This window comes from Chenopodium album, chromosome 22 (genome assembly GCF_948465745.1).
Source record: "Chenopodium album chromosome 22, dcCheAlbu1.1, whole genome shotgun sequence".
NCBI lineage: Eukaryota > Viridiplantae > Streptophyta > Magnoliopsida > Caryophyllales > Amaranthaceae > Chenopodium > Chenopodium album.
This window is the reverse complement of record NC_137855.1, coordinates 7,209,405-7,281,493: the sequence shown is the minus strand read 5'-3', so window position 1 is coordinate 7,281,493 and position 72,089 is coordinate 7,209,405. Positions and strand designations below refer to the sequence as shown.

At 31.9% G+C, this 72,089-nt stretch overlaps 6 protein-coding genes and 2 pseudogenes across 8 annotated transcripts; all 8 read left to right on the top strand.

The window, feature by feature from the left end:
- Window positions 1-3,570: 3,570 nt before the first annotated feature.
- LOC145603561 (respiratory burst oxidase homolog protein B-like) lies at window positions 3,571-11,557 on the top strand. 3 transcript variants are annotated; one of them, XM_081659484.1, is made up of 11 exons: window positions 3,571-3,822; window positions 4,021-4,625; window positions 5,826-5,982; window positions 7,817-7,865; window positions 8,047-8,160; window positions 8,499-9,314; window positions 9,426-9,521; window positions 9,618-9,733; window positions 9,842-10,018; window positions 10,330-10,832; window positions 10,971-11,557. In XM_081659484.1, the coding sequence occupies exons 2-11, from the start codon at window positions 4,100-4,102 to the stop codon at window positions 11,078-11,080; spliced, it is 2,664 nt and encodes an 887-aa protein (XP_081515610.1). In that variant the 5' UTR covers window positions 3,571-3,822; window positions 4,021-4,099; the 3' UTR covers window positions 11,081-11,557. The 3 variants fall into 3 exon arrangements, with proteins under 3 accessions (XP_081515610.1, XP_081515611.1, XP_081515614.1); XM_081659485.1 differs by having other exon boundaries at window positions 3,571-3,915; XM_081659488.1 differs by having other exon boundaries at window positions 3,571-3,934.
- Window positions 11,558-22,571: 11,014 nt separating this feature from the next.
- LOC145605189 (heavy metal-associated isoprenylated plant protein 35-like) lies at window positions 22,572-24,640 on the top strand. The gene is made up of 3 exons (XM_081661227.1): window positions 22,572-22,765; window positions 22,896-22,971; window positions 23,423-24,640. Exons 1-3 carry the CDS (start codon window positions 22,709-22,711, stop codon window positions 24,322-24,324), a joined length of 1,035 nt encoding a protein of 344 aa, XP_081517353.1. The 5' UTR covers window positions 22,572-22,708; the 3' UTR covers window positions 24,325-24,640.
- A 7,682-nt stretch (window positions 24,641-32,322) lies between these two features.
- Window positions 32,323-34,432, top strand: LOC145605787 (ferritin-like catalase Nec2). The gene is made up of 3 exons (XM_081661854.1): window positions 32,323-32,800; window positions 32,913-33,138; window positions 33,901-34,432. The coding sequence occupies exons 1-3, from the start codon at window positions 32,361-32,363 to the stop codon at window positions 34,279-34,281; spliced, it is 1,047 nt and encodes a 348-aa protein (XP_081517980.1). The 5' UTR covers window positions 32,323-32,360; the 3' UTR covers window positions 34,282-34,432.
- Window positions 34,433-35,610: 1,178 nt separating this feature from the next.
- LOC145606127 (ferritin-like catalase Nec2) lies at window positions 35,611-37,322 on the top strand. Its single transcript, XM_081662180.1, has 3 exons — window positions 35,611-36,044; window positions 36,278-36,503; window positions 36,954-37,322. Exons 1-3 carry the CDS (start codon window positions 35,611-35,613, stop codon window positions 37,320-37,322), a joined length of 1,029 nt encoding a protein of 342 aa, XP_081518306.1.
- Window positions 37,323-45,027: 7,705 nt separating this feature from the next.
- On the top strand, window positions 45,028-46,504 carry LOC145603839 (ferritin-like catalase Nec2 pseudogene; annotated as a pseudogene).
- Window positions 46,505-47,665: 1,161 nt separating this feature from the next.
- LOC145603838 (pentatricopeptide repeat-containing protein At4g18840 pseudogene) lies at window positions 47,666-49,468 on the top strand (annotated as a pseudogene).
- A 928-nt stretch (window positions 49,469-50,396) lies between these two features.
- Window positions 50,397-55,661, top strand: LOC145605732 (uncharacterized). Its single transcript, XM_081661801.1, has 11 exons — window positions 50,397-50,508; window positions 50,810-50,932; window positions 51,040-51,148; window positions 51,241-51,492; window positions 51,582-51,694; window positions 51,824-51,888; window positions 52,233-52,486; window positions 52,579-52,741; window positions 53,525-53,565; window positions 53,643-53,808; window positions 55,427-55,661. The coding sequence occupies exons 1-10, from the start codon at window positions 50,404-50,406 to the stop codon at window positions 53,771-53,773; spliced, it is 1,356 nt and encodes a 451-aa protein (XP_081517927.1). The 5' UTR covers window positions 50,397-50,403; the 3' UTR covers window positions 53,774-53,808; window positions 55,427-55,661.
- A 14,168-nt stretch (window positions 55,662-69,829) lies between these two features.
- On the top strand, window positions 69,830-70,198 carry LOC145603837 (rapid alkalinization factor-like). Its single transcript, XM_081659818.1, has one exon. The coding sequence runs from the start codon at window positions 69,830-69,832 to the stop codon at window positions 70,196-70,198; it is 369 nt and encodes a 122-aa protein (XP_081515944.1).
- Window positions 70,199-72,089: the final 1,891 nt, after the last annotated feature.

The following is a 72,089-nucleotide window of genomic DNA, read 5'->3' as shown; positions in this document are numbered from 1 at the left end:
ATAAGCTACCGAGTAAGAAAATATAAATAAAAATGATGTAGATAAAATAATAAATAAGTTCAAATACAATATATATAATTTCATGAAGCTCGGGTGGTTATAGTTTTCCTCCCGAAATCCTAAATCCAAGGTATCTTGGGATTAGTGTTCATCTCCCGCCCCGGCCCTGAGGCTGTTAAAAAAAAATGGGATAACCCTAAATAATAATATTGAAATTACGAAAACCTTTATGAGAAAGATATTTTTTATGACTTGAAAGAGAAATAACTACATTAAATTACTTTTTATTTAATCAGCATGTTCACTTTTTGAATGAAGATTAATATTCCTGTTTAAAAAAGGATGTAAATTAGCTTTAAAAAAAGAAAGAAAATCATTTACAATTATAAAAGGACATCTTTCAACAAAACAAATGAAAAAAATAAATTAAAAGGACATGTATATTCTTTTTCCTTTCTTTTTGAATCATTGGATCTCTCCTCATTGTCCTCACTTTTAACTTGGTACAATATTTGCATAGCAAGCCCTTGAAATAAAGAGAGACGAAGTAGGAGGACTGAGAATCTGTTCTCTTCACCTGAAATAAGGAGATCTGGTTTGTTTTTAATAAGGTCTGATCTGATCTAATCGAAATTTTTATTATCTGGTCAAGTGTGATTTGATTTAATCATCAATAACTATATACTAAAAGACACACCAGCAATGACATGTGTCAATTTCTGGTGTGTCCTTAGTATTTTTGTTTTGTTTTTTTTTTTTTTTTTTTTTTTAAAAACAATCCTTTTATAAAACTTTTATATTTAAGGAAATTATTATATAAAATAATAAATTGTCATAATTAACCATATAAAATAATTAAAGATCTTTTACATTCTATAGATGGGTTCACAACTATTATAGGTATGCGTTTTGGCAACATTACCATATAATTATTTTGAAAATGCAATCTTTGTGAATTTTTTTTAAGAATATATAATCTTAAGAATATACTAGACAAGAATAATTACTAAATTAGGAAGAAAAAAAAACCTATATAGTTTATACATACTTCTTTGATTAATTGTAAAAAATAAAAAGGATACATCAATTATGTCTTTGAAAAATTAAAATGACGGGCATCAAATTAGTCGATAAAATGAATGTTAGCAAATGATTATAAAAACGGTCGCTAATTACCGACCGTTTTTAAAATCAGTCATTCAACATAATTTTAATATACTCATTCGACTAAAGTACTAAACAACTCTTTAACGTGGTATTAATACAAGTATTTAAATATTTTTGTAAACACGTGATATAAGAAGAAAATAACTATTTTTTTGGTAAAAAATTGCTCACAATAGTTTTAGAAATTTTTTAATTAAAAATAATGTTAGTTAATGATGAAAATTACGATATACCGTGCATGGCACGGGACTTAACCTAGTAAATTGACTAAATTTTGGCCGTATTTTAACACTATACAAAGAGAGTTATTATGATAATGGATCTTGTTAGATTCGTTTCATCATGAACTTTTCAAATATATTATTTTCATAAATTTTTTTTTTACTGTAATACGCAATTAACGATATTTAGCAATAATTAAAAAATAATTAAACGTTCTGATCTGATTTGATTTAAATGTTTCTGGTATGGCCTGGATGTATTAATGAATAAGTAGTAAGTATCTAAAACAAGTTGAAGAGAACACGTCCAAATAAATTATAATTCACGAGACGTTTGATACGAATGATAGGATAAAGTGGGATAAAAAGGTATGATAATGAAGGTAGGAATTGATAAGGTTTTTTTTTATTATTATTACTTTTAATGCAAAGGTAGGAATTTACCAATTGCAGCCATAAAAATTTTGTATTTTTAAATTGCAGTCATTAAAAAAAAATTGCAAATTGCAACCCAAAGTTTTTATAAATTGTAAATTACAACCCAATTCAACTTTTACATCGGTTTGCGTGTTGAAAATTATTCAAATAAAGTTTTAATTGTCATTTTAACTCTTAAGGGTTCGCATTGAGCTCGAAATTAGCAAAAAAATAACATAAGTGCCACGTTTTGTGGGCAACTATTTTTTTTGTATAAACGAGGCACTTAAATTAATATTTTGCTAATTCCGAGCTTAATTTGGTTCCTTAAGAACTAAAATGACCGCTAAAACCTTAACCGAACATTTTTCAACACGCAAACCGATGATAACATTGAATTAGGTTGCAATTTAAAATTTATAACAACTTTTGGGCTGCAATTTGCAATTTTTTTTTTTAAAATGGATGCAATTTGCAAAATACTAATTTTAAATGACTGCAATTTGCAAATTTTCCATAGATAATGATAAATAAATGTAAATCCCACGTGTAATATGTATGGGAAATAAGTCAGGGGTGAATGATAAAATTTTAGATTTACCCTCATTAATTCTTTTCTCTCCATACTCTTTCAATTTTCATTAAGGGTAAGTATTCAACTGGAGTTGAGTAAACGGATATTGCTTCATTGAGCTTTCCTTAATTACTCCGACATAAAGCAATTCTATCTCTCTCTTTTTTAGTGTTGTCATATTGTTCATTACCCTTGCACTTTTGAATTATTGATCTATACCATATTCACTTTATGACAAAAACAATGAGAATTTAGTGCTGTTAAAATGTAACCCGATTCAAAAAATTTTGACACATATGAAAATAATATTAACTTGACTCAAATATTAACTTGACTCAAATTTGAAATTAGAACTGATCCAACTCAACACGATAAAACTTCATGAATCAGACCCGAACATCCAAATTGATACATCTAACTATGAGATGAAGTACTTGCGGTAATAATTCAGACCAACCTCTAAAATCATGACAATAATTCACATCACCTAGTAGTGGGCTTATTATTAGTAAAAGCTTGGACCAACAACAATCACTTTCTCTGTTTCTCACCTCTATCCCGCGTTTTTGACATTTAGAACGTTACTATTTCCCTCTTTGACTTTCTAGTTACTTTGTTTGAAAAACGCTGATACAGCAAACTATTGAAGAGGTTAAATTCTTTTTTTAAACCAACACCAAAAACCACTCATTCATTTAGCTACTTTGTAATTTTAACAAACTTTGTTCTTTTATTGTTCCAGAAGATAATTTACCCACTAGAAAAAGTACTTAATAAACACTTAATTACAGTATATTACGAAGTGCAGTACTTTTAAATACGAAGCAAATCGTAACATCTCAACAATTTTAGCAATTTTATACTTTATTGATTGTTCTATCTATTTTTACTTCTTTAGGCCTTAGAGTCAAAACATAGACCATAATAGTACAATATATAACAACTAAAGTAATTAATTACTATTCCATTAAATTAAAGTTAAACCTCCATGTATATTGTATAACATTAAAATAATTTAATTATCATATTAATACAAGAAATGCCAGATGCGCCCCTCATTAATCGCCCCTTGGATTCTTACAATTTCTTCTTCATCCTTTTTTGACTAAACCTTCCTCACCTTAATTATCTTTGTTCAATTCTTCAAATATTTTTTCTTTCTCCTCTCTTTCTTTCTTTCTTTCTTTCTTTCTTTCTCCCACTTGTATATCATTCTCATCTTCAACAACCCACTAATAAAACCCCCTTCTTAGCCCTTCTTTCCCACCCTTCTCAATTCCTCATTCCACATTTTATTTTTTTCTCTCTCTTAACAATTCAATTAATTCTCTCTCCTCTTTTTTCTCCTCAACAAACTATATATTCACCAACTACTACATACTCCTCCTCCTCTCAACATTTTTTTCCACTCCCTAAGCCGCCGCCTTTTCCTCCTTGTTTCTCGTAAGTTCTCCTTTTCAGACCGTCTGACATAAGAACTACTCTTATTTTTATTTTTTTTTTGGATTATCGACCTCCTTTTTTTCTCTTAAACACGTACGTACCTTAATTATAAGTATGTATTTAACTTAAATAAGCGTTCATTTATTATTTATTTCCTAACCCCAAAGCTCATTAATCATTTTTTTTTTCTTTTTGCAGGTAATTTATAAATTATAATCAAATAGAAGAAATATAGTTGTATAGAAAGGAAACCATAAAAAGAAGCAAAGGAGAAGAAATGAGAAAACCAATGGAGATCCAAGATAACGAGACAGGATCCGATGCGGGAGGGAGCAGCGTACACTCGCAATCCCGAGTAACATTCAGCGGTCCATTAAATTCACCAAAAAAACGAAATAATAGCAGTAAAAGATTCAACAAAGATGATGATAACGAGTACGTGGAGATCACGCTTGATGTCCGAGACGACACCGTTTCGGTGCAAGATATTAAGGGAGCTGTTGGTGATCAAGAAGCTGCTTTACTTACTAGCCACTTAGAGAGGCAGCGCCCTCACACGCTTACCTCTCAACTTTCTGCTAAGATTAAGCAAGTCTCTAGAGAGCTTAAGCGTGTTACTTCTTCGAATCGTGCTGGTTTTCGGCAACTCGATCGGACTAAGACCACCGCCGCGCGTGCCCTTAAAGGGTTGCAGTTTTTGAATAAGAACGTTGGTAATGAAGGGTGGGCTAAGGTTGAGGAACGGTTTAAAGATTTGCAAGTTGATGGGTTGCTCCTTCGCTCCCGCTTCGGCCAGTGTATCGGTACGTGTTTTTTTTATTTAAACTGATAGAGTATAAAACATATTATTGAACCTCAATTATCAACTTAACTTTTGTTATTGTTGGTAGTTGATTAAAGTTTTAGAGGTGATATGTGTAAATACAGTGCGCGTATGTCTCACTAACATTGTGTGACAGATTATGCACAATATCTAAATGTAACACGAAACAAATGAAAGTGTGTTAAGACTGTTCATTTTAAGATAGAGCTTAAAAAGCTAAAACTCATCTAGTTCGTATGTATATTGTTAGTCTTTGTTGTCACTATAATAAAATAATAGCACTTCATATTAAAATAATTGAGGATATGACTTTATAAAATAAAATGAACGGTGGCGCACAAGAAAACATGAAAGTGATATTTTTATGCTTTATGTGGTTTTTAGACTTTTATGCTATGTGAGCATGTTGTTCAAAATGTGCTAATATGGGTGGAATTATTATTTTAGGCTTAATATATTGCAATTTGGCTAAATGATGAATAACTTTTTATGAATTTACTAAAGTTTGTAATAAAAGTGATACTAGTATAACATGCTTCAAAAGTGTAGTGCTAACATGTGTTCAATCTATGTTTTATGAGCACTTATGGTAGAATTTCGTGTTTACAAAACAATTTGAGTGGATATGAATTTGCGGTTCTATATGTATCTTACATGGCGTAACCAATTTATCTTTCAGTCAAATCAATTAGTTGGTGCAAATCGAATCAATTCATTAAATACATACCCAAAAGAATGGAATTACTTTCATTGTGAAATTTGTGTCAAAGATAGTGGATTAGCTAAATTATGCAAATAAAAGAAGAATTGGTACAACTTTAGAAATCTAACGACATGAAATTCATCTACCTACTACTACGTACAAATTGAATCATCCATATATTCACAATTCTACTAAGAGTAGTAACAAATCTTGCTTTCTCAACTACTACACTAAAAATGATCATAGTTACTTCATTTTCATGCAATTTTAACTAACACTAATAGTAACATAAATAATATAAACATGTCATTTGCATTTTTGTTTTTTAGAATGAAAAAATCTAGAACAATTTGGCTAGTTGCTTGATTTAATCATGCAAAATTTCCAAATTAAAAGAACAAACAAAAGAAATTGATGGGTAAATTTGGTTTTTTCCTACAAGACGGCGACGTTTTAACAAAAAAACGTGTTTGACAGGAATGAATGAAAAGGAGTTTGCAGGGGAATTATTTGATGCATTAGCGCGTAGGCGTGGGATTGTTACGGGTACAATTACGAAGACTCAATTGCGTGATTTTTGGGAACAGTTAGCTGATCAGAGTTTTGATGCTCGAATTCAAACTTTCTTTGACATGTAAGTTACCGACATTTAATTATCGGTTTTGATATATACAGTCTTAAGTACGTCCTAAACTCCTAGCAGTTTTGATACAATCCGTATCTATCTCTAGGTCTTAATTACTAACATTCACTAATCAAACTAGAGATAATTTAAGTAAGGAAAATTGAAACCGAATTGACAGTTTTGAGTTGGAATTAACTTAATGAGGGTTGTTTTTATTGTATATGAGTTGATGTTAATTCTACACGTATTTGTATTGTTGACCTAAATGATTTTTTTTTGTAAGAAATAACGTATACGTACATAGAATGTTGGTCAATAAAATACTTAAAAATATTCTGACAATAACAATCTTGTTGACTTTTTAATTAAATTGTCTAGGTCTATTATTCCAAATTTGTATGATTAAAATTTGAAACCTTCAAAGTTAGATTTTTTTAGATTAGTCAAATCTTAAAAGTTTGGAAAAGGGTATAATTTGACAAAAACATGTAGGACTAGGACTATAGTAAGCTACTTTCACATTTAATATGATTGTGTCTTTGTATCATGGTGCTAGAATGTCACAACTGCGTAACAAGTTAATCAAAATAAATTGAGTTGAGAGTTTCTCGTCAAATATTTCACTTCACTTGCCACGTTTTTGAACGGTCCAAGATTGCGGTAACCTGACTTGATTTCACCTTTCTATCTTAGTTGATTAAAATATTAGTATTGTGGTATAAAGATATATTGAGCTTCGTACTTTGTCTATATCATCATTTGTGACTCTCGCTACGAGATTCGATCTTACTATGACTAGCAAGTGGGTGTATACTAAAACATCAAATACTCAGTAAGAAAAAAGCCAAAAATTTACAGCTTGTATAAAGTATTTTGGTCTTAGATGCAAGTACAAGCTAAAGTGTAGTGTACTGTAGTTCATAAATTAATTAGGTTTCTTAATGACAATTAACCTTAAAAAGAAGAGCCAATCAACTATAAAGTAGTTGTACCTAACACCATAAACCTAAAGAAGAAGTAATCAGTATATCTGAACGCACATGCAATAAGTTAGATTTAATTTAATTAGAGAAAGAAAGATCCAAAATTTGGCATAAATTTTAGCCTAAAATCATGTAGTATGTAATACCATGATAAATTTGTCACCTTTTTTTAATGATTTGATATTGAAAGTTACTAGCATGTGAAGAGTGAAGACCCACCCTTCATAAATGTCGGTTCATTCATTGGATTTTTTTGGGGGGTTTGTTGAGCTGTTGGTGTGCATGGTATGGGAATTCTGACCTTTTGGAACTCACCTCAGTCGGTCACTAACAATGATAAATGAGAGATTTCCAAGGATTCTAGCTATACTTTAAGATAAGGTCACAAGTGTTGAGAAAATTGACTCGGCCTAAATCGTATAATCTAAATTGTGTATGTTCATATTAAATGGCTGAATATGGATGTCGGTTAGTTTAGTCGGTAAAGTTTTGAGGGTAATAGTGTAATATTTAAATCCCGAAGTTGAATCTTGTTTACATCATTATTTACCCTTTTTAGTGCTCTCTAACAAAATGGTGAATTGCTAAACTCATCACTCGAATATGATTCTACCCGAACTTGATTTGAATGAGCTGTTAGTCACATTTAAATATAAGACTTGACTTGACCAAGAAATTGACCAAATATGTCTACAAGATCATGCATCTGATGCATGTGTGCTTTAACTTTAAATGTCATGCATGTATTGAAATAATGGTGTATTAACTAAGTTTAAAGAATCATTGCTTAAAGAAAAGGTTACTATAATTTTGGATTAGGCAAGTAGACAAGATGCTAATATCTTTGACTGAAATTACAGGGTGGACAAGGATGAAGATGGCAGGATTACCGAAGATGAGGTCAAAGAGGTACTGTACGAAATTTATATATGTAATGTATAATTAATGTCACAATTACCCAAATTAAAATAATATTCCTTACATATATATCGTATATGTTACTACTCCCTCCGTTCATTTTTGCTATTCGTACTATGGACATTTTTTAGTGCAACATTTTTTATTGATTTTTTTTTTTGGACTAATTCAGATTATCTCACTAAGTGCGTCAGCTAATAAGCTGTCGACGATCCAAGATCATGCTGAGGAGTATGCTGCTCTTATCATGGAAGAACTTGATCCTGATGGCCTTGGTTTCATTGAGGTTGGTTTTTTTGTTTCCTTTAACTGCTGTGACAAAAGCCATGGTCAGGCCCAATTCATATTATGGACTAAATGCGCTGGCCCGATTCTAAATTTAATCTTAGCCCAATTTAATTTACTTATGATCCGTATGAACGAGGACTAAAAACTTAACATGTTACGTACCTAACACACAGTAACACATTAACTATATCTAAAGTACCCTTCGAAAAGTTAAATCTATGAATGAAGTTGTGCTTAATAACTTAATAAGAGACACCTTTTGATTATTTTTTAGCTTTGTTCTTTAGGAATCACATAGATAACTAATCAATGTGATCATGTATCTCAATTTTGTAGATCCATAACTTGGAAATGCTCTTGGTTCAAGCACCAACACACTCAAACAGCACGGTCACAGATAGCCGTAATCTGAGCAAATTGCTTAGCCAAAAGCTTGTTCCGACTAAGGAGCCTAACCCCATCAAGCGCGGTGCTAGTAGATTCACTTACTTTGTTGAGGACAACTGGAAGAGAATATGGGTTATTCTTCTATGGCTAGGCATTTGTGCTGGTCTCTTTACTTGGAAGTTCCTACAATACAAGAATCGTTACGTGTTCCATGTCATGGGATATTGTGTTACTTTCGCCAAGGGTGCAGCTGAGACCCTCAAGTTCAACATGGCCCTCATTCTTTTACCTGTTTGTAGGAACACCATTACCTGGCTTAGGAGCAGAACTAAGCTAGGGATGGCAGTGCCCTTCGACGACAACATTAATTTCCATAAAGTAGTAGCCCTTGGTGTCGGGGTTGGTGTTGCTATCCATGTGATATGCCATCTTACATGTGACTTTCCAAGGCTGCTACACGCATCAGATGAGGCCTATGCCCCACTTGGAAAGTACTTTGGGAAAACGAGACCTCCGAACTACTGGTGGTTTGTCAGGGGAAAGGAAGGCTGGACCGGGATCATCATGGTAGTCCTAATGGCCATCGCGTTCACCTTAGCCCAACCTTGGTTCCGTAGGAATAAACTTAAGCTGCCTAAGGCTCTCAAGAAACTTACTGGGTTCAATGCCTTTTGGTATTCTCATCATCTGTTCGTCATAGTCTATGCCCTCTTGTTAGTCCACGGGTGGTACCTCTACCTCAGCAAGGATTGGTACAAGAAAACGGTAAGCTATTTATTTGGCTTAAAACATTATATATATTCCATACAAATTATGATTTAGTATAGAAATTTGTTGGGGAAATATTCTGATGTTGTGATTGTGGTTTTGATGCAGACATGGATGTATCTTGCTGTGCCAGTCCTATTATACGCGTTTGAGAGACTTATCAGGGCACTTCGGTCTGGTTACAAGACAGTACAGATATCAAAGGTTTGTGGCATGCTGATCTTGTTCTACAATTTTGAGTAATAATAAATTCTGAAATCGCGATTAGAGAAATAAATGTCCTGTTTCTGTATGTTACAGGTCGCGGTCTACCCTGGGAATGTACTGTCATTGCAAATGACAAAACCTCAGAATTTCAGATACACCAGTGGACAGTACATATTTGTTAACTGTGCTGATGTTTCTCCTTTCGAATGGTACTAATATATTATGAACTTCTAATGATTCTTCAAATAAAAAGAATTGACTGGCATTATTAGTACGTAATTGGTGTCTAATCTGATATGGATTTTGAAATATTGCAGGCATCCATTCTCTCTGACTTCGGCTCCAGGGGACGATTATATTAGTGTTCATATTCGAACATTAGGTGACTGGACCTCTCAGCTGAGAACACTCTTCTCCAAGTTATGTCAACCCCCTAGAAGCAGTGATCAGAGTGGCCTTCTCAGAGCTGATATTAATTGTGGACCTATTCCGAGGTAATTTTACATTCTACACTTCAAAATATTTCATACATAAGCAATCTTTCCGAGATAATATTAGGATAAAATGATGTTCAGATAATATGATTATATGACAAGGGCTAGTAAGAAACGAAGTAAAGATACAATGAGATAAGGAACTTGTAGGTGAAAAGACTGAAGCCTGATTCTGCTGATACATTTTAGTCATACAGATGTTATTTCTTGCCTACAATCGTAACATGCTATTTGTTAATGCTTTGTATCTTATGCTAAGTGCTAAATTGCTAATGCAATAATGCTAAATGTTGCCTGACATGATTCTGTAGAATGCCAAGACTTAAGATTGATGGTCCATATGGAGCACCAGCTCAAGACTATAAAAATTACGACGTCCTGTTACTAGTAGGTCTTGGAATTGGGGCAACACCGTTGATCAGTATAGTCAAGGATGTGCTCTACCACATCAAGCAACAAAAAGAGCTTGAGAGAGGAATGAGTCCAGAAGATAGAAGGAGGCCATTCAATGTGAAACGGGCGTATTTCTATTGGGTGACTCGAGAGCAAGGGTCATTTGAGTGGTTCAGGAGTGTGATGAATGAGGTGGCTGAGAATGACCAAGAACATGTTATCGAACTCCATAACTATTGCACAAGTGTCTACGAAGAAGGGGATGCAAGGTCAGCCTTGATCGCTATGCTTCAGTCCCTTCACCATGCTAAGAATGGTATGGATATCGTGTCTGGGACTCGAGTGAAGACTCATTTTGCTAGGCCTAATTGGAGGGCTGTTTTCAAGCATGTTGCTGTTAACCACACTGAGAAAAGAGTTGGTAAGCATTTTCCACTTTAGTGCCTTTTCATGTTTCCCTTTCATATATAAAATCTAAATAGATCAATGGATCTGCCTTATAGCTCGAGCTTAGTTTCGTGAGCCATTCGTGGCTAACTTAAATTTTGTGTTATTGCAGGGGTGTTCTATTGTGGTGCACCTGGTTTAACTCAACAACTGAGACATTTATCTCAAGATTTTTCGAGGAAAACATCAACCAAGTTTGATTTCCACAAGGAGAATTTCTAAGAGGTTTTCATTACATTGGACACCAATATATTCGCAACAAATCCTAGTAAATATATACAAAACCACGTATTCTACATATTCTTTGATTTTTAGGTTAGGATTTGTTCACTCTTTTTCTTCCTAAGAATTATATTAGAGTCGAGGACCATTTGCCATCTTACCCGTCGTAGTCCAAAATGTAATATATCCATAATAAATCAGTGGTATTATGAATTTATTAGTTGTTGTGGTCACTTTACTATGTAGAAAAATGGTCTTATGTATGTAATACAATGATTGGAATTAGAGCACATTGTATCAAAAGCCTGACCCTTATGAAATAGTTTCAAATTTTATAGTCCCCTCTTATGAAATTAACTCGAGATATACTGACAACCACAACAACTTGTTGTAACATCATTAGAAAGTGTTTGTAGTTTAATTTGTTGAATACCATACCAATTTTGTAATTATAATTCAAATGTTTGTTTTGGGAAACTTTACAACTCGATTTATACTAAATATATCTTGCAAGATAAACTATGAGACTACATAAGCAACATTTACTTGAATTTAAAGTAAATGCAACCATTTGAAGATATATGCTCCACTACATAGCTTTGTTAATCAATATATGTTATGCGTTTTATCAAAGACTATAAACATCTAACATTTGAGAATACATAGATAAATATATCTAATTAGTTCTTATCAGAAAATTAATTTATTGTTGAAAATGCAGTCTGTATATATAAAGTTAAAGTCAAAGTATCTTGCTTAGTAAACTAAGTAGGGAGAGGCTACATCAACAAAAATTACAATTGTGATATACTGGTGCCATAGCAAGCAACTAAAAATAAAAGTTGTAAACTGGATTAATCTCATTTCTTATACTTCCTCCACATTTTTTTTTTAACCTGTAACACTTTAATTTTTACCCTATTTATAAATTCATTTTGACTAATTTTGATGATTTATAGTTAGAAAAATATAGTTATATGTGATTTTGTTAGAGTTGTCTCAATTTAATATCATATTTTATAACTTTTTCATATTTATAATACAGAAACTAATGATTAAAATAATGCAATGCTTTCATTGCTTCTCAGTAGTCAAGTCCTTAGCGGTCTAGGCCCATATAATGTCCAACGAGAAGAGCCCAAACTGGTCAAAGTCAACTTAAAGGCCTAATTACAGGTATTCGTAGCTCATGTCCAAATATCAAATGACCCATTATAGCAAAGCCTGGTCCAATTTGCTATTCAGCCCCAGCCACCCATATTACAACCTTTGATTGCCTACTGCTTCGAGGAGCTACGTTGAAAAATCTCCCTAGATTGAGCATGAGATAGTTCTGAGCACCAAGTAGGCTTTAAAACCTCATATTGCACATCGATGCTTAATTTTGTCAGGTCAAATGAATGTTTTCTAAAGGCTTAATTTGAAAGGATATATATATAATAGATGAAATTGGACCATTTTTAGATATATCTGGATTTGGTCTCGAAAACTCTTATAACGCTAGGTTTTAGAGAATGCATCCTGGGGTTGTCTAATATTGTTTGGAATCATGGATGACCATTGTTGGTCATATAAAGGTTTGAGGCGGTCTTGAGTTAATGAAAGGATGAGTGTATGTAAATGGCTAAGGGTCTGTTCTCATACGATTATTTTCAGTTTAGCTCTAATAAGTTCAGTTCAGTTCAGTTCAACTCCTAATTTCCTTCTCTTATAAAATTTTCAGTTCAGTTTAGTTCAACTCCTAATTTCCTTCTCTTATAAAATTTTCAGTTCAGTTTAGTTCAGCTGAGTTCAGTCAATGAGAACAGACCCTAAATTAACACTGTAAGGCCCTGTTTGATTCACCTTAATTTTGCTGAAATGAAATTATTTTTACTGAACTGAACTTATTTTTACTGAACTGAACTTAATTTTACTGAACTGAAATTATTTTTACTAAAATTAAATTATTTTTACTGAACTGAAATTATTTTTACTGATTTTCTATTATAATTCTTCTTTAAGAAAACTGAATTTTACTGAACTGAACTTATTTTTACTGAACTGAAATTAATTTTACTGAACTGAAATTATTTTTACTTAATATTATTTTTTAAGGTGAAAAGAACAGGGCCTAATAAAGGTAAAGTAGATAGTTTCAACCACTTGTTTAGCCTCCCGAAATGTTGTGGTTTTCATGTGAAGCAATCCATCTCTCTGGATTCAAAATAGGTGAAAATTGTCCAAAATAGAAGAGTATAAGTTCTAATGCATAACCTAACCAAATTTGGGAAATTTTCTCAAAATTACTCTACCTAAATTTTATTTATTTGTTAACTCTTGAAAGTAACTTACCTAAACTTAATAATATCGACTAACTCCTTACATAATTCAATTTAAGCAAAATAATGTTCTGATGATATAATTCTTGCACGATTGATTATGTGACGATAAGATCGAAAACTCAAACGTGGCAATTATATATGACCCCCATTTGTCTCTAAACTATTGGTTACTTCCTCATGGTCTCTGCTACTAATTAATTATGAGACCTCCAATTTGTCCATTAATAACTTGTCCACAGTCCACTCTACCCATATAGATCAAGAAATATCCTAATATGACACATGCTCTAATCTTTAGCTTTATACAATATTAAGCTTATTAATTAATTGGTCACATCAAAATATTTGTTTCCAAATGTTTAATTAAATTTTTTTTTTTTTTTTTTTTTTTTGGTGAAGAAATGTTTAATTAATTAAGTACAGTGGGATTCATTGTAAAAGCAATACCAACTAAAAGACATGTAAAGTAGTTTAATCAGTTAATGCATCATTTTCTTGATTGAGTGTAATTATGTATGAATTTACAGGTGGCAGAATAAGGTGGCTTTTAATGATCTTGTGTTGGTTGCTTGTATTTGTTAGGGGTAAAAAGGGAATATTGAATCGAAATTTAGGGTCATAATTTAGTCAAGTCAAAGAATAATTAGATTTTGTACACTAAAAAGTTTATTATCAGTCATTATTCTAGCTTTAATGTGTAATTAGCAGCTAATTTGGCATTAAAGAGTTGGGATTCTCTTATTTTGGGTTGGCTGAGAGTGTAAAAGGAAATTTTTCGTACAAAATGTTGAATGTCTAATGTTTAGACATCAAAAAAATCTCGACTTGTTACATTAAAAATAATAATAATATTAAAAAAAATAAATAAAAAAAAACACTATAAATAGACATTTATTAATATAAAATGCCTATAAGTAGTGATGAGTGTCAATTGATTAGGTGTAGGATATTATACTTACCAAGCTATTGTCAATCTCAAAAGTTGTATCTTTAAAAAAAATTTGAAATCTTGATTGGTTGATAGCAATACTCATCGATAATGGTTATACTCATCTGGTTTATACAAGACTGATTAGGCATTAATTGTGTTAAAAACATTTTTATCGAACACTTACAAGATAATTGAGTCACATATACAACAAGTTGCAACATTTTAACTCCTGCACATTATAAATTAAAGATTATTGAACTAAAATATAACTTTTATCTAACAATTTTGTTTATTATTATTTTTACTAGATCATCATAATCACTAAGATCAATTCTAAAATAAATAAAAAAAAATAAAAAAAAAATCGTGGGGTTGAGCTTCATGATAATATTATCGTTGGTTAAATAAAATATCGGAAACGTATGATCTAGAATTCACTATTCCCATTTCTCTTGCTTAGGCCTTGGCAAATGGCAATGAAAGATAAGAATTCTAATTCAATCAATACATATCGAAAATAAAAAGTAGAATAACCTAACCCCATTATAATTATTGGATTGTATTTGCATGTATGATCATTTAACAATTATATCATCAATAATAATAATAATTTGATTAACATATTTTCTTGTTATCATAATTTGCCTAACCTCACGTCAGGAAATTTGTATCGACCTCTAAATTAGTGGAATCTTAGTAAAGACATTACAACGAAAAGGGTATGTAAAGTATGTTAATGCATAATTATTTTCCACCTTATGATAACATTTTTGGCTGTAATCGGCTTATTTATGTCAGAAATTTTTATACTACGTATATTAAGTATTTTGTAATTGTAAAAGGAAGAATGTATTGATTATATTAAATAACAATAGCATAAATGTAGTCAAGTCAAAGGAAAAATGAACATTGGTACAGTAGAAAACTCGTAAAATAAAAGTTATATACAACCGAGTGCATGCATGGTATCTAAGAATTTTTTTCTATTCGTTCAATATTGGTTGCTCATTTTAAGAAAAAAAATATATTTTAAAATCAAGTGAGCAAACAACAACAAAAAAAAAAAAAAAAAAAAAAAAAAAAAAAAAAAAAAAAAAACCTACTTTTTGGTGCACCTGCCTCTATGTATAAATGATTATTTATAAAAGGTGTTGGCAAACATGAACCTATTATACATTGTGCATTGCTTGATTAGGTAACTCTAAGGTAACCAACAGGTTTAAAGTTTCCTCGAGTTGGTTAAAGCTAAGGTTACCTTACATGCTCGGTTACCTAATTAAGTGATGTACAATAAAATTATTGTACATCGGGTGTACCAAAATTTTTATGATAGATAAGATTATCATTGATTAGAAAAGTTGTACACTATTTGTTACAAATTGTGTAATATCTATTCTGTAACTTTTTTAGAATAAATAAAATACATAATAATGTTACAATTCCCACAAATAAAACTTACTTTTATATGCTTACTTTGTACAATGTTGTCATATGGAGACTTAGAGGTGATTAATAGGCGGGTCGGGTCAAGGCAAGAAAAATCAGTCTACTTGCTCAGGTCGGTCCAGACTAAGTTTTGGGCCTTAATTTGCTTGCCCAAACCCGTAAAATAGGTCGGATGTGCCAAAATAATTAACTAAAAATCATAAAAAATACATGATAACCCTGCCCATAAATAAAATTATTATGGCTAGACCCGACACACGTCCCGATCTAATCTATCTACCCAGTAATTCCTCCACTGACTTAAGCCCTTGACTGAAACTTAAAGGGGTTTTCTCTTTATAAATACTTAAGAAGAAAGTGTAGGGCGCTTTCGATGAAGAAAACAAATTTTAGGAAAGTTGTTCAGGTAGCTCAGCTGGTTAGAGCAAAGGACTGAAAATCCCTTGTCCGTGGTTCATATCCACTTTTAAGCGGGTGAAGGGGTCCAAAAAGGATGAGCGAGTTAGGTTTGAGTTTTGATCGCTCATGTAAATCTGCCTAAAGGTGTAGTGTTCGGGCCAAAAAAACAACTGCCTAAAGCCCGCCAAAATTTGTGTCGGACTGAGCTTGATCAGCTCTAGAAACAGTGCATGAAAAAAAAACCCTCAAAAATTCTTTTTCTCTACTCCAATTCTCCAATACGTGGGAAAGTGTACCTTCTTTTTTAAAAATAAATGAAATTTCACAATAACATTACACATACAAGTATTTTGTTTCCAGAATTATCTTTTATTTAATTGTAGGACCAAAACCAGCTAATGCTAAAAACAAAGTACCACTAACGCAATCTAGGACATACTGTCCTAGAGAAGAGAATTAATGCATCAAAGTAGTCACCCTATACCATTCAAATTTCTCCTCATTAATCCAATAATCCATCAATTAAACGACAAAATTATATATTAATGTCAATTTTTTTATTTATTGAAACTAAATCAAGAAACTAGCTTAGATGTTCGTTGTTGGTACTTTAAACCTTAGTTTTGAAGTTTGAGTCTTGACCTCTCTTTCTACTAATTCCTAAACCTAAAGTTTGAGTCTTGACCTCTCTTTCTGCTAATTCCTAAACCTAATTTACTCTTGCATTTTTTTGCATAGGTGCCAATTGCCAATGCCAACTAACAACCTCCTCATTAACTTCAATTTTTCCAAAAAAAAAAAAAAAATATTTAAAATTAAAAAATATTGCTCCGTAAGAAATTTCTCCACCTCAAAAAATAATACTCACTTCGTCCCTAGCCTTAACCTGTTTAAATAAGCAAAGAGTGCCCTTAATTAATTTAGCAGTTTAGCCTACATCAATCATAAGGTACTGTTTTCCCCTCACATGTTTGGGGAGAGAAGACCCACGTATACTAGATTAGGATGGTTTGCAGTTAAAGGACGAACCTAATTTCACTCTATATAATAATAAAGATTTCAAAATTTGGTCCTAAAAAATCTCATCAATCTAGTGGTCCTTACAAGCTAGCATTTTACATCCAAGATGTTTATATGTTGTGGCCTTGTTATAAATTTAATTTTCTAAAAATGTTGTGCTATAGCAAACACTTTCCATCCTCCATACATATGGAATTTTCTTCAAGTGTAAAGAGAAGATAAGCTTACACTGGTCCACATGATTAATGATGCTCCAAAAAAAGTTATACTACTAATATTCCCTCCCAAATTTAATAAGTGATTTAGAGACATAAGTAGGCCTCTAATAGCATATTAGGAGTATTTATTTGTTAAATAGTCTTAAAGCTACTGTTATTAAGCTTTCTAATAATGTGTGGTTAATGTAAAAGGCTACTTAACCCTTGATCAACTACCATCATCATTATCCCCCTCCCTTACTTTCCTATCAAAAAACTACCACCATCATTACAAAATCTACCCTTTAGACCTACCCTTAGGTTGAAGAACACCTTTATACATCCCACTAATATGTTATTAATAGATTAATTAGAAATAATAATCCTCTTTTTTTTTTCTTTTATGTTAGTCCCGGTTATTCAATTTTAATAAACTAGACCATGATTACTAAAATTTAGATCATCTATGTACGATGTATATGAGATTAAACACATTCACGTGGCATGATCAATTAGATTCATATCGATGCACAATTTTAAATATACAAAATATTCATTATTTTATTTTATTTTTTTATACTTTTATGTTTCAAATCAAGATATTGTTGCTCAAAATTAATTTATTATATATTAAAAATGTGAAAAAAAAAAACATAATCGAATGAGACAAACACTAAGAAATGAAGGGAGAAAAAGTTATCTAAAAATTATTATAAATCGTGAGTATTTACAACCCGGCCTCTTGTAAATACTCCAATCCATAATTTAATTTTATGGTGTGTTTCGGGTAAAAACAATGGGACCCTGCCGAAGGTCCACTAAGGTGGAGAAGACCGGATTCGATCCAAGTGACGATGGACCGAAGATTTCCTGCACAGCAAGCACACGTAAACTAGCCTCGGGGGTGTTGCCGAGGAAGGCCCCTCCGATGCTAAAGTTAGTACAATGTGTAGAGAGAGAAAGCTATGCAAGAGAATTAATTGCTTGAGGCTTTGTGTGTTATTGTGTACAAATGTAATATTGATGGCTTTTATACCTTGGCATATATGGGAGAAATGGGCTTGGGCCCAATTGACTTGCCTTGTGGACTGATCTTGACTTTAGCATTATTTGGAGAGTTGAACCTTGACCTTGGGCTTTCAATTGGATCATTTAATGACTTGGCCCAATTGGACTAAATTGGATCCAAACATGGTGAATCTAAGAAATTTTGGGTATAAAATCTAGGGTAGTACATGGGTCAATCTCCACGATAAAGGTCATAAATGCTTGGTTATTAACACGGTCAAAGGAACATTGTGCTAGTGTCCAAATTGCTTTACATATTGAGGATATCCCACAATTCTATACAAAATTCCTATAATTTATTATTGCATCAATTGTTCAATTACAACTCAATTGAAGCATGCATGACAACGACGGAGTTCTATTTCCTCGTGGTGTGCCCAGCAGCCCAGGTTCGATCCTCACCCACATCCCTCTTATGATATGAGGGGCACCCACGTATCTTACCGTAAATAAAATATTTTTATAAAAAAAGGAAAAAAAAAACTCAATTGAAGCATGACTATTTGACTTTAAAGGCTAATGGAATGGACACATGATGTTGAGATGAAACTTTTTTTTGGTCTTGTGATCTGAAATGAACTATCTACGTAGTAACATTTTTTTTTTTTTGTTACAATATATAAATTCATTATTCATATTGTGTTAAACTCTGTAATTCAGAAATTTAAGGAATAAGGGTCTGCTCTGATTTACAGAACTGAGCTGAATTAAACTGAACTGACTTGAACTGAACTGAGCTGAATAGAGCTGAACTAAACTGAACTGAATAGAGCTGAAATGAATTTTTTATAAGAGAAGGAAATTAGAAGTTGAACTGAACTAAACTAAATTGAACTGATTGGAGCGGAACTGAACTGAAATTAAGTTGAAGAGAATAGATCCTAAGACTAGATGTCGAGATTATTGGCATATGTCATTTAAATCTTTATTTTTATTTTTGTAAATATTGATGCACTACATATTAATGGAAAATTCAAGTACGTACAAAGTAGCTGTAATTCTGAAACTACCTTATCATATTTTAGGGTTCTTACGAACCTCATCGAGCCCAACACCAAAGCAGTACAAACCAGCTATATATAAATGGGAGCAAAATGTAACAAGAGATAACCAACTACCAACTTATTAATATTTCAGCACAAATATCAATCTTACACGTTTATGGAGGCAGTATAAATAACACTCTTATTATATTCAATGCCAAAATTGTGAATACAAATTACAAATATATTGTCACTTGTTTTAAACCCTTCCAACGGTTAGTTTACAAAAAAAAAAAAAAAAAAAAAAAAAAAAATCATAAAAATTACAGAGAGTACGTTGTTCCATCCTCAGTCCCTCGTATCGTGGAACATAAAATGTAGGATGTTCATGAAATAAAGTGTTGAGATTGTTAGCTTAATTGAAAATTTTAAACTCCATAATGCCGGATTTAAAATTTATCTTTGTACTATTTGATATTATGAAAGAAATCATATTTTATACAGTTAGTAAATAAAATGTACGCCTAATGAATAGTATCTTATACGTAGTATTATCATGTATTATGTGCGCACGCATATTTGTGTTTTTTTTTTTTCGGTGAAGACGATGGGCAGCCCCAAAACAAAGCGAAAGCTAGAAACTAGAAAAATAAAAGAGCAAAAAGCATAAACAAAACAGAAAATAAAAAACAAAAAAATAAAAAAAATAAAAAACACTATAAAGCGAGACTAAGTTTCATCACGACGAGGGATGCTTCTCGGAATTGCCTTTCCTCCCAAATCCTCTAATAAAACAGCACGAAGGTCCACCGGGACCGCCTCAAAATCACCAACTTCTGGTCAAGAGAGACACCGAAATTGGCTAGCCAATCCGCCACCCTATTCGATTCCATGTAGCAATGACCAATAGTTACTTCCCATCCCTCCCTCGAACATAAAGCCTTACACTTCCTAATTTTGTGTATGTATTATACATTGACATAGATCGGATGACGATCTTAGATATTGAGTTTCGATTTCAATACTTTAACTAAAGGTTTGTTCACAATACTGAACTGAACTGATTGAAGTTGAATTGAACTGAACTAATTGAATAGAGCTGAAATGAATATTGTATTTTATGAGAGAAGGAAATTAGGAACTGAACTGAAGTGATTGAAGCTGAACTGAACTGAACTGAAATTAAGCTGCTGAAGTGAACATGCTCTAGTTAAGCTAGTTGACATTTACATTTAAGGGCTTGTTCTGATTGACTGAAATGAGCAGAACTGAATTGAACTTATTAGAGATAAAATGAACTTAACTGAATATTTTATGAGAGAAGGAAATTAGGATAGGAACTGAACATTAGAGCTGAACTGAATTGAAAATAATCTGAAGAGAACAGACCATTAGAATACGCATATTTAATTTGTGAATTATTGATTGAATTAGTAGACAATGTATTGCACATTTGCACCATGCATGCAATAGAATAAATGAAAGGGACGACCAATTAGGTAAGGCACACTATGTATACAAAACAAACTGTTATACATGAAAATTTAGCATTATCCTCTTTATTCAGTGAGTGGAAAATGTCATAAACTCAAACTTTTATTTGGGATATTGCATGTCCATGCAAGCTGACAAAAGAAGACCAATTGGATGGAAAATAAAGGAATGCAAACTAACTAATTGGGGATTTGTCTTTTATTTCTTCACTACAAAATGCTATGTGACTTGAAACATTGACCTTTATTTTAGTGGTTCTATACTTATCAGATAATCATGATTTGAGAAGTGAGATACATTAAATATTGGTAATGTATGTTAGGTTTAACTAGTACTTCGTATATATCAAGCATAAGTGATGACTTAGACCCCAATTACTACATTGATAACTATTTATATTTTTTCTTCTAGATGTAAATAATACAGTATTTGGATTTTGAATTTTTGTATTACGATTTAAGTGAGATTTTATTTTACAGATAATAGTGGCATATGACAGAGTTATCCTTGAAGATATAGGCAAGGGTGGAGATAATCCTAAGGGTGGAGATAAACATTTATTACACCGTTTTATTTATGAATTGTCGATAGATTCCCAACTTTATACTAATAAAGGAAGTACATTAAATGTTTATATGCAGTCCTTTGGGCGACATATAACATTACCCTTTGTAAGACTAATCTTGAAAATATCGGTTGATAAAAAATTTAAATTATTGGCAGAAGTAAACATCAAATTAATGCATATTGTCTAAATTTAAGACTAATGTGGTACCCTAGGAAAATTTAATGAAGCATGTACATCTACTATCCCGTATAGGCCTTTTTTTTTACAGGTTACAACTTACAAGCTAAGTTGACGTGATATCATGTTATTTTCACTAAAACTTAGGGGCATGCATTGGATGTCCTAAAATCTAAATTTAAACCCCTCTTTCCTCAGTAATTACCATATTTTTTCAATTGTCACACCTTTGTTCCCAATTTTATTCTCATCATTTTCTTACGTTCGTCATCTTATCTCATAACAAATGTTTATGTTTAGTTGTCTAAATCTAATTCCAATCAAAGTTTTATGATCAAATTAGAATAGGGCCATATATATATAGTTCATTCAATAAGAACCATGTAAATAAATTTTATAATACATTTTGGACACCATTCATCCACCCCATAATTCAATTAGTATAGTTTATCCATCCTCTATAACTTATCATCAAATCTGAACTAATTTAATTTATTTTTGACATACTATAGTAGTACTCATGAGCAAGTCTTAGCCCATTGAAATTATCAATTAATTTTGATTAAATTAAAATTAAAATATATTGATCGCCAAAATGCAAAGTGCACGAAATTCATAAAACCAAACTTTTTTTCGTTAGTACTCTCGAGCAACAATAATATCACAATGCCAGATGTCAAATCTTTAATAAAGAATTAAAGTATTATCAGGATTTTTAGTACAAAATTTTGTGCAAAACTAAACAAAAAATCATTAACCAAAATAAAAGAAAAAATAAAAATGATTACAAATTTTTGTTAAAAAATAAAATGATTATATATTAAATTAAATAGAAGGCACTTTCCAATAGAAATAAAAGGGTTTGCCTTCCACTGAGTCACTCAATTTATTTCTTTCAATTCCAACTTTGTTTTGTCAGCCCACTTCTCATTTCTCATTCTACTCGCTTAATATCATTTCTTCATAACTTTCTCTCTCCTCTTTTTGTTTTCCTTCATTCATTCTCTCTTTACCTTCTTCAATGGCTGCCCCTCCTCAATGTCCTGATCCTGATAACTCTGAACCTCTCAAATATAAGGTACTTTTATTCTTTTATTTTATTTCATATTTTAATTACTCTTTTTTTAAAAAAAATTATTATTGTGCAATTTAGAAATTTATTAATTTCTAACTAACTAATTAAGTCCTCTGTTTTCTGTGTTCTTCAGACATGGGTGTTAAGAGTTTCTATTCATTGTGAAGGATGTAAACGGAAAGTCAAGAGAATTCTCCACAGCGTTGAAGGTATTTTACAAACCATTTTTCACTATTTTTCATTTTTTTTCCTAATTTATTTTGTTGTTTTGTAATTAAATTTTCAGAGAATATTTTTTTTGTTACTTATTTCTATCTGGGTCTCTGTTTTTTTTCCTTCAAGAAAATGATGAATTTGTTATTCTCATAACAAAATAAAAGTAATTTCTTGACATTATTTTCTCCGTTCTTTTTTGTTCTACCCACTTTCTGTAGACTGTAGTACGAAGTAATTACGAGCTAAATTAAATTCCATCTGTATCTCTGAAAATGCTGAAATTTTCTGTTTCATACCCATTAAAACAAAACTAAAAAATATTGTTATGTACTCTCTCCGATCTTTTTTGTTCTACCCACTTTCGGTATAACATAGTAATTTAAATTTCATTTTTTTATCATAAAATGCTGAATTCGTTACAAAAATTGCATGAAAATTTTGCAGGAGTTTACACAATAGATGTGGATACAAGGCAACACAAAGTAGTGGTAACAGGAAACGTTGATGCAAACACTCTTTTACGAAAGCTTGAAAAATCTGGTAAACACGCTGAGTTATGGCCTGATTTCTACAAAAACGAACAACAGCAGCACCAACAACAACAACAATTTGAAAACCAAAACCAAAACCCAAATGTTGTTGAAGAACAGCAGCAGAATAATAACAACTCCGAACCTCAAAAAGTACCTGAGAATAATCCACCCCAACAACAACAACAGCAACAACCACAACCACAAGTTAAAGAAGTTAGATTCGAAGCGAATATTCCGGCCGCCGGTGATTCTCAAAACCCTCCGGGAAACGGCGGCGGAGGTGGCGGCGCCGGCGGAGGTGGTGGAGCTAAAAAGAAGAAGAAAAAGAAGAAAGGAGGGCAAAATGGTAATAACACTACAAACAACGCCGCGACACCGAACAACGGTGGTGGAGGTGGTGGTGGGAATGGTGAGACAGTTACGGAGCAGGTGGCTAATGGTGGACCGCCAAGTGGCGAATCACAACCTCCACCTCAGCAAAATCCGAATCCAAATCCGAACCCAAACCCGTACCCGGAAAATATGAGTCCGCCACGTCAGCACCCGCCGAATGCTCGGGTATACGAGTACCCGCCAACTACATACTACGCGCCTCCACCAGTGTACGCTGTTAGTTACAATACGGCGTATCCTAGCAGCAATTACACTGCTTCCTACTATTCTGCGCCCCCGCCTTATTCCTACGCGTATGTACATCACGGGGGTGACGTGGAGGGACCTGCGCCGTTCGATTGGAATCCGCACGCTGTTCCACCGTCAGATTCGTTTGAGATGTTTAGTGATGAGAACCCGAATGCTTGCTCCGTTATGTGAGAGGAAACGAATCGGGTTATTTGATTTTAGAAAACGGATATGGTATCGTATATGTATGTATACAACTCGTATAAAGTGGGGGGTAATTTTGGTAATTTAACTACTAATGTGTATAATCTTAATCTAGGTGCCAATTTGATGAGAAATAAGGGGGTCCTTCAAATGATGGTGTAATTTTATTTATTCACTTTTTCCTTTACTTTTAGATTTTAATTGTTAAAATTAGTCTCCTAATTTTGGTTCTAGTAAGTTCTTTGAGTAGTTATTTAATGTATACACACCCCCCTTTTTAATGTAAAGTGTATTTTGGCTTTTAGTTAATGGTCTAATCACTATAACGGATGGTGTAAAAGATTAAATTTTCCTAGTAAACTTTGCAACTAGCTAACAACCACTAATTGTAACTACTTTTTGAAAAATAATCAAAGGGGAATTTTATTGTACCCCTTTTAATTTAATTAGCAACGTTCTCTCCACCTAGGTAGCATCCTTTTGAGGTGGATTCCGCCAACAGATAGATCATTTTTATTTTCCGAACTTCTTCGGGTGGAGTCATGGTGGTGGCTCCGGTAGACTAATTAGTTGTGAGATTGGTGGCTTACAAGGCTAGGATGGGGAGCGTTGAAGGTGTCATAGGTGATGGTTCTTGATCTAGGCTGGGGCTATTGACTAGTAAGATTGATACGGGTATTTTTTAAAGATGTGAAGAAGAAGACTCATTTGAGGGAGAGAAGGCAATCCCCTCATATAAGCCCTATAAAATCTAATCGATAGACTAAAAATCTAAAGTAAGAAACATTGTCACTACTCTACTACCTCAACCTCTAATAAGGGTTATACGAAGGCACGGTGATTGTATCTCTTTCATATTCATATTTACATGTCATTAGTACTTTAAAATATTTAACTTAAATTTTGAATTGAAGAGTGGACAATTAAAAAAAGTAACAAAAGCAGTGGTGAGTAATACTATATTATGGTGTATAGTAACACATGTGAATTAAGGAATAATACAACTTTAAGATTACATCAAATTACAATCACAGATTTATCCTTGAGTTTTGAAACACTGGAAAAGAACCCTAAACCATTAAAACTGACAAAGTAAAAAGAAGTGTTACATAAAGTACCTAAAAGTAAATGACTACAAACTATAAAGTAGAACTAAAACTCAGTTTGAGTTCAAATAAATGGAGTACTCTACTGATATAATTTCGTCTAGTACTAGTGTACTACTCCAATGTGTTAGGTGTAATTCAATTTGGTATTATGTCACTCGTCTGGTAAAGGATATCTTTTCTGCTTTTGATGACTTGGAAAGAGTCAACTACTCATTATTTCTAAGTTTTGACTACTAAGAGTTCTTACTCTCTCTTTTTTCTTTTTATGGTAATGATATATGGCAAATACAAAGGCCATGTTTGATAATTAGCTGAAAAATAAATATTAGGATTGATAATCAAAAAAGTGATTTAAGCTCATTTAAAGTCTGTTCTCATTTACTGAACTGAGATGAACTGAACTGAACTGAATTGTTTATGAGAGAAGAATATTAAGAACTGAACTGAAATTAAGCTAAAGAGAACAGACCCTTATTATATGAGAGAGATAAAAATAAATGATAGCGAAACAGGAAAGAAAATATTATTAACTTGCACATACATGTTATATATCAGTCGTATTTAATAAATATTGCATATAATATGAAACATGGGTCGTATAAGGCGTATAACCAAATGAAAGAAGTCCACGCATGGTGCAACGCAGTGACTTTGGTACCAATAATATTTTGGTCTTCCTACCCAACTTTGTAGAAAGCAGGTGAAGGCATGTTTGGCTTTGTAATCATGTCTAATGTTTGTATTTGTCATGCATATCATACATCCAACTTTCTAGTTTTAAAATAAGTTTTAAGGTTGTTTAAGTCTTTTCTCCTACAATGATTATAAATTTTGTCTACGGAATTATTTACTTGGTTCATTAAAACAAATTGTAATGGTTTAAAAAAAAAAAAAAAATTATATTGTAATTACCTATGGCATATCCTGTTGTCTATTGTTATTTATTTTTATTTTTTTTACATTTTAAAATTGTGATGAATTGCCTAAGCATTTTCCAAGCACTACTCATACAGTCATACTAAATTAGACATAAAAGGTGTTAGCCGTGTTATATATATCAACACTACATTATGAGGAAATCGAGAGTGAGAAATAGCTTAAGTGGTAAGAGCTTCCCTCCCAATTTCAGGAGATCCTGGATCGATTCTCACCTCCGCCCTTGTGGCTCTCTAAACACCAAAAAAAAAAAGTATTTTTCTAATGTCCCATAAATCCATAATACTACTCCATCTGTGAATATGTCTCATAAAAATTAACGCGTTTAGGCTTTCTTTTTTTTTTTTTTTTTTTTTTTACCATCCATATACCAATTGGTCTTTTATGACAGGATTTCCTGTCGTTAATGGGTTTCTTTATTGTAGTGCAACTTTAATCATAGTTTTTTTTTTTTTTTTAAAAAATTTTTTTTTATAGTAATGTAAGGTTTAATAATATTAATATTTTTACTAGCATTTTGGTAATATTAATATTTTAATATTTTTACTATGTTGAAAATAAAAGTCATTTGGTAATATATAGGCTATAAGAGGTTAATTTTTTTAATAAAATATTTATAAGGTCAATATTAATAATAAAGGTCACTATGTTAAAATTAGGGTCATAACATCGTACTTCAAGTCCACAATAGTATTAAACATTATACAACTTTTAATAAAGGTTACTATGTTAAAAATAAGGTTACTATGTTAAAAATAAAGGTCACTATATTCAATATAATGTCAGTTACGTGCGTATAAACCTCGGGTCTACAATAATATTATTGTGAACCAGGTCCACGCAAGTATTTCTGGTAAAAAGAAGCAACATTTTATTTGATATCCTTACGAAAGAAGGTGGAAATAGCCAATTATACCAATCTATATCCACCCTTCTTCCTTAAAAGTTGTGAATTGATTCAGAAAAAGAAAGAAGATCACAATGCAATTCTTCCCCACCACTTCCTCTCTTTTTCCATCTTTTTCATTTTCATCAAAATCATATCTAGAAACATCCCTTTACTAATAAGGTTTATTCTGTTGGATAATCATTCACTTACTTTGACATACCCATGATTTGCAAATGACAATTTGTTTTTACTTGTATGTATGATGATATGTACACAACACAATAGGATATGACTAATTACAATTATTTTAAAAATGATTGATATGTTTTGACTATTGACATTATTTACAAACTCTACTTTGATAATTATAATTTATTTATAAGACAAATAATAGTCATATTTGATTTTGTTTAATTTCCCTAATGTAAATTAGATATATACGGTTTGATTCATGAGTTAATAAACTTGTCAACTAATTTGAAACATATGAAATAATATTTAGGTCAAGGTGATAAAAGAGCTTTTTCTTCTATATAGTATATACGAAGACACGGAGTATGTAGTAATCAGAAACCATAAGATCTTAGACTAATTTGAGCTATTTCCTCTTTTATTTGTCTTTAAATGGTTTTTATTTTAGCAAGGTCACACTGTCATGTGTACTTTTTTTAAAATATGAGTAATAATACAATACCTCACTAACTACCATCAGTCCATCACATATACTTGCATATTCAATACAAAAATGTATGGATGGATAATCCTACCATAAATTAAATTAATTCTTAGTAATAAAACTTTGTTCATGGACGGGACAGAGAATTAGAGAAAGTATCACACTTATAATTTAAATTCATTGTAACTACTCCTATTATTTCCCAATTCTCATGATATTCTAGCCAGAATTGTATCATTATCGTTACACATTCATGAAAAAAAGTGGAAGAAGCTAGTTAGTGTTAATAATGGGGCCTAAGCTAAGCTAAATATGTGAAAAATGGTTAACGTCTTAGCCAGCATGAAAGTGATTGAAATAGTAGGAAAAAAAAAAAAAAAGAAATGATGCTTTTAAATCACGTTAAGACTTATATAATCTTTAAAGGATCATACATAAGCGCACATTAGAGGAGAGTTTGACCATATAAAAATTCAACAAGTCTCCATCTTAAAACCAATTAATGATAGGTGGAGTAGTCCATTAACCTAATACTCCGTACTTTGTAAGTTTATTAGTTACCTCTTTTCTTCTATAATTTTAGTCTGGGATAATTAATTCAATTCACATGCATGCTGATAATTTTCCTAACAAATTTGTCCAATGTAATGAAAAAAACCAAATTAAACCGACAATTATGTACATGCATGCATACATTAGTAGGTCTTCCTCTTGAGGGTAACGAGTATGTATATAATGTAAGACATAAACGAACACATAATTTTATACTACATATACACTCCGTACATGATATATGATAAACTTACGTCAATTGATTGTAATTCAATCAGTTTTTTGAAACAATTGTAATTCAATCAGTTGATCATGAGACATAGAAATGAATTTTTTGGCTATGTGCACATAGTGACATAGTGGCTCATGTTGGAAGCAGGAATCGGATTCCCTTAGATAAAGGAATCCAATACATGGGATATCTTTCTTGTGAAGCCTCTTGATTTGAATTTTCTAGAAAACCCTTTGCAATTTCTAAAAGGCTGTTTGTTAATAATTTTTCTGTTGCTATTAGTAGAATGAGAATGAAAGCTACCAAAAACAAAAAGGAATGAAGGAAAAGGAATGAAAGGAAAAGGAAGAGATGTGTCATCTTGTTGTTTCCTAGCCTACATTGACTGAAAGGTTCGTAGTTTACTACGAGTATAAGATATAAGATAAAATTACGTTTATATTTTGTCAACGATTTTAGTTGTTAAAGTTGTAAAATTGATTATCAATACGAATACTTGATATCAATTTATTTATGTTGCTTGTATATGATTATATATCACCAAAGATTCAAGAATAACCTTTCGTTATAGCTTTATATTTATAGTGCTTATTCTTGTTCTTCTAGGATTAAAGTTTAAAACCGAATTGCAAACTCTTATGAATATTGTTTGCTGTCTACAATGAATCCACTTTTTTTGGTGTATAAAATATAACGAACGAGTCTTTTCTTTTTTTTTTTTTTAATTTTTTTTTATTTAAAAATAAAAATAAAAAAGTGTACTATGTATAAATCAATAATTTGGGTTTAATAGTCGTTTAGATCTTAGTTCAAAAAATAAGGGGAAAAAAAAAGTTTTGTAGCCGAATTGTTGGGCTTTACATCATCAACGCATTTAAAGCCCAAAGTTCCTTTACGAGGGCTTTAACCGAAAAAAATACTCCGTATTATGTAATGGACCAACCCAAAATTTGAATAAAGTTAGAAATAAAAGTCAATAGTTGACTCTATTGCTTTATTTTTATTTTTTTTTTCATCTTATAATGGGTCCATTGGATAGTTTGGTTGCCGTGGTATAGTTGTGAATAAGTGAATTTATAACGGGTTTAAGGGCGAGTGATGAGAATCGATTCCAAGATCTACGGAAGAGAAGCATACCACTTGATCTGTCCCTTATTCTTATTGTCTTTTATTGTGAGTGTAAGTTACAAATTGTCCCCTTTACTTATATTTTTTTTAAGGGATTGCCCCAATTTATAGGGTAGATGCATCCTCCTCCTCCTTTAAAGCTCCTGTTTGATTTCTTCATTGAGCTTTTGCGTTTACCCATGAAAGTTGTTCTCCGATTCCATTGAAGCTGCCCTATTATAGCGCGAATTAATTTGTATATTAGACAAAGTTACAATATTACCCACTTATTAACTAAAAATGACAAACTTATCCCTTTGAGATACAATGCACTCAAAATGAGAAACTTGTATTTCTCTTTTTAGCACATAGCACAATTTGTTTTTTTGGGGCTGTTACCTAGAATTAGGAATCAAATTCGGTTTACATATTATTTGTCTTTTCTTTAGCTCTCTCTACCAACCTTAAAAACAAAAAAAGTAAAACAGACTTATCAACCATTAGGTCTTTTATTTACGGAGTATAGGAATTATAAAATAGACTTAGTTTAGTATTTATCTTTTTGAGACTCACCCAATTTATAGTTTTCTTATTAAGTTACATCTTGGAAAAAAAATGCAAGTAACTTATCAAATGTGCAATTTAGCTTCTAAAATCATTTTACTGATGGTGGAAATCCAAGATTGTTTTATAAAGTATATTATACTCTGTCATGCTCCTTACATGAGAGTCTTTTAGGCTTAAACTTTTATGCAATATGCATGGGCCCTTTATATCTAGGGCAAAATATTTCACTTGATGGTGAGGGTCAATGAGATTTGAACTCGTGTGTCCGGCTTATAATGCCATGTTAAACAAATAATTCAACCAAAAATTTAAACTGATAATTGAAACCTATAATTGGTTTATAGCTTTATACACCCTATCACTAAGATTTTAGATCACATATTCACTTAGTGAAGATTTTGAGGTCTTCCCCACAAAATTTGCTACTCCGTAGCAAACTCGAATAAGCACGATTTAGTTCAAAAATCTTATTCCTCTTACCGATATGTTTGCCACTAGATTAGTATTTACGTGAGGCATACGACTTTACAATTAAGCATGCATCAAAGCTTAATTTGCTAACTTTGGCTACTAATACAGATTTTTCAACAAGTTAGGTTAGCTAACGTCAATAATTAAGCTTGTAGTAAGATGGTAGTATGGTACGCTATATACAATCATTAATTTCAAAATTATGGTTATATAGAATTTTCATTGATCATGGTAGAGGACAATGATTATTTATCATTTGAAATTTTTTGTTTTATTAAACACAAAATATCAAATAAAGAGTTGATATAATTTGTAATATCATGTATCAATATTGATCATTTTTATATAATTTGTATATGGAGTCACAAAGGATAATAATGTATCTATTTTCTGGGTTCTATTAATGCCAAATTTTCAGCCAGATAAATTGGTTGATATCGATCAATAAATCACTTATCCTATGTGCATGGGTGATCTTGTTTTTTCTATTTCATTCCCTTCTCCCTTCATTGAAAGTTGAGTAGTTTTATTTCGTAATACATTTATCTTATAGCATGAACGTATTTTTTGTATTATTCACAGCACACTCCATTTATGTAGCATCTAATGTTATGCGATATCCAAACCCCATCGATAGCTTGTCATTAGACAATCGCAATAGATGCTTTAAAAAAAACCACACGCTATTTCCAAATTAAATCTGTATACATAGGTCACATTTGATTAAACATTAAAGAGTAAATGTTGTTATTTTGTTAACAATGTTTCCTCGCTATCTAATTTTGCAGTTTTTATTTATTTATTTTTTTTAATTTTTTTTTCATTAAAAAAAATATGGTTATGTGAGTACTTCTTGAAATCGTTTCAATATAGAATTTCCAACTTTTAAATTTTTTTTATTCTTATTAATAAATAAGATTTTATTGGTAAAAATATTGCATTCATGCGTTGGTATATTTGCTGTGTCAAAATGGGGTAATTATTCTGAAAAACAAGGAGTATGTATGAATTTTGGAGTTTTGATTAAATACTAAATATAGAAAAATGCTTAATATTTTGGGATGATCAATTTTTAGAATGTGGCTAATTAATTAAGAAAGCAAGAACTATTATCTTTGGACTAACCCTAAGGGAGAAGTAGTGTAATTAAAGTCATTCATTACTTAATTTATTGAATTGATCAAAGCAATCAACCAATCAATTTATATTGAAAACTCTTCTACTATCAATCTATCATTATCATATAACCATAACATATCCCATATACTACAAACACAATTAAGGTCGATTAATCCCACAAGTAACGTTTTAGTTAGTAAAAACAATGTAAAGCTAAACATCATTGTCTAAACAACAATGTATATGATTAATTGATTATTATGATCTCATTCGTCTTGTATATATATGAGTTACTCCGTACTTACTTGAATCTCACAAGTTATAGCAAACCTCACATAAGCAAAATTTTCTTACCTTTCCTTTAAAATGACCTATCTTTTATACAAATCTCTTTCATTATCATGTTTTCGAATGTTAATAGTAATTCTAACTATCTTAGGGGCGATTAGTTCTGTGTACTCGGGTGTTGATTTGGACCCTTACAATACCTCGGGTGATGATCTAGGCCTTTACGATCCATTTTATGATAGTAACAACCCGAGTAATCCTACTTGCCAACCACCAATCCCACCTTTTGTGTTGCCCATTTACAAAAGTGATATAATGCAATTGCAATTTGCTCAAAATATAGAGCATTTGGAAGCTGAGTATTTCTTGTGGGGTGCCCTAGGGTACGGCCTTGACAAGGTTGCCCCGCAACTAACTCTTGGCGGTCCGCCTCCTATTGGAGTTCGGAAGGCCAACCTTGACAACCTCACTGAGGGTATTATCACAGAATTTGGCTTTGAGGAAGTTGGACACTTGAGGTTAATTAGCAAATTAATTATGCCCTACATACATTTGTCTTTATTTAATACATAACCCTAGTAACTTCTAAATAATTATTAATTCTTTTTTTTTTTTAATTTATATATTTAGGGCCTTAAAAAGGACAGTTGGAGGCATCCCAAGACCATTAGTGGATTTAAGTCAACAAAATTTTGCAAGGGTTGTAAACCAAGCATTTGAATGTGATCTTAAGCCACCATTTGATCCATACAGAGATAGTCTTAGCTACATGTTGGCTTCATATATTATTCCTTACATGGGACTAACCGGCTACGTTGGTGCTAACCCGCAGATAAAAGGTTATGTTACTAAAAGGGTATGAAATACGCTCTCTATTTTTTATTAGTTGTTCCACTATACTGTTCACATCATATCAAATACGAAGTATTACATTTCCAAAAATGGAGTGAGCAAATATTAGCTTAATTGTATTTTATGATTTGATTCCTTACTTGTATTTAATTTTGCTTGCATGATGAATAGTACATCATACTTAAAGCTTTCCTGTATTTGAGTACAACATGTAATGTAGATTAATCGGCTAACTACCCTTTTCATAGACTTTAAGCACGATAGTACAGTAGAATTAATAGTTATCTGTCACGTTATGCAACTGATTTGTCCATTGAAATATGTGTTTAGAATTTCATTTGTGGATTGTGACAAATTAACTATAATTAGTATAAGGAGCTACCCTTCTTATTATAAACTAGTAGTTGCTATAAAAGTACCTAAACCATTTATTCAAATAACCAACACTTAAAGTTAAACATCGAGATTCAATCCCAGTTCGATCTTGTGTGTAGGTAAAAAATTGTCTATGTCAAATTACCAAATTAGATTGGATTACATTTGATTCGCGCTTTAATTTTCAAGAAATAAATAAAGTTCAAACCTAAATCGGACTAGATTTTGATGACTTGCCAAAAGTCCAATCTAGTCCATCCAAATTTATACCACTTTTTGAGACCATTAGCATCCTATTACCCTTTGTGACATATATAGTTGGCAACTTAAGCATAAGAGTCGTACAATGTATGTTCCAATTTGATTTAATATTGAATTGATTTTTATGCAGCTCTTATCAGGGTTACTCGGAAATGAAGCAGGCCAAGATGCAGTAATTAGGGTGTACTTATACGAAAGACGAATGGAGCTAGTGCACCCATACAACTTCACCGTGGCAGAATTCACAAATCGTATATCAATTCTAAGGAACAAATTGGGCATGTGTGGCATCAAAGACGAAGGTGTTGTTGTCCCACCCGAGCTTGGGGCTGAGGGTCGGACTAGCACCAATGTGCTATCAACGAACCAAGACTCGCTTTCTTATGCGCGAACACCTGCTGAAATACTTAGAGTCTTGTATGAAACTGGCAATGAGCACCACCCTGGTGGGTTTTACCCTAAGGGAGCTAATGGCGAAATTGCTAAAATGTATCTTAAAGACCATTACTAGCTAGTTTATTTATGTTCTTCAATAATAAGTTTGTAAAAACACTAGAAATGTATGCTATGCTTCATTATTAACAATTTTTAGTAACTCGTAAGTCTTCCTTTATTGTACGTTCTCCATCCATTTCTTATTATATGTAATAATAATTTGATTTTCGGTATTGGTCATCATCCGCATACATTTTTAACCTTTAGAAAATTTTGATCAATCTAACACCATTTTACATAATAAGTTTGTAACTAACATAACTCCCTCCAATTCAGAATGATGTTTCTCTTTCGTAAATCGATGCAAATTTTTATCCAATTTTGACCGCAAATATCTTTAATCTCACACTAGCAAAAATTATAAAAGTTAGATATTAATAAATAATAATCTACTTATCAAGACGAATTAAACTAGATCACACATGACTATACTTATTCTTATAGATTAAGAGAAATTTAGATTATTATCTCTTTCTTAAAAAGTCAAAGATTCCAAACAAGAACATTATTGTGGAACGGATGGAGTATTAAAAGAAAATGTAGTCAAAACTAATTTTAGATTTTTGGCACTACACTACACAACATGCAAGATGCAACCATCGCCATCTAGCTTAATGGGATGGGCCATGGGACGGACCTTACCCAGCCCAAAATTTTTCTTTGTTGCGTAAACTTGTTGCAAAAAACCAATTTTTCTTGTAAATTGAAAGCTCATCATCTAAGTCGTACTATCACCAATTCACCATCATATATCACAGTCATGTATCCCCACAAAATTGTGATGATCCGAAAATGAATAAAAGTCATGTTTGAATTGAATATTACTTCCATTGTGATTTATACGTTAGGAAGATCTTGTTAAACTCAGTCGATTTATACGTTCAATACATCAACTTTTCATAACTTTATACATCGAGAATAAAAAATATTAATGACTAAAGTTGTATTTTGAGAAGCATTATAAATTCAACATTATGCAATATTATTATTAGAGGAACGGAAGAAGTATAACAATAAGATCATCAACTCGAGGCCCTAAGTACGTACATGCATGAATAAATTTGTCAAAAATAATATATGCACACTGCACATGATTGAATAATAAATCGATAATATCAAAATATAATCTTGATCATATTATCATCCACAAAAGCAAATGACGTACAGAGTACTAATAAAGGTTGCTTAATAGTAGAAAAACAAGGAATGTTAGTAAAATGACCCTATTAGGACCCATTTATATGGTAGACTAGTATATATACAAGTCACTTGAATTTCACATAGACCAAAACATCTCAAAGTCCTTTCTAAACAAACACAAATTCTTTCAATTCATCTTTCTAAAATGAGCATTATAGTATCCAAATCACCTTCATTATCAATCTCACAAATGTTATTAGTGATCCTAATTTTCCTAGGGTCGTCTATTATTAGGTTAGTACATTCGAGTATTGATTTGAATCCCTACGATCCAAATGATGTTCTAAGCCTTTTAAAACCGGATAATGATAGTAATGATCCAAAATGTCAATCACCTAATCCACCTGGAGTGCTTCCAGTGTATGATATTGATATTTCTTTGTTGCAGTTTGCTCAAAATATAGAGCATTTGGAAGCTGATTTCTTCTTGTGGGGTGCACTAGGGTTTGGCCTCGACGAGGTTGCCCCTGAGCTTACCCTTGGTGGTCCACCTCCAATCGGGGTCCGAAAGGCTAACCTTAACAACTTAACTGAAAATATTATCAAAGAATTTGGTTATGAAGAAGTTGGACATTTGAGGTTTGCAAATTATACTCGTCCTTAACTAATTTAATCACGTATTGTACGTCTCATAAAAGAGTTATTACAAGTAGTATAACCATATTTGTAAAGGATTCAAATTAACCAAATAGCTATTTGTGCATATATCATATCACACGAGTATTGACCTAATTTGTAACATTATAATTTATTTTCTTATGTATTATTCATGCTATTAACATCTAACATTATCTTACTTGTATTATTATTAGGATATTAAAAAAGACAGTTGGAGGAATACCAAGGCCATTGATGGATTTAAGTCCAGAAAATTTTGCAAAAATCGTGAATAAAGCGTTTGAAAGAGATCTTGAGCCTCCATTTGATCCATACAGAGATAATCTCAGCTACATGTTGGCTTCATACATTATTCCTTACTTGGGACTTAATGGTTATGTTGGTGCTAACTCACAAATCAAAGGTTATGCTTCCCGAAGGGTAAGATAACTCTTTTCTTTTTTGCTCAATTACGTATGATTATTATGTTTTTTCGTTCATTAAATTTATTATGTAATTATATTACTTTTATAAAACTTATCTTACTATCTATTTACATTTTAAAATTATATCTGGCTTAAAATCACCCTAAATAAGTTTAAAAGTACGTTATTCCAAATTGACCATACTGAAAACTACACTAATTTAAAACCATTGGGATATACACAAAAGTTATTGCTTTTTTTTTTTATTATTTATTTTATTTATTTTTTTTATTATTATTATTATTTTTATTACTGTATACTATTTGAACTTAACTTATAAAGTATTTTTCTTACCTTAATCTCATTTGAACTTATTTTATCTGAACTTGTTAGACTTGTGAAGACGTTAGTTATCTTTGGATTCAACTCTTAACGGTTTCTTTGATTAAAAATAATTGTTAAGCAGCTCCTAGCAGGATTATTGGGAGTTGAAAGTGGACAAGATGCAGTGATTAGGACGTACCTATACGAGAGACAAAGGAATAGAGTACAACCATATAATTTTACCGTGGCAGAATTCACAAATCGCATCTCAACTCTAAGGAACAATCTAGGCAAGTGCGGCATCAAAGACGAAGGCATCGTAGTCCCACCGGAGCTTGGAGCTGAGGGCAAATCTTCCACGAACATCTTATCGGCGAACGCTGACTCAATTTCCTATGCTCGATCCCCTGAAGAAATACTTAGGATCTTCTATGATACCGGCGATGAGCGTGTTCCTGGTGGATTTTACCCCAAGGGGGGTAATGGTCAAATTGCTAGGTCGTATCTGTAAGATTTTATCATAATGATATACTCGGTAATAATAATTACGGAGTATCTTTTCAAAAATTCTTAGGTGGACCTGGTCCACAATAAAATTATTGTGGACCTTATGGTCTCACGTGCCATTGTCAGAACAAAATAGCCCAGCGCACTTATCTAGCCCAATTCTAACAAAAGCCCTGATAAAACCCCAGTCCAGCAGTCCTCTATCATTTAAATTAAAATAAAAGCCCCAATATATTCTCTCTCCTCTGCGTTGAACATCAACCATTCGAAATCACGAAGCAAATTCATCAGTTGAAGAACGAAATTCTACTAGAATTGATCTCAACAAATCAATTTATATATTGGAATCAAACGCAAATAACAATGAAGGTATCAATTACTTTTTATTTTGATTTAATTCTGCCAAAAATTCGATTAACTATCCTGAATAAAAACTGATTATGTTCTTAATTTGATTTAATTCTTCCCAAATTATCATATTTTTGTCTACTTAGGGCTTGTAATTTTTCTTAAACAAGAATCGATTGGAATTTTCTTGATCGATTTTGGGTTTGTTAGCGTATAATTTTAGGTTTGAATGATTGATGAAGGCCTGCGAAATGGAAGTATAGTAGAAACTTTGGGAGGAGGCTAACAACATGCTTAAATAAAGGTCACTATGTCTAGTAGAAAGGTTGCTATATTATTTTATGGGTCACTGTATATAGCTAGGTGATTGAGTATAGTTTCTGCTATATAGCTGCCTTCAATGCTAAATTGCTAACTAACTCTCATAGACTTAGGCTTATGGCTTGGTACTATCCCTCTTTTGCTTTTGATAAAACTAATTTGGCTAGTTGGGATTATTGTAGTAGATGGTGTTGTATAGAGCAACCCACTACAACTATGTACTTTTTAACTTCTCTGTTAGCATCTTATTTTGCTCCAACATTTCTAATGTCGTTGTAATGGTTTCCTTCTTTTGAAGGCTTTATAAAATTTCCTTTGTTGTCTTAAAAAAAAGAGCTATTTATTGCTATATGTCTCAATTTTGAAACGATGGTTATTGTGAAAGTTAAATACACAATATTGTTATGAGCTGTTATTATTTTCAAATGTGAATGGAGTGTGGTATAATTTGTCTCGCAACTTGTGAGAAGAATGAGGTATGTGCAAATAAATCATGTATACGTTTATTCTTTTATTTAGCAGAAAATGGTCATATATCTAATGCTTTTATGTATGTTCGGTGATAAGAAGGGAACATGGGCATTGTTCTCAAAGACATTAATGACTTTATAATAGAGTATTGTAGGATTTGGAGAATCATATATAGTTGAAAACTCTATAAGCCTATTAGCTCAATTGGTCGAGCACTGTGTATATTTTTATTGGCACAGAGGATGTAGGTTCAAGTCCTACATAGGCTAAATAGATTTAGACATTTATTGACCCTTTTTAACAAATAGGTTACTTTTTCCACAGATGTTATGACCCCTATTTGAATATAGTGACCTTTTTTTTACATGTAGCCCTAATTAAATACAGTGACTTTTTTTTTAACATGTAGTAACCCCTACTTGAATATAGTGACCTTTATTTATTATTTTTTTTTTACATGTAGTAATCCCTATTTGAATGTAGGGATCTTTTGTAGTTATACTAATTTCACGCATGATGACTCCTATTTAACTATAATCAAAGCATATTTACACATATAATGACCTTTATTTAAGTATGGTCATGGACTCATAGCTACCCTATTTATACATATATTGAATCTTATTTACACAAAATAACCCATATTTACACATGTAGTGACCCCATTTTATACATAGTTACTATTGGTCTAATTACTTTTTTTTTTTCCCATATAGTAATCTTTATTTAAATGAAGTCACCCTCTAACGATAATCAACTTTTCATAGCCTATGTAGGATTCGAACCTACGTCATTGTGCACTTGCACAATGCTCTACCAATTGAGCTAATAGGCTTTAAACAAAACTCATACAAGCATGAACATTAAAGCAAAAACTACAACTAATCAAACTAATTAAGTAGAAATTCAACGGAATAAACAAACCTAACAAACACTATTGTCACTTACTTATAAAGCTTTTTTTAAGGGAAAACATGGAAGCAATATTATTAAATCAACCAGAGTCCAAATCCAAGAAAGCTAAAATGCCTTGGGGAAAGAGTTTATAAAGAATTGCTCTACACCATTACCAGAAACTAATCTAGCAGACAAGCGGGCAACCATTGTGCCATTGTGTCTAACATGATTAATAGAAAAACACTCACATTACTGAAGTAAACTTTCTGGCAGCTTTACCAACACAACTTTCCCTTCCAAAAAACCTTGGTACCAGAAGTTGCAATTATTATGCCAGAACTCCACATTCATGTTGTTGAGCTCATGAGCTGAGAAGTATCAGATAGTCTCATCTTTACCATGATTGAAACAAGAGCATGCTTTGTTTAAGTACAACAGAGATCCTACCCATCCCACAATTGAAATCTACTACTATAGTATTGTACAAAAACCATTTCGACTCGATTACTTCCAAAAATCAACCCAAATCACCCAAATAACTCATCATCTGACTGTGATCCATCCCAAATCTGGCAAAAACATAGTGCCACCTTCAGTGCTAAATTTATAACAACATATCAATGATTTCACCCAGAGATCACAACAATACTGCTTAACAAATGCTACTATACATAAATATAATAACAAAACCAGCCACCAAACGTTAGCAACAACGACTCGTATTCAACCAACTGAAAGGTCTATTCTGATACAAAGAGCATAAAACATACATCGTCTTATACAATAGTGACCTATATAATGCTACATAAACCAAGTATGAGATCAACGATCACCAAACTACACTCTCCAAATTAGCAAATACAAATCAGAACCATAAATAAATTAATTAAATACCTAATTGTAAATCATAAACGGTGAATTGAAATTTATCATGAATATTAAAAACTGAAGCCCTAATTCCCAAATACTAGGTGTAATTGAAGCAAAGAAACCCTAATTCGTAAATACTAGGAGTAATTGAAGCTAAAAAAAGCCAAAAGAAACCTTCAAAAAACTGAAAACACTAGAATCAAACAGACTGAAACCCTAGATTCTCACAAAATCTTCAATGCGAAAGAAAATTCAAACAAAAAATCATGCAAATAGCTTCAATTGAAGAAAAACAACGATTAATCAACTTAAAAGTATAGAAATCAACTCGAAAAAAAATTGTACCAGAAATTATTGATTGATTAATTAACGCGATATGCAGATGAAGAACGAATACCTCTTCTCTTCCTAAACGTTCTTACCATAGAAGAAGAAGTTGAGCAATCTTGAAGTTGAACTTGAGTCGTGAAGAGAGAGAATTTGGAGGAAGAGCAGTTCGAAGAGAGAGAAAGTAACTGGTGCTAAAAGAGCAAAAAAGAGGGGAACAGAAGGACGAAGGCAATAAATAAAAAATTAAGTCGTCTGAAATTTGGGTTGCATAATCCACACTCACGTGAGAGGTATGTGGTCCACAATAAATTATTGTGGACCAGGTTTATTTAAGATTTTTTAGTATCTTTTAAGCTCATGCCATAAAACTTTAAAGAATAAAATGTACGGAGTACAAGTACGTACGTACTCCGAATTGTATAACAATGATGTTTGTACTAAATAAAATTATACCGAGTAGTACAAAGAATTATATGCTACAAATTAAATAAGTTATTTTAATTTGTTGTTTTTCTTCACTCAGCTTCCTCTTTTTTACATAAACATTTGTTAGGATAATTAAGAGATAAATATTTAGTCAAAACTATTACTTCATATATAAATTGTACTGTTAAAAAGGACATTATATACGACATATTTAATTTAATATGTCTGCATGCAATGAATTTAGTTAGAAAGTAATTAAATAAACCACTATATACGTGTCGCATGTATGATGTGTGCTGTAGGGTTATTACGCAATTTGCATTATTTTGCGGATTTTATTTATACTTACTTAATACCTTCATTTCACAAAAATGGTTACATTTGCTTTAAGATTGACAATGTACACTTTTAAAAGTGATTAAAGCACTATACAAGTAGCTTGAAGCCTTGAACATTTCCGGGGGAATTCTGATAGAGTTATGAGAAAGGTTATGAGAAAGAGAATGTTGGAAAGCTTAATTATATTGATGTAATTCCATGAGTATATATAGTACATGAGTATGCAATATAATACGACTAGATACATTAGAGTACTTGTCTAGGTACATTAACTAAGAATAAGGGATATCTTTGACCATCAACCTAAAGAGTAAATTAAGGAATAAATCAAGGGATCATTATCCTTTACAAATTCTACCATCTTCTTAATTTTTCAATCAATCATAATGCAATTCCACAAAAATCCACGCTCATCTCATTAGCCATATATCGTCACTAGCCAAATTAAATCAAGACAGCACACTTTCTTGGTAACAAAGTTGACGTACCATTAAATGAATTTTGTTGATTTTGCATACAATAACGTAGTTAAACATGCCTACACGTAATTATTCCATTAGTCTTTATCATCTTCTCAGTGTCCACAGTATTTACATTAATGCTTTTTTGTTAGCACAAGTTATTAAAGACTGCATTGGTCCAACACGGTGGCATGAAAAAAACTATGGCACAACACATTATTGTGTATGCTGCATTGTAGGCAATGCTTGATGGCCACATCTTTACTAAAAATTTCGCGCCCAATATAAGGGGAAAAAACGCGTCAAAAAAAGTAATTATAGTTTGTAATTGTATATGTAAACATCACTTGGAGGCACGTGAGTTTGAATTGGGTCGTTGTGCACAAATGAACTACGTTAGGAAAGGAGATGTTATCTTTGATATAGAGAAATTACGTTATGTAGAAATATTATGTTAGTACTTAGTACATAAAAAAGGAGGATGTTTACCTAAATTATACCGTACATTTTTGCAACATTTATTAGTGAAAGATATGAATATATGCATATGATTTGATAATGGACGCTCCATCAATGGTTAAAAAAGATTCTGAAGCTTCACAATTCTTCCCCATTATCAGAATATCAAACTCTGATGGATTTGTTATGAGAGGATAGAAGTATATATAGAGCCAAATGTAGTATTTTAAGTGGATAGAACCAAATGTATTTGGTAAAATGATCAACAAAATAAATATGACATAGTATTTAAAATTATCAACGGAAATGAATAATGAATTGGAGATGTGTATGTATTAATCAATGTAAAGTATATCAAGAAGCGCATGAGAGTTTATAACTTTTATTACATCGACAAGCATTATAATTAAAAGACAAATTAAAAACCTAAGCTAGCTAGTGACATCACAGAAATACTTGCGTGGACCTGGTCCACAATAATATTACTGTGGACCCGGGGTCTATATACACGCAACTGACATTATATTGAACATAGTGACCCTTATTTTTAACATAGTAACCTTATTTTTAACATAATAACCTTTATTAAAAGTTGTATAACGTTTAATACTATTGTGAACTTGTAGTATGACGTTATGACCCTAATTTTAACATAGTGACCTTTATTTTTTATATTGACCTTATAAAATATTTCATTAAAAAAATTAACTTCTTATAGCCTTATTACCAAAATGACTTTAATTTTCAACATAGTGACCTTCATTTTATTATAGTGATTTTTTTTTTTAATTAATAAAACAACCATAGCTTCTCTAATGTTAGTGGTCCACAGTAAATTAGTGTGAACCAGGTCCATTTAAGAATTTGTAGTGACATCAAGCTTGTTTTCCAAAATAATACTCGTACTCTGTAATTTAGGCCCTGTTTGATTCACCTTAATTTTGCTGAACTGAAATTATTTTTACTGAATTGAACTTAATTTTACTCAACTGAACTTAATTTTATTGAACTACTGAAATTAAATTATTTTTACTGATTTTCTATTCTTCTTTAAGAAAACTGAATTTTACTGAACTGAACTTATTTTTACTGAACTGAAATTATTTTTACTGAACTGAAATTAATTTTACTGAATTGAACTTATTTTTACTGAACTGAAATTATTTTTACTTAATATTATTTTTTTAAGGTGAAAAGAACAGGGCCTCAAAAGGTAGTTTCAAAGGGATGACCAAGACAATGATGCCAATTTATTACTTATGAGCTTTGAAAGTACGTAGAGGCTAAGTTAAATGCGTGCGAAATTAAAGATCATCGGATATTCTGACATAGTCAAATAGCTAGCAATTTATAAATCCCTTGCTTAGATGCTATATATGGACTTTTGTTAAACATATATGTGTCTTGTGAAACAATCCTTGATTAAAAAGAGTTAGATGAAATTAAAACTCAATTACTAGCACTAGATTATATAATTCCTCCGTCCCAAAAAGAACGACTCATTTGGGTTGATTACGCGGATATTAAGGAAGTTAAATAAAAAGAAGTAAAAGTATATTGGAAAGATAAATTTACATGGGGTTTGTAAAAAAATAAAGAGAGAAAGTAATAAAATAACATGAAAAATCAAATTTTTATATGGGGAAGCTAATTTTGCACAAATATTGTAGCAAATTGGTGGGTATTTTAGTGCAAATGGGTCATTCTTTTTGGGACAAAGTTTTGGCCAAATGAGTCGTTCTTTTTGGGACGGAGGGAGTATAATCAGAGCATAAATAATGGGAAAAAATTAGAGATTTTGTGATTTGTGAAGGGTAGACAAAAGTGCACACGACACATTATTCTCAAATGAAATGATGTGGAGAAATAAGTAAGGAGAGTAAGCGAACCAATTCAATGTGATCGAGTAATAGGAACATCGGTGTGATTGGCAATGACACAAGGTAAGCTTGACACATCATGGTTGACATGGTGAGTGGGAGTGGCGTTGGGCGGTATTAAGGAGCCAAGTTATGGGCGTTGCTAGTTGTTGTAATAGAGGCATGGGTTAATGTCGTAAGGAAAGTGAGTGGCAAAGGAAAAATTGGAAGTAGAGTGGATGGTATGAACCATAGTAGACGGCATATAGTTCCTAGTTTGTGTTTGAAGGTTTACAACGAGGGGATTATGAATAGGTACGAAGATTGAAGGATAATAATTAACGTAACTTGGTTTCACGAAATTATGAGATTGATTTTTATAACCCGCCTTGGCCTTGTTGTTATAATAGGTATGGTATTGTTGTTGTTTGAAGCCATGCATGGAGATTTTGTTGCTATGTGCATGGAGTTATTGTTGATAGATCGACAATACAAATATAAAAATAAAGGTTTTGGATCGGAATTCCACTACTCTGATACCATGTGTGAGGGAGAATGAATAAGGTCATTTTTATATGATAATTACATTACATAGTGTAATTTAGTACAAAGATCAGTCTAAATATGTGCACAAATAAGCTATACTATGTTAGGAAAGGAACTAAATCTTTGATATACATAGACATAAAAGTAAAAGATGATGCTAGAGTCAAAGATATTACATGTACATGATTTGATCAATCGACCATATCAAGATATAATCATGATATTTTCTTCAACAACAACAACGTACTAACAAAGGTTAGTAAATTCCCCTCATAGTATATATACAAGTCACTTGAATTGCACAAATCATAATTCACATAAACAAAAACATCTCAAAATCCCTCATAAGCAGGCATAAAGTTTTATCATTCATCTTGCTAAAATGAGCATTCTTGTATCCAAATCTTCTTCATTATCATTTTTGGTGATCCTTATCTTCCTAGGGTCTATTAGATCGGTATACCCGAGTATTGATTTGGATCACTACGATTCAAATACTGGTAAACCTGTTTACGATATTGATATTAAGGTGTTGCAATTTGCTCAAAATATAGAGCATTTGGAAGCTGATTTCTTCTTGTGGGGCGCGCTAGGGTTTGGCCTTGACAAGGTAGCCCCTGAGCTAACCCTTGGTGGTCCACCTCCGACAGGGGCTCAAAAGGCTAATCTTGACAACTTCACTCAAAGTTTTGTCAAAGAATTTGCGTATGAAGAAGTTGGCCACTTAAGGTTTGTAATATATACCCTTCATCTATACTCACAAATCATTTCTCATGTCGTATAGCAAGTTATCTTAATATTTTAATTTCACGCATTGTCTCATAAAATAGTCGTTACAAGTATAACCATATCTGTAAAGATTTTTTTTTTTTTTTTTTTTTTTTTTTTTGACAAACTGTAAAGATTCTAACTAACCAATTAATAGATAAATTATCATTCGTGCATCGAACGATTACACTAGCTACTAAACTAATATATAATAATGTATTATTTCTTTTAACATGATTTTAATTGTATCATTGTTAGGATCATAAAAAAGACAGTTGGAGGACTACCAAGGCCATTGATAGATTTAAGTCCGGACAATTTTGCGAAAATTGTAAATAAGGCATTTGACAGTGATCTTCAGCCTCCATTTGATCCATACAGAGATAGTGTCAGCTACGTATTGGCTTCATACATTATTCCTTACTTGGGACTTAATGGTTATGTTGGCGCTAATGCACTAATCAAAGGTCATGTTACCCGAAGGGTAAGATATTTGCCTTGATTTGCTTTATTATCTATACTAAAATATTAAAGACGTGTGTTATTAAAGTTATTCATGATGATATCATTTGAAGTATAATTTAATACCAACGCGTGCTATTAAAGTCATTCATGACTCTAGGTTAATACTCCCTACATATTTAACCCGTCCAATTGATTTTAAACTCTTGATGGTTTATTTATTTGATTCAAAGTATTCCTTAAACGTTATGCAGCTTCTAGCAGGACTTTTGGGGGTTGAAAGTGGACAAGACGCGGTGATTAGGACGTACCTATACGAGAGACAAGGTGACATAGTACAACCATATAATTTTACCGTGGCAGAATTCACAAATCGCATTTCAACTCTAAGGAACAATTTAGGCAAGGATGGCTTTAAAGACGAAGGCGTCGTAGTCCCAGAGAAGCTTGGGGCTGAGGGCAAGTCTACCGCAAACATCTTATCGGCTAACGTCGACTCGATTTCTTATGCTCGAACGCCTGCTGAAATACTTAGAGCTTTGTATGTAACAGGCGATGAGCATGTTCCTGGTGGGTTTTACCCTAAGGGGGGTAATGGTGAGATTGCTAAGTCGTTTCTTAAAATATAACCTCTAGCGTATATTAATTAATTAAGTAATTATCTTTTAGACTCGTGTGTTATATGGTTTAAAAATACAATGTACCTGTGTAAGGCACTCTGAATTGTAACCATGTTTATAAATAAAATTATAATGGAAGAATTATCTACTTCCTGTAAAATTACTTCTTTGGCTTTATTACTTTATTTGTGACATTTGAAATGTATTGTTTTGAAAGTAGCAAATGAAAATAAAAATAAAGTAAGATTAACTAACACTAACCGATAGTGTCACTTTTGTCAAATGTATTGTCACTTTTGTCAAATTTATCAATTAAGCATAAATAACTCTTATATATGTCAAAACAACTTTTGTGCATTTTTGTGTAACTTTTGCGCATTTTATTGTCACTTTATAACGGATGGTCAGTAATTTACTGAACATCCGTTTTATTTAAAAGTTTGTCAAAAAAAACTATATAAAAATGAGTAATGATATATCATATATGTGGCCCATTCAACTACATACTAACATTAAATAAACTATTAAACTAACTACTGGATATAAACTTGAAAATTCACTTATTCTTGATCTTTCCTTTTTTGGCTTACAGTTCTCGCATTACGCTTAATTTTATTCGACTATTAATATACAATTTTATAAATTTTGGCTTAAATTCAAGGAAAATGATATATATAAGAAGCTAAAGAGAAAAGCGTCAATGATATATATTCATCAATTACATTGATTTCCGCGTGAATTTAACATGCATTTCTAAACTGTATGAATTTGCCATGCATTCCTAAACTAATATGAGTACCAAATAAGAAAATATATTTAATACTTATTTAAAGCCCTAATGTTTACATGAAACATTACCCTTTAATCCAAGACCAATCCCAATATGCAAATGAACAATCCTTAGAATAAAATAAGCAAACAATTAAATTCATGCATCCCACAGATTATATACTACCTCCGTTACATATTATTTGCAACGATTAGACATTTTCCCTCTCTACTTTATGTCAAATCGTTGCAAATAATATATAACGGAGGTATACTAGTTTTACATTTAAAAAAAAAAAAAAAAATTTTAAAAAAAATAGAGAAAAAGGAAAAACAAAAATAAAAGTGGAAAGACTGGTAATTGATTTTCGTGGCTGCTCGTTTAATGGTGGCTTAAATTCCATGCTTTCTAAGTATCCAAATTCTACACTTCTCTCAATTCTTCAATCATGCAATTCAACACAAAAATTGAAGCAAATCCATGCTCATTTTATAATTACTGCCCAAATCAAAGACACTTTCCTCGCAACAAAATTGGTCGAAACTTTCGCTGTTTCGGCTCGAAACGTCGTTTATGCTCATCAAATCTTCAATCAAATCAATTCTCCGAATTCATATTCATGGACAACTATAATCCGGGGTTATTGCGAGGCGAAAAACCCAGAAAAGGCTATCCAAAATTATCGATTAATGAGGTCTAATGAAGTTGAAGAGAACAGATTTACGTTTGTTTTTGTGCTTAAAGCTTATGCTATGAAATTGTGTCAAACTGAAGGGAAAATGATTCATGGGATGGTTTTGAAACTGGGTTTTGATTGTGATCCGTTTATTAATAATGCTTTGATTAATCTGTACTCGAAATGTGAAGATTTTAGGAGTGCGCGTAAGCTGTTTGATGAAATGCCTGTGAATAATGTTGTTAATTGGAATACATTGATTACGGCGTGTTTTAGTTGTGGGGATTTGGAGAATGCTCGTAAGCTGTTTGATGAAATGCCTGAACGGAATGTCGAGTCGTGGAATGCTGTGATTGCTGGGTATTGTAAGTTGGGACAAGCTGATGTTGCTAGAACTTTGTTTGATGAGATGGAAGAGAAGGATTTGGTGTCGTGGGCGTCGATGATTTCTGGCTATATTCAGTGTGGATTTGCAGCAAAAGCTTTGGAACTTTATAAGGAAATGCAGTTTGTAGGGATCAAACCGGATAGAGTGACAATTACTAGTGCTCTATCAGCTTGTGCTCAAATGGGAGCATTGGATATGGGTAAATGGATTCATTCTTACATTATTCGGCATAAGCTTACAACTGATGTACATCTAGGTACCGCGCTTGTTGACATGTATGCTAAATGTGGTAGTATTGATGTAGCTATGGAGCTATTTCGTGATATGACTTATAGGAATATATGCACTTGGAACACGTTGTTATCAGGGCTCTCTGACCATGGCTATGGTTTGTCAGCATTGGAGCTTTTCAGGGAAATGAAATCTTTTGGTATGGTGCCAAATGATGCCACTTTTGTTGCTGTTTTATCAGCTTGTAGTCATGTTGGCGCAATTGATGAGGGGAGGCAGCAATTTAACAGGATGCAGAGAGAGTTCAATGTTACACCGAAGATTGAGCATTATGGGTGCATGGTGGACATCCTTGGTCGAGGGGGGCTTGTGAAGGAAGCTAAGGAGCTTATCAAAAGCATGCCTATGAAACCGAATATAGTCATATGGGGAGCTTTCCTGAATGCCTGTAGGATACATGGTTATATGGATATTGATGATGATATACTTAGCGTTCTTTGTCAGTTAGCCTCAGAGGATGGGGGAGCTTATGTGCTTTTATCAAACATTTTCGCGGCTAAAAGTGACTGGAATTCAGTGGAGGGTTTAAGGATGAAGATCCGTGAAAGTATATCTGAGAAGAAAACTCCAGGTTGTAGTTCAATTGAAGTGAACAGCTTGGTTCATGAGTTCTTCGTAGAAGACAGATTACATCCTAAGTGGCTTGAGATAAATGATGTTATCATGGGATTAAAACATCATTCACAAACTGAGGATCATACTTAAGAATCGTTTTTGCTAGCGCAGTATGACAACAGATATGGGAAGGCACAGAAATTCCAGTGATCAACTGATCATGCTTGTAAAGAGGCAACACAACCTTGGATTAATGCTAACAATAACATAGTATATAGTGTTAGACTGTTAAAGACTTAGGTGAAGCAATTTGTGTGAATTTGAAGAGATGACTGCATTCTTTGTAGAAAATCTTGCACTTCTTCTGATCCATGAATTAAAAAAACAGATTTAACTACTGTAACATTAGTCCAAAATTAAATTCACCTACGGTATGGTACTGTGGTCGAATGATACTTTTTTTGTTACAAATAACTTCAATGCTATATCGTATTGTACGGGTACATGTACCATTAGTTTAAAGTTATAATTCACATATGATATATGAGGTAGAGATGATGAAGTATTAACTTGGTTTCAAAAAAAAAAAAAAATAGTGACATTGCTATTGCTTTCACCTCGTATCCTTAAGGTCTAGGGATCAAATCTTATGAAACTCATTTGAGAGATTTCCTTTTTAATTTGTTCCATTGATCTCGGCATGTAACTTTTTAATAGTTAACACATCACTGGTATATTTCGTGGTCGATTGATCTTAACTCTAAAGTGGACAAGTCTTTCTAATTCAAAAAAATTACTCCCTCCGTGTTTTTTTAAATGATACATATTGACCGGCACATAGTTTTAGGCAATTTAATTGACTTAAATAAAATAAGAGGTAAGTGGGGTAATGGAGTATTAAAAAATTGTTAAAGAGAGATAGTGGGGTTAATAGTTTATTGAAAAGTAATATATGTGAGAGGAAAAATATAATAAAAAAGTACTAGTGGGTTTGGGTGGGGACCATAAAAGGAGAAAGATATAATAATTTAATGTATTGTTTTGTCAAAAAAAAGGACATATATATAACTTAAAAAAACACAGCTAGAAACGGAAAATGTATCACTTAAAAAAACACGGAGGGAGTAATCATCAAATTCAAACTTCCTCAATAAAAGACATGTTTAATAGGGAAACAATATAAGTATACGTAGCTTTTCCCGCCAAGAAGAAACTGGAGGAGAGAGAAAATGGAGGTGAGTGTTAGCGGGAACGCACTCAAAACCTTTGCTCGCTCCATCAACTGCCTTGCTAAAATCGGCAACGAACTCGCCATTCAAGCTTCTTCTTCTCAGGTTCTTTCACTTTCATCTCCAATTTCCTATTAATAATCAATTTTTTTCAAATATATGTTTCTAGGGTTTTGCTCAGAAAAAAAATTTCTGTAATTTTAGTTAGTGAAGTATTTTTTGTTGGAATTCATCTGAATTAGCATCGAATTATTAGTATATTTGATCAGTTTTTTCAAATTAACACATTTTTAATTAATGATTTGTTGCTTATTATGCTGTCTGTTGGAAATTAACACATTCGAATCATCAATATTAATGATTTTTAATTAGTGAAGTTTTGTTGATTAGATTTATCTTAATGCAGCTTGCTTTCTACACTCTTAATGCATCCCGTTCTGCCTATCAATCGATATTGTTTAAACCCGATTTCTTCGATGTTTGCTCGGTTCCTGGTAATCAGCAAGTTCAATTTAGCATCCTCTTGAAGGTAGTACCTTGAATTATCTAATTATTGACAATAAGAAAAAAATTCATTATAAAAAGATGAAATGAAGTTACGACTGCGAATGATGTTTTTAATTTCGATTTTGTTAGGCTGTGTGTGCTGTCTTAAGGACTCCTCTTTCAAACATTGATAATTTGAGGGTGCATTTATTGGATGCTGATGCAGCTAAAGTCAAGTGGACATTAGATTGTGTCAATGGTAATCGATTTTATGTAACGTCGATGATGATTATGCTGTAGATAATGTGGGATATTATTCTTACTCCCTTTTTGTTTTGTGGAATTGGGTAGGCATGAGAAAAACCTATTGGATTAACTGTAATGTGGAACCCGACATTCAGCATTTGTCTCTCGACAGGGGAAGATTCACTAGTAACTTTGTCGTTAGGCCCCGTGATCTCAACAGATTGCTTTCTAATTTTCAGTCTTCTCTTCATGAGATCACCATCATTGCTACAGAACCATCCTCTTTTCCTTCAGAAGCTGCAAATGAGATCGGTGGGAAGGCTGTAGAACTTCGGAGCTACATCGACCCTACAAATGGTAGTGCTTCAAACATTTGAGTTTTCAAAGATGATCTTATTATTATTTGAAATACTGTTGTGTTTTTGATGTCCATCTGCTAAATGCAGATAGTGGTTCATCCTTACATACTCAGCTTTGGATAGATCCAGTGGAAGAATTCCTGCAATATGCTCACACTGGAAATCCGGTAGATGTTACTTTTGGTGTTAAGGAGTTAAAGGTACATCGTACATACATACATGTGCAATCAGTACTGACCTATATGATGATAGTGACTTATATTGTTACATTTGACTCTTGTATATCATTCTTTCAGTAACTGAAAATTTCTCTCAACATCCAATTTCAGGCATTTCTTTCCTTTTGTGAGGCCTGTGAAGTTGATATTCATTTGTTTTTTGACAAGGCTGGCGAGTAAGCTTTCCTATCTGTTAAGTTTGTCACTGTTCAAGATGATACAGGAGAATTCAAACTGTATATATTACTTCGTTATTTATAAAGTATTCATTTCTGTTCTCAAGGATGATATTTGCTCAATTTGATACAATTAGTCTTTAAGATTCTATGGTAAATGAATACTTCATGATCTTATATGATTTTGACTTATCAACTGAAGGCTTCTCAGCATATGTTGTGCAGAGATTAATATATTATTACACTATTAATATGTCACTTTTTATTCTCTTTGCAAATTGCATAGACTCTTGTAGTCTGTAAAAATAAATATGAGTTGATTGGTGATATTTCTGTTGAAACAGGCCTATTCTGATGACACCCAAATTTGGTTTGGATGATGATGGATCTACCTCAAACTTTGATGCCAAGCTTGTTCTCGCAACAATGCTTACATCACAGCTGCATGAAGGAAATCCAATTGGGCCTGTTCCATCAGATGGAGCCTTGAACAGAAGGCCTAACAATGAGACAGGACCGGAAGCTCAGCAAGAAAGATCAAGGGTACAGGCCTCTGCTCATGCATCTGAACATACTAAAATATGGTCTGACCTTTCAGGTATATGTTGATTCACCCTTGAAACCTATATAATTGAAATTATAAAGAAAAAAAAAATTCAGTCACAGTAACTTGGTTGTGAAACAAAACAGCAAGTGGTCCCAAATCTGTTGGTGGCAGTGGCAGTGGCAGTAGGCCGGTTCAAGGTGAAGGAAACACAACTTCCAATGAGCAGAGGGAACTTCAAAAATTTGATGAAATGCAAATTTCAGAGCATCCCCCTGGTGGAGAAAATGCCGCTGGTGGTCCAAATTCGTATCCTTTGTACTACTCCCATACCTTTGAATATTTATACCTTCTGGTTTATTTGATTTTTCCATATGCTTTATTTCTAATTTTCACCACTAATTGCTGGGATATGAGTCACATGAGCTGATTGTATGTATGCATGACTATAAATGATATGTGGTATCATTTCTATAAGAATTAGTTGATTAACTAACATGTTGCTCCAATTTTCATCATTAAATAACTGACATGTTGCTCCAATTTTCATCATTAATTTATTAGAATCAGTTAGGTGTGTTCAGCAAGCCTGATTACACAGTTTATTGCTATGGTATGTAATGCTGCACCTGTTGAATCAGGTAACTAACTTATGGACTAGTGTGTATGTTGATTATGCTTAGCAAACAGCTTCAAAATATATGAGCTAGCTATGCGACTTGTTTTAAATCACCTACACTTGTATGTAACACTGTATTTGAAATTTTTTTAATAAAATCTTTTGTGTCATACTCGTAACAAACTTGTAAGCTGATTCAACAGTGAGCTTTCCTAAGGATTTCTAATTTGTTTAACTAGCTTGGGAACTTTCCATCGCTCAACAAGCTGCTATTTTGCTTTCAACTACCATTCAGCTATTTTAGTCTAACAGAGTCCAACAATAAGCAGTAGAAAAATTTATAATGAGTGCATTATTATTAATCTAGCTATTAGCTCTATAAAACCCCCCTCATGGGAGTATATTATGATGTTTAACAAAGGTTGAAATTATTCCCCACATTTTGATTGGGTTTTCTTAATTAAGCCTTTAAGCTCCCATCATATGGAAACTGTTCAACGGGTGACGCATCAAGGTATATTAATGTTTTAAATGTTGCAATTCGAAACTAAATTCATGTATCGAAAAGTTTGAATATAATCATTATTGCAGGATTGCAAGAAAAGGGGGAAGGCTTTTCTCAGCGCCATCCTAGGAATTGGGTAGATGCAGATGAGGATGATGATGAAGAAGACAATGAAATGTGCGTACAGTCTACACCACCATACTACGAAGAACAATGATAGTAATGGGTGACCACTCTTCAATTTTAACTATTGTAAGCCAATTGTCTCTTCCTTTGAGTTGATTGATTGATCTTTAATCATCCTTAATTGGTTATTGCTAATTATACATAGTTATGTATTGTTGAATGTGAAAGCACACATATACATGACCATATGCAGTCTATACTTCAACTTTGTGATGCAATATAATTCATGAATTTTATTTATTTTATTTTCTTACAAGATTTTGCATAAAATGCTATCCATCACAATTTTGTGTCTGGTTAATACATATGCCTAAAGGTTTGAGCAAGTGCCTCATCAAAGAACGTTTTCCACTCAAGTCCAAATAAATGCTTTCTCAATTTTCTGTCTGACCCCAAAACTTGTTTTCCATTCCCTTGAGTCCCAAGTATATTTGCTTCCTCGGTTGAAATTCTCAAGTGCTGGCTATAAGATAAATTGCTTTCAAAATAATTCCTATGTTCTTTTGGGCATCTATGATGCTCTACCTTTTCGCATAAACTAGGCATCTCCCAGTTCTTTGCTCCATTCTCATGAAACAATGTATTGTGACATGCTTACAGCTTCTATCAGTCATACTCCCAGTAGCCCTGAACAGTTAGTTTTCTTACATAGAATTGGAAAGCTTTTTATTTGAACGTGAACCAATATGAAGTACAAAAAATGAATTTTGCCTGATTTGTTAGTCTGTTACCTTATGAGGGAATGGAATGTTGGCTTCTGTATTGTTATACAAGTTTAGTCAAGATAGGAGGCTTAAAGTCATACTGACAGAATGCAGCTATCTGCTCTTATTTGTATTAAGATAACTTAAGCAATACAATACATTGATTATCCATTCATGTATCTTTCTCTTATGCTATATCTGTTTCTCCACAAAGATGGCGTTTTCTTGTTTCGACAGAATGAAGGCAAAAGGACCCTCCATCCTTTGATTAAGAAATACGGAGTACAAAACATTAAATTCAAACTTCATGATTTTTTTTTTTTTTATTCTTAGTAAAAGTATATAGTAAGCACTTCTCTAAGCATTAGTATGAATGGTATCTTTGTCAAGTCCAAAATCATGTAGGTGAGTACAATAGCAACTTTTATTTGTGTTGATGTTTGCCAGATCATGGAGGTAATGAATTTATATTGGTAGGCTGCATCAAATGGGGGTTTTTGAATCATGCATGACGAAGACAGATTACACACACTCGTTGAAAATACACTCTCATTGAAAATTGATGATGAAGTTTCTAGGAAGAACAAAACTTTGTCAAACTGTCCTTATCAATTTATTACCAATTGTAACATCTTTTTATTCTCTTTTATGTCATCATTTCAGATAATCTACAATTAAAGTAGTGGTTCTCCTGCTGTTGGCCTTATTTATGAACTTTGATGTTATATTTCTTCTGAAACTTCGCTATAATCCGATGTTCTGAACTGATGACATCCAAGGAAGAAAGATTTGTTATATTGTTCTAGGTGCTGGCCTTTGAAAGCTCTTTGTTTTTTATTTTTCTTTGGTTATTGATGTATGCATCTAGGAAAAGTACTCTGTATATTACATGCAAGTGCTATTGTTTTACTTGTCTGAACAGAAGAATGCCTTAATTATGCGTTTCTGCAGTTTTCTAATGGAAATATTTTCTCTTGTAGGTTGTGACAGCAGATGTCAAGAGATTAATGGCTACATATCTTTCGAAAATCAACGAATTTTATGCCTAGCATTGCTCTTGTTTAGGTATGATTGTATGATTCATGATCATATAAATATATGATGCACCTTAATTTTGTTATTAGAAGTATATGTTTTTTAATGATATGCCATATGAATGATACGATGAGCTGAACTAGTTATTGTGAATATATTCCGTATATGATTCTCCGGAAATGTCGACATGAATTTGTATTGTAACCTTTTTATGAAACAAAATTTGTAGAAAGGGTGTTTTATATACTCATGTTTCAGCACTGTTCCAATGAACTTTACGGCTGAAATTTTGTCAGATCATATGCAACTCAATCATATGCTATTCACAAAATTGAATAAGCTTTTTAAGGTTTTTTTTTTTTTTTTTTTGGGGAACTTTCCTCTTACATGTTACCAGTAGTATTCTAATTTTCTTATGGAAATTCCAATATGATTAATTTTTGACATTTTTGTGGTATCCATTTTTTTTTTTTTTTTTAATAATAGCCTTTCTCAATCATTTATATTAAATCGTACAACACAATTTCACTTAATAATTGCTGTAATAGTTTCTCAATTATTAAAACTATAAAACACAATCGCTGAATAACTCTTAGTATCTTCTCCTTTCAAGATCCTGATTTTGATGATATAATTTAAACTAGTTACATAACAATAAAATCAAATAGATGAAATATATGGACCAATCAATTATATCAACTTTTGTTAGTTTTAGTTAGTTGTCACATTAATTGTTTGGAATATACTTACAAGTTACAACTATTACAAGTTGAGTACAAGTATGACTAGTAATTAAAGAGTTAGATTATCAAAATTTCTTAAATAAAGATAGATACTTCCTAATTAGATTTAGAAGATCAGAATCCAGATTTGTGTAGCTAACAATTAACAACTGTTGGAGCTGGTGGAGAGTATTTTTCCCACAATTGAAATTAGTAAACAGATTTCAGACAACGATATTATGAAATGTGGACCCATATCTTTAAGGGTCAATGATAAGTTGAAATACTCACTGCTTATTTACGTATTTATAAATGATTAGTACTCTACTTCATACGAAATATGGAGTACAAGTATAGACTTTATTAAGGATGACAGATTGACAGTATGACTATTAGAGTATTAGCTTGTTTAAGAAATCGTTAGATTTTATCTTTTTATTTGCGTACAGTTTTCATTAAATATTACTTCGTATTGTATATGATTGTTCAAATTGTTTACCATGACTTAATATGTACTCTACTATATAAAATAATAAGACTCTACATAACTATAATTTCATATCACCACCCAATAAAAAATCACGTGTATTATATTTGAATAGTATAAATTACAAAGCGTTTCATTTTTTAAAAAAATAAAATTAAAAATAAAAATAACAAAAGAGATAACAACAATTCTCATCAAAATTTTCCTCTCCAACTTATCCACATTATATTCTTTCATTGAATGTTATTGAGTTCATAAAAAAAAGATATCATTTGACATGCATATTTTCTTCATTGGAAGTATCATGTTACATGCATGTAATCACTATAAATATTGTTTAGGCTAATTAAAATTAATTAAGAAATAGATACTTGTTAGTTTTTATTTATAGGTCCAGAATATTATAGAGACAGGCGAAAATCATGGAATACAAGTGAATAAAAGACAGCTGGGATAAATAAAGGCTGGGCTTAAGACGCGCTAACAGCATTGAAGCCGTTGTTAATAGAATAAGTGGGGCCCAATCTTCAGTTATTATATAAATCTGGCCCAAACTTCTTTTGTGGGCCCACTTCTAAAGCTTCTTATTCCCTTTCTCCTATCATGTGGCTTCACTATCTTTCTCATCTAGTCATATATTCACATATTTCCTTTTCATTCAAAACTGGTGTGTGTCCCGTAAAATGTTCCGGATTGCTAGTTTGTACTTCTTTAATTTGATAATAATATTCAACTGTTGGTATAGTTAGTGTGTAATCCGTGCGTTATCTCGGATGTTACGGTTTTTTTATTACCTCCTATGTATTTATTTTATAATCTTGTGAAGAATAAATAAATTAATAACCTCTAACTTGAAAAGAATATATAATAAAAATTATGTAAAACTTAAAATACTAATAAAAAGTTGGTTAAGATGGTAAGGGTCTGTTCTCTTCTGCTTAATTCAGTTCAATTCAGTTCAATTCAGCTCTTAATTTCCTTCTCTTATAAACAATTCATTTCAGCTCTATTTAGTTCAGTTCAGTTCAGTAAATCAGATCGGGCCTTAAGTGTGGAACATTTAATTGTTGGAGGTTGCAAGTTCGAATCTAGATAAAACCATAACTTATTATTTTGTTAAATGAAGTTACAAGCTCACATGTCGCATGTACTTTGAATAGCGACGTGGCATTATGACATGGTGTCATATACGTTGAAAAGTGTCACGTGACACCATTTCTTTAAAAGGAACGCCTTTTATTATATACTCCGTAGTATAGATGTATTTCATTTCAAAAATGACCATAATTAATTAATTCAATTAAAATTGTGTACTGAAATAAAATAAATAAATGACTATGGTGCAGCTTTACCATTAAATATATTTCATGTGCAAGTAAACATTTATCTCGAGGTATATTCATTATTAAGTGTTTAAATTTATTACGATAAATAGTACTACGTACATTTTAAAATTGATTAAAATTGATTCTTTTAGTTGTGAACATGAATAGGTAATTCACCTTAGACAATCAAGGTTAGCTTAATGGCTAGAGGGGCTCTTTCGGTTCTTCCACCTATGTCAAAGGTGTGTTTGATTCCATCTGACCATAAGTAAGTGGGATCCCAAGGGCATTTTGCAATACATTTCCCAAAATTTTGACAATTCTTACAATTATAAGTCATTTATTTGCGATATTAATAAGTACGATAAGCTAATACGGAGTATTAATTTTGATAAGTAAAATCAAGTGAATAGATTGTACCTTTAAGATAATAAAAATAGAAAACAAAATAAGCTTGAATCTATAAGCATATATGATCAATAAAATGGGTCAAACCAAATTAGAAAGACGATCAGTTTCTTTTAATTGGAGTGAGTTATTATTAGGAGTACTAATTACTTGTACATTTTTCTTGTGGTTGCTAATCTTGCTACATCATCGGGTTGGTTGGATGTGGTATTTGAAATTCTACCTAGGTCATCGATTAAATTTTAAAAAATTTATCTGCTTTATCTTGTATTTATTGCTCTAATAACGTAATACAAGAATATTGTACATTTGAAATAGTGAGTGAATGAAGACAAGTCATGTATGAAAATTGAAAATGTGTTTGATTATGAATCATGTGGCACTATATGTTGCGATTAATTGATTATATAAAGTACTAATTATGGCGCCAATAAATTTCTCAAGTAAGCATTGTGATAAAGATTTATCCTTGTATTTTTACTATACGTCTATACTTCATTAATTAGTTTTCCTCCACTGTATAATGTTTTTATTTATTTATTTTTTTAATTTTATTTTTTTAATTATTTATTTTTTTTAAAGTCCATTGGAGAATGTAATTCCTCATTTATCAATTGTTATAAAAATAATGACTTTTCAATTGTTTATTTTCTCCAAATATAATACCCTACTTAAAAAAAAAAAAAAAAAAAAAAAAAAAAAAAAAATTCCCTTTTCCTAAATTTATCAAGGGTCTGTTCTCTTCAGCTCAATTTAAGTTCAGTTCAGTTCATAAATTCCTTTTCTCATAAATAATTCAGCTCAGTTTAGTAAATGAGAATAAGCCTTGACTAAGATTAATTTAACTTGAAATCAAAGCACTCTTTCAATGGTTTAAAGAAAATTATAAAAGGAATGGAGGAAGTATGTATAACATTATACAAGTGATAAATTCAATTTATAAATTTGTTCAAATTAGGGGCTCAAATTTAGCTTTATTATCATTACTATTTATATGACCCGTGAAATACACAAGTTTATCAATAAAAAAAAAAATTGAGGAACAAATTGTGAAGTAAAGCAAGAGATAGAGAAAGGAGAAAAGTAAAAATGAGAACAATTTTTGTTGATTTTCATTTGCGTCTTTCAAATTTTATTTCAAGAAAAAATTCTTAGAGCAAGTTTAGCCCCAACTCTTAAGACTTGGATTTGACATCATTCGGTGATCCCCATTGAAAATGATGTCATCAAATTCTTGTTAAGACTCACTAAGACTTACACAAATTTATCACTTTAGCCCTAAGACTTAAATATTTGACATACTATATGTAGAAAAGTGTTAAAAAAAAATTTTAAAAAATATATAATAAAAATAAAATAGAAGTGGGTGAAGTGGGTCCCAATCTTAAGTCTTAAGTTGAGTCTTGAAATTTCAAGACTCAACTTGAGACTTACTTGAGATTTTTGAAAAAAAATGGAAAAAGTCTTAAGTATAAATCTTAAGACTCAAAATGATGATGTCACCCCAAGTCTTGGGGCTAAACTTGCTCTTAGGACGACACATATTTGGCTTATGCTTTTACAAATTAGGTGTAAAGTTAATTCATTAGCACTTTGTGAGGGAGCGACATCAAAGCATGTTGACTTTCTCTGGTCGTCGTTTATAATATCTAGACGGTACTCCGTATCTGTGTTGTGTTTGCATGGTGTGCAAGTGAGAACACAACCGCACAACTTATTTGTAATTCTTTGCCCTTTTGTGTTTAAGGACTCTATGGGAACTTTCTATTATTCCAATATACCATTTTATTATCCTTCAAAGAAAAAAAAAATATCATTTTATTTTATCTAAAAGAATGATTTAGGCTGACACTTTTTAACTCAGGGTCTGTTCTTTTCAGCTTAATTTCAGTTCAGCTTCAATCAGTTTAGTTCATCTCCTAATTTTCTTCTCTCATAAACAATTCATTTCAGCTCTATTCAGTTCAGTTTAATAAATCTGAACAGGCCTCTAACACTGTGTTTACCAAAAATGTAAAATAAAATGATTTAACTATGCTATTTATAGTAGTTGGGAAGTGGAGGCTTGTTTATATACAGTAATCTACCCGCATGTAACTAACAATTTGAAGTAACTATATATGCATGACTAAAAAAGTGGAGACGCGTTTTAATTGAAATGCAGGAAAATGCAATGAATTAGTTGTCCCAGCTTCCACATAAACGCCCAATTTCTGCTCCTTTTATTACAAAGCTGCCATTTCCTAATTACGCTATTAATTCTTCAGAGAGGACTGGAATTTATTTGGAAATTCAGGTGATATTTTTGTGGTGGCCCTCTCAGGTGCCATTTGTTGTGCAGTATAAGTTCAGAGTTTGGACGAACGTTAATAAGAGTACCTAAGTTTAATTTATAACTAACATAAATTTGATTGTATATACAGTAAGAGTTCTGTTGAAATATAATAACGTTTCCAAACGACACATATAAGTGTCTCATATTAAGAAAAGAAGAGAGATTTAAGCACTTTATTACCTATTGCCAGGTCATATAGTTTTAGAATGGAACCTCATTTAGACTTGTAAAGCGGACTTTCTATCTGATCATGGTTACGGGTGATCATGTATGAACTTTCATATTTCAAATGTCTTAGCCTAATGATATTGTTATAGGCACCCTAATAATATCTGTTACAATAATTGAAAACATTATCATATGATTTGATGATTAATGTTGGATTTTATATGCATCTATTGCTCTTTTTGCCTGAAAAATAATATAAGGACACTAAAACAAACCACCAAAAATTGCTGTAGACTTGCAGTTGAGCCGTTGAGGTATGTTATTCTTAATTATTAAAGTTAATAGCTAGTAGCTAGAAAGAATAAATTAAAGAAGGTATAACAGAAAAACTACGCATTCATAATAGATAGAATTCAAGTAATTAACTACTACCATTATTACATTACTATTATTACATAAATTACCAAGTTGATGTTCTTGGTTAGTATATCTACCAAAGTAGCCTTTGCTGGCGTGATGATCAGGTTGTTAATTAAAAATAATAATGGAATATTTATATTAATATCATACAAAGTATAATTTTATTTGAAAATGATAAAGAATAAATGAGAAAAAGAGGTGCACATTAAAATATACTTGTATTAAATTATAAGAAATTGTACACAATATGTAGTGTTAGTGATTTAATTTGAGTTTTCTACTAGATGGATTTCTAATTTACTATACAGAGTGATTGACTAGGCAATATAAATTTAATGTTTAGTTATATGCAATTGAATTTTAAAAAGATCTTAAAGGGTGTCTAAGCTTTCAAGATTGCTTTAGGCCAATACATAGAAGATTAGGGTTGGTATGTATGTAATTGTTCTTATAGCATTCACCGTATATAGACAATTAGGGTTGGTATGTAATTGTTCTCTCGTTCACCTTAATCCTTCTTTCTTCTTGTTTTATCTACTTGGGTTCGTAGATCGTGAAAGGGTTCTTTATTCATCATGCTTAACCTTATTCTTCCCATTAGATCTTAACATTTAAATCGGTTTACATTATACTTCCTTCGTCATCAACAAATAAGTTTCTTAAGTATGTGTAGTTAAGATTTTAATAAGGGGTAGGTTGTTTCGAAAATAATGTCAAATCAAGACGTAATAAAGCGATTATCAAATAATTATAACTTTGTAATTGAGGGAGAGAGCACCCAACTATCAATCTCATGCATGAGAACGGAGATATGGTGTGAGAGAAAAATGTGGTGCAAGATGATTTAAGTTTTTATTCAGCCTAAGAATTGTACCAAAATATTTATAATTAAATGACGCAAGAATGTACCAATATGCGATTTAATGGTCTAGTTCTACATTGAAGGCGCAACTAATTAAAAAGCCGGCCTACACAAAAGATAACTTTTTTTTTTTTTTTTTTGAGGAAATACGCAAAAGATAACTTCTTATCGTATGTTATCACGACAATTGAAGGCAATAATTTCTAATTATGCAAACTTTAAACAAAATTAGGTGCAAACCTACACAATTCATACTAAGGGCCTGTTCACATTGACTGACTCAGCTGAACTGAACTGAACTCAGCTGAACTGAGCTGAACTAAACTGAACTGAACTCAGCTGAACTGAACTGAATATTTTATAAGAGAAGGAAATTAGGAGCTGAACTGAACTGAACTGAACTGAACTGAATTGAGCTGAATTGAACTGAACTGAATTGAACTCAGCTGAACTGAACTGAACTGAATTTCAACGTAAGAGAACAGGCCCTAAGTATTAGTCTTAATTAGCTTATAAATAATCGATTGTAAGCTTAAATTCTTAGAAATTAAAGCCAACACTTATTGTTGATGACTTACAACCGGATAACCCTCTAATTTTTATTTATTTTTGAATTCCAATTTACTATTTCACCTCTATCCAATTAATCTTTAGTTTAAATCGATCACCTTAGTTATTTTAGTTTAATTTAGTTAATGGTGGATTAAGTCCTAGCACTATACAAAGCTCCTCGTGTCATACAATCACAAGAAGATATCTCCATCTATAATTTCCGCGGTGCTTTATAAGGTTGACTAGATCATCGACCGCGTGCAAATACGGCGTTGACTGTGAAACTACGGCAGTCTATAATATGTAAATTGGAATATCATCCCGTAGTTTTTGCTGACTTTCATTGAACACTCTTATTGTTCTTTTTGTTGTAATAATTTGAATTTTTTTTATACGACAAAAAAATAAAGTAAGAACAACAAAATGGAATGGAGGGAACATATAATTTTCCCATTTAACTTGCATTGTGCATTATATTTTATAAACTCGATTCTAATTATATGCATGATGCATGCGTACATTTACTCGTAACTACAATTGTAAGAACAATAATGAAAATCGATAAACAAAGAACACCATACATAGTTTTAAAGTTGTTAATGTTATTAGCTTAAATTAGAGCATATATTGATTAATTAGTTTATAAATTTTAGGGGATGGAATGATTGATCATGTTGTGCAAAGTTATTGATTTTCCCCTAGCAAAATCATAATTAAAAATTATATATGAAGTAAAAAAAAAAGGACATTAAAGATGTACATTAGAAGTTAAGTGCAATAAAATATGGTAATTAAACTAGTGTTTCTTACTTTAACGACATTTCATATTGTCGTATTTAATAGCTTGTCTTTCGGTTGCTAAATCTAATTCGTTTACTCAATTACTCCTACTAATTTATCATAATGATCAAGGAAACGTAATTAATAATTACAATTATATGCAATTACTATTGTTGAGCCCATGAACAACCCACATGTGAGCATTCTTCTTGTCCCACACTAAACACTAAAGGGGGAATGTAGTGGTTATGAAATCCCACATTGAAAGAATTCAAGAGTTACCACCACAATATAAGGCTAAGGGGCTACTCCCCTCATTGCCATATGGTTTTGAGGCGGAACCTCCTTGGTCTTGTAAAGTGGTGGACTTACACTCTCCCGTGACGGATGCGGCCCAGACCCATATTTAACAACTATCCTTTGATGTTGAAAAGTAAACTCCTTATAAGCATTACATACATGAAGGTTTCATGCCTTGCCACTAAGTCAAATTGAATACGTAAACTTGTTAAACCATCACCTAGGAAGAGAATATACTAAAAGTCTAAAACTTCAATTCTAAAAATAATACGAGTAACTATATTACGTATTCTATAAGTCTAATTTATACTTCGTACTTTATACTCCGTAGTAATTAGTAAAGACTCACAAATAATATTTTACGAAATCATATATAGCAACTCATCAATTTTCACATGATTAATGGAGTATAAAATGTTATTTGTAGCAAGGCCTGCAAGTTAGTGCTCAAGCATTACATGAAGACATGCAAGCCATATGATAATAACAGATTTTTCATTTTACAATCAATCATTAATTTATTTTGCAACTATATATCTCTAACCCACCAATACAATTTTTCCTCTTAAAAACATTTACAACACAAATCATAATAATAGCTTCAAAAAAATTGGTTTTATGTTATGGGCGGTCCAAAATGTCTCATTTTAATCCTAGCCCTTAGTTTCTTTGTTGTAGGAATCCTGACCGTTGATGTAGATCCCAAATTGCTGAGTCAACCCGATTGCACCGGTTCGTTGGCGGAGTGCACGGTGGGGGACGAGTTTGACGAGTCGGAGTTCATGGTGGACTCGGAGACTAATCGGCGTATTTTAAAGGCTAAATCAAACTACATTAGCTACGGTGCAATGAACAAGAATAAAACGCCGTGTTCTCGACGTGGTGCTTCTTACTACAATTGCAAGCCAGGTGCACAAGCTAATCCCTACAAACGTGGGTGTAGTAATATCTCTCGTTGTAGAAGGGGTTGAATCTTTAATTACGGCTCGATCGGTCTGTCCGTATTTAGTTGTCACGTTAAAGATCCAGATTACATTGTTAACGTGACAGTTAATTTCAAACGATGGTAACATATACGTTAGTTTATATACTTTACACTCCGTATATTATAATTTCTGAACTCTGATTATTGCTATTAGTCTCTTATCTTGTATTGTATATGTCAACTAGTTTAATTTGGGATGATCCTGAATACATGAGGTTATATATCGGCTACAAACATTTATTCTTTGTGGCTCTATCTACCAAATAAATCTTTTACTTTTACTAACCTCTTTTATAAATTTTTTTACCACTTCTTCTTCGTGGTTATGATTTATGTGTCAATATTCCTTAACTAATGATTTATGTTTTACTCGTAGTAAATATGTCACCTAGAATATTTGATGGATTATGTGCATTATTAAATGGATGAAGTTGTTGTTTTGACTTTTTTGGTTAAAATGGGGAATGACTAAATTAAGTTGGGTGGATTGGTTGTTGGTGGGTAGAATTGGCATTTTATAAACTTATACGCGTTAGACAACTATTGTTGTGGTATTATTTGTAGAGAATTGGTATTTTCTTTGTAATCTCCTTGGTTTTTTATAATGTTGTGCTACTTCTTGTTTATAATAATTAATAAAGGTCTTTCTCACATCATCAACATGTGATTGACTAATACTTTGTTCTCTTAATTCTTGTTTATATATTGTGATGACAACTAATTAGATTAGTAACACTTTCTTTAAAATAATTACATCTTTTGACTTTTCATGTATCAAAAATAAGGATTAGGCATGTAATTATATTAGATATATTTTTTTGTTTTTTTTCATAACTATGGCTTCAAAGTTCTTCATGAATATTTAAAGTAGGTAAAAATGTAGACAAACATATAGTTTATCTGTGTTTTTTATTTTTTGTTGGATATAATTCTCTCGGTATTTTTAAATAATAGGAAAGACTAAAAGAGCATAAATGTAATTACTCCATTTATTATTTTTACAATTACTGCTTTTGAAGAAGAGATCGATTTTCTTTAGGAGTCAATTTTGTTTGGATAGATTCAAGGATGACCGCCTATTAAGATGACTGAACTCTTAATTAAACTTCTTTGCATATGAAATTGAGCATTATAAATCAAAAACAAACTAGTTTAATCCTCTTTTGGTGAATCCTTTAGCAAGTGTGGTGTTTGCATTTATTTGATTTGGGGTTTTTGGACCATATTTGAACTATGAGTCATAAATTCAAATGAACAATTGTATTCAATTCTATTCTACATACTTCATCCTTACTACTTTTGAATTGATCAGATTTTGTCAATTTTTATACCTATCAAACCTAAAATCACAAGTTTTTATACCGCTAATGTAAATCGGATCAATTTTTCTAAGTTCATCACGGAGTAATAATTGCAATGATTTAACATAAAGTAGAGAGGAAAAAAGTCTATCTTTACAAAATAATATGAAACGGAGGTAGTATTATAAAATTGACAATTCGATTAAGATAATACTCGTCAAGCTTCACGGATTGCGTGACATACATGTAGACATGTAGTACAGCAGTAGTTCATATCTGAAATCTGATGAACTCTTCAAACAAATTTACCATTTCTCAACTAATGAGACCGCTTCACATATCTTCTTTTCGAATTCATAACTTTGTGAGTTGTGACAGTACATCATTTTTAATTTCCCAATTTTAAAAGGCAGTAGGAACGTCATTTTCAGTTGGACTAATTCCAAAGTTTGGAGTTCTTTTTATTAATTTAAAAATCTCCAACTAATACTCTATTATCAATTTTTGTTTTTTTAAATATACCAAAATTACAACTGCTTCTCAAGAATATGCTCGCCCCCTTGCTAAAAGGTCTGAAATTATCAAATTATCCTTGACGCCGCCTCTCCCTCCTAAAGTCCTAACCTCCTCAATAATCACAAAACTTTACTAAGATTATCAATTTAAATGATCGGGTCAAAAAAAAACAAAAAATCAATTTAAATCACACAGATGTTAAAAATTAATCCGATTCAGCTAGATTTGATTAACTTAAAAGTGACTTGATTTAAAACTTAATTTGTATGTACACAATAATTTAACATAACTTGAACATGACTCAACCTTACTCTTTTTAATGGTTCTTTACTAGAGCTAATCGACACTTATTCAATCAAAATATAATAACTTATTGAGATACTATCGTATATTAGGAGATTTGATAGAATATTTCCTTATATTTATCTTTTATATTTTAGTTAATTTCTGATATCTTTGTAACTCTATATATTCCCAATTATTTTCAATAAGAAGGTAAGCAATTCTATTCCAATTATTTTATATTCCTCTCTATTTTATCATGGTATCAGAGCCAGCGTGACACAAAGGTCACGGGTTCGAATCTCATCCGCACCTCTTTCAAAGTGGAATTAATTCGCACCAGGTATGGGTGGACCTGTGTTGCATCCACATTTCAAGCCCAAAGGGCCTTTCATGTGAGGGGGAGTGATAGAGTATAAAACATATTCTTGGGCCTCAACCATCAGCTTAAGCTTTTGATGATTTGATTATTTCTGGGAATGATTCCGCTGCATTGACTGTTTTTAAGGCCTACTTATGTGACTGTTTTAAGATGAAGGATCTAGGTCCTTTGAAATATTTTTTGGGGATTGAAGTGGCTCGTAGCTCTGCGGGTTTATTCTTGTGTCAGCGAAAATATACTCTGGATATTATTTCTAAGACAGGCTTGTTAGGAGCAAAGCCTAGTGGTTTTCCAATGGAGCAAAATCACAAATTGGGATTGGCCACCGGCGAATTTCTTTCTGATCCAGAGTCCTATAGACGGCTTGTTGGTCGATTGATTTATCTTACTGTCACACGCCCTGACTTGGCGTATTCAGTTCATATTTTGACTCAGTTTATGCAGCAACCTCGTAGTGAACACTGGGATGCTGCAATGAGGGTAGTTCGATACTTGAAGGGGACTCCTGGACAGGGTATTTTATTAAGCTCTGATTGTGATTTAACTCTGCAGGGTTGGTGTGATTCAGATTGGGCTGCTTGTCCTCTTACTCGACGTTCTTTATCTGGTTGGCTAGTTTTTCTTGGAAAATCTCCTATTTCATGGAAAACTAAGAAGCAACCAACAGTTTCTTTCTCTTCTTCGGAGGCCGAGTATAGGTCCATGTCTTCGTGTTCTAAAGAGCTAAAATGGGTGAAGGCTTTGTTATTGAGTCTTGGCGTGCAACATCCAAAGGCAATTAAGTTATTTTGTGATAATGAGGCAGCTCTGCACATTGCAAAGAATCCGGTTTTTCATGAACGTACAAAGCACATTGAGATCGATTGTCACTTTGTTCGTGATGCTATTACTGAGGGGTGGCTATCTACTTCTCATGTTTTGACATCTTCACAGCTTGCTGACATTTTTACAAAGGCACTTGGGAAAGCACAATTTGATTATCTTCTCTCCAAGTTGGGCATTTTTGATCCCCATGCTCCAACTTGAGGGGGGGGGGGGGTATTGAGATACTATCGTATATTAGGAGATTTGATAGAATATTTCCTTATATTTATCTTTTATATTTTAGTTAATTTCTGATATCTTTGTAACTCTATATATTCCCAATTATTTTCAATAAGAAGGTAAGCAATTCTATTCCAATTATTTTCTATTCCTCTCTATTTTATCATAACTTTAAACCTAAATTTGTTAAAATAAAATGGTACTCAATGTATATAGGTTGCACACAAGCAATTAATACATCTCCTTGTATTAATTTGAAATTGTATGATACAAAAAATGAGTTAATTATTTTACTTAGTCAAACATTTTCACTATTAATTTTAGATAAGTTTTGATAAATGTTAATAAGGGTAACTCAAGTTCAGATTACAGCTTGTTTCAAAAAATAAAATTACGGCTAAAATTAAGTCAACTTATCTTATTAGACATGGCTATCTTTAATTTTGATATTATATGCACACATGATTTGATCTACCCCTGATCAAATTCTAAAAGGGCCTCTTTTGATTTACTGAATTGAGCTGAACTGAACTAATTTTAGCTGAACTGAACTGAAATAAGCTGAAATGAATTGTTTATGAGAAAAGGGAATTAAAAACTGAACGGAACTGAACTGAATTGAGCTGAACTGAACTAAAATTAAGCTGAAGAGAACAAGCCCTAAGTCTAATTTTTTTTAAAGGTGAACTGAATACACCCTTAAATGTAGTCCTACATATTTGCATATAAATACGTTAATCATTTACGAATTGGTAGTTTTTTTTTTTTTTTTTTTTTGAAAGGCATATCATTTCCACATGATAAAAGTCAATTGAATCTCGTAATATTTTACTCACAAGTCAATTTTCAAAATTGTGCTACATTTGATGCTATAAAAAATCGTTGTTGAAACAGCATAATTCCCCAATTGTAATTTAATTTAATTAATTTATAATATCATAAGATCTAAATTTAGTAAATTAACAAAGTCAATTAAATTTCTTAATAATTTACCTTAATAATGTCACACTACACCAATCCTTGCACATGTTAATATCTCCCTTTACAAAAAAAAAAAAAAAAAAAAAAAAAACCAAAAAATAAAATCACACATCAAAATTTAAATTATTGAAATGTCCTCAGTCCAACGTCAAACGTTTCACTTACCAATTACCACCTCTCACACAATTTTCTTTTCTTCTTTTTTTTTTTCTTTTTTGTAATTCAATTAAATAAAATTTATTTTCTTAAATGGCAATATTGGTAAATAATCCAAAAAACAAGCCCAAATCCCTAACAAAACCGCTACTTATAATACTCATCTTCCACCCTCAAACTAGCCGTTCCCATTTCACAGCTGTCCCTCATTCTAGTGAGAGAAACAAACCCCAAAAAACCCCTCATTTCTAGAGAGAGAAACAAACAAACAAACAAACCCAGAAAAAATTCAACCTATTTTCCAGAAGTAAGAGTGAGAAAACTATCCAACCAACACAAAAGATGGCCGACAATAGAAAGCTAGTAGCAATAATAGCCGTTGGATTATTCTTAGCTTTAATCTCAGCCGTAGATGCAGGGGTGGATCTTGATCCAACGGTAATGGGGTTGTTCGGAAGTAGTGGATCTGGGTGTAAAGGAACAGTTGGTGAATGTTTGGGTATGAATGATGAAGAAGATGAAATGATGATGGATTCAGAAATCAACAGGCGTATTTTAGCAACAAATAACTATATTAGTTATAATGCGCTGAATAAGAATCGTGTTCCTTGTTCAAGACGTGGTGCTTCGTACTATAATTGTCGACCAGGTGCTCAAGCTAATCCTTACTCTCGTGGTTGCAGTCGTATCACTCGTTGTGCAAGACGCTAAGAATTTTTTTTAATTTTTTAAATTTTGTTATTATTATTATTATTATTAATCCCCATTTCTTAATTTTCTGAAAAAAATGGAAAAAAATGTTGTAATTTTTATTATTTTTTATTTTTATATTAATTCTATGATTTGGGGTTTGTTTGGTATACATGGATAAAAAGAATGAAGGTAAGAGGAATTTGAAGATGGGTTTGTTGTTGATGTTAATTTTATTGTCATACACTTTTTATTTTTGGTTTTGTATTATATTGGTAATAAATATTTAGTTATTCTTTTTATTTCTAATATGAGATGAGATGAGATTTGCTCATAATAATGATAATTTGTTATGTACTGTATGAACTATGAAGTATAAGTTGTCAAATTGAATTTTGTTTGCTATTTTTTTGTTCCAATTTTACCCCTTGGGTTGTTGATTTGAGGTAGGTGGTGTGGTTGGAATTAATTTGGAGTGTTTTTGCATGAAATTTAGGCTTCAATTATTATTGTTATTTGGTAAAATTGACATTGACTTGTGGGTAGTTGTAAATTTGTATTGCATCTTTAATTGGTGACTTTAGCTTTTGAAATTTTGAATTGTTCACTTTTGTTGGCCTTTGTTTAAAGTTAGAAAAGCTGGAGCAAGAAAAGAATAGGAGAAAAATAAAATTAGTGATTTAAGAAATGTAAAGTATTGTGTGAATAGAATGAAATTCTTTTATCTTTTGATTGAAAAATAGGAGGATGGATTCTCTTATGTAAAGTAATGCACCACAGGAATTTCATAAAAGTTCCTGCTCATAGAATTTCAAGAGGTTTTAGAGTTCGGCCAGTGTTGTAGACGAGATTTAATTTCGTGTTAATATGGTAGGAAGTCTGTAATGAGTAAGAAATGAAGTTTCATAAAAGTTCATGCTCATAGAATTTCAAGAGGTTTTAGAGTTCAGACAGTGTTGTAGACGAGATTCAATTTCGTGTTATAAAGGCAGGAATTGGGTAATGAGTAAGAAATTAAGAATAATTTTGGGCAGCATTAGAGGGAATTTCTGCTACATTGTTGCCATTTTTTGATTAGTTCCCAAATTCCTGGATTTTTGGCTACAAGGTAGATTTTGTTCTTGTAGTCCTAGGAAGTGACTTTTGTCCAAAAATAAGTAATCTGAATTTTCAGTATCACTTATTTCTTAATAGATACTCTAGTTGTATAATTAGACACTAGATTAGGAGAATTTGATTTTATATAAGATATCCTCACTCAAATTTCTTCCACATATCAAGCCAATTCTAGAGGATTAGACCAAGAAATTGTCAACATTGTTTCATTAAATTACTCCGTACACGATATATGACTTCCTAACATCGAATTCAATCCAAGGAACGATTCCTTAACTCTAAGGGGTGGCAATAGCCAAAATATAATAATTGTACGATTTTTTTTATCTCCCTTTCAAAAGGGTTGGTAGTTGTCATGTTATTCAAGTTTTTACCTATCGCTAATAAAAAGTTACACGACATGTACAGTAAATTACTACTACTAAATTGTAGTGGAAACAATTGTCGAATCTTTAATTTAAAAAATTTCTCTTTCATGGGATGTCGTTTTAATGGGGGAAGATTTTGTATCCCAGCTAAAGAAGTGGATTAATGAGTTGGCAAGAATAAGCATATGGTCTTTTGTCAATATATACTAGTTTTGTAAACAAAAGGAGATTAGTGAAAGGGATCCACCAACCATGTCATTAACTAAACATTACTATTAACATTAAGGACTATATTATACTTTGTATTGTATTATTTCTACCATATTGAAATATTATAATTGTATATAATATGATTGAGATGGCTGGAATTTGGTGGCTTTGTAGTTGCAAAATTAATTTGCAACTATGAAAATGTTTGGTTGTAAAAT

Excerpts from the sequence above, each read along its gene's own strand:
- LOC145603561 (XM_081659484.1), top strand. The coding sequence starts at position 4,100 with ATGAGAAAACCAATGGAGATCCAAGATAACGAGACAGGATCCGATGCG. Across the intron at positions 9,315-9,425 it reads AGGATTGGTACAAGAAAACG|ACATGGATGTATCTTGCTGT; the intron begins GTAAGCTATTTA and ends GTTTTGATGCAG. Across the intron at positions 10,019-10,329 it reads AATTGTGGACCTATTCCGAG|AATGCCAAGACTTAAGATTG; the intron begins GTAATTTTACAT and ends ATGATTCTGTAG.
- LOC145605189 (XM_081661227.1), top strand. The coding sequence starts at position 22,709 with ATGGCTGCCCCTCCTCAATGTCCTGATCCTGATAACTCTGAACCTCTC. Across the intron at positions 22,766-22,895 it reads CTGAACCTCTCAAATATAAG|ACATGGGTGTTAAGAGTTTC; the intron begins GTACTTTTATTC and ends TGTGTTCTTCAG. Across the intron at positions 22,972-23,422 it reads AATTCTCCACAGCGTTGAAG|GAGTTTACACAATAGATGTG; the intron begins GTATTTTACAAA and ends AAAATTTTGCAG.
- LOC145605787 (XM_081661854.1), top strand. The coding sequence starts at position 32,361 with ATGACCTATCTTTTATACAAATCTCTTTCATTATCATGTTTTCGAATG. Across the intron at positions 32,801-32,912 it reads GAGGAAGTTGGACACTTGAG|GGCCTTAAAAAGGACAGTTG; the intron begins GTTAATTAGCAA and ends TTATATATTTAG. Across the intron at positions 33,139-33,900 it reads AAGGTTATGTTACTAAAAGG|CTCTTATCAGGGTTACTCGG; the intron begins GTATGAAATACG and ends ATTTTTATGCAG.
- LOC145606127 (XM_081662180.1), top strand. The coding sequence starts at position 35,611 with ATGAGCATTATAGTATCCAAATCACCTTCATTATCAATCTCACAAATG. Across the intron at positions 36,045-36,277 it reads GAAGAAGTTGGACATTTGAG|GATATTAAAAAAGACAGTTG; the intron begins GTTTGCAAATTA and ends TATTATTATTAG. Across the intron at positions 36,504-36,953 it reads AAGGTTATGCTTCCCGAAGG|CTCCTAGCAGGATTATTGGG; the intron begins GTAAGATAACTC and ends ATTGTTAAGCAG.
- LOC145605732 (XM_081661801.1), top strand. The coding sequence starts at position 50,404 with ATGGAGGTGAGTGTTAGCGGGAACGCACTCAAAACCTTTGCTCGCTCC. Across the intron at positions 50,509-50,809 it reads TTCAAGCTTCTTCTTCTCAG|CTTGCTTTCTACACTCTTAA; the intron begins GTTCTTTCACTT and ends ATCTTAATGCAG. Across the intron at positions 51,889-52,232 it reads TTTTTTGACAAGGCTGGCGA|GCCTATTCTGATGACACCCA; the intron begins GTAAGCTTTCCT and ends CTGTTGAAACAG.
- LOC145603837 (XM_081659818.1), top strand. The coding sequence starts at position 69,830 with ATGGCCGACAATAGAAAGCTAGTAGCAATAATAGCCGTTGGATTATTC.